We start from the raw sequence: 72,089 nt of genomic DNA on the forward strand, positions 1-72,089 counted from the left end.
CTTTATGTCTTGCCAGCCTCCTAAGCGCTGGGGTTTTTTCTGAATCTGTGGATATCCCTGTACAAGCACAGCTAAAGTCACTACAACACAAAACTTAAATAAAGTTTCCATGTCTACTTTTTGTTGCAGATTTCCTTTCTTGCTTGCTTGAGATTTCTTTGCAGCAGCCTCTGTCGGAGCCTACCCAAGAATGGAAAAATCTTGCAGACTCTGAAGTATATAAGCTGCTGGAATCATTCATCTTGCCAAGACTTTTTTTTTTTAATTACGTGTCAGGAATGCAGCCAAGTTAAGAAGAATATCCAGGAATAGAGACAGAAGTTACACAATAGTGGAGCATACCCCTCACACACACACACACACACATACACACACACGGTAAGCATAGAAAAATACTTTTTTTTTAAATGTGGTTAGGCAAAAATAGGAATAACATAATTTAACAAACCATGACGTGCAATGTCAATATGTTCTTTTACTATATCAACCTGCACAGGTTACCAAGCTTTCTTTTCAAGATAACAAGTAGAATTTTTTTTATTTCAGTATATTCACATTAAAATAAATTGTTCTATTGTTCAAGAATACTGTGGCCATTAATTTCCTTGCATCTGTCTGTGTCTTACTTGCAATCTAACATAAAATTATATACACAGTCTCAAAGAACTTCAGGACAAGCAGTTGATCAGATAATGCTGATGATTTCAGTTCAACTCATCTTTTTAACTGAATCTCCAAAATAATTACACTCAATGACAAATAAAAAGTACAAGCTGGAGGGATGCCTATTTCATAAATGTAGTTATACTAAATGCTGTGATGACAACAGTCCCCCTTAAGCCTTCTATATTACTCAAGACCTTTACCACAGGGCTAAAAGGGACAGTCGCCCAAGGCACAGGTGTCCTTAGAAGCCCAAACATTGTCTGTGGTAAGTTTATGTGGTTACATGGGCATGTATTGTCCCTAACTAAATGCATATGGGACCTGAGAGGTTTCCCCAGGGAGGGTCAGGGATACCAGGACATTTCTGATCTCGAGGCCAACAATTTGAATATATGTGTGGCTGCAAGAGACATTGGTGCCTATTGAGGCGTATTCGATCTGAGGCACAGATCTTCCATCCATTGCATGTCTGCCAGACACGCAGAGAAAGACCGCATCACAGACCTCAAAAGCAGGGGACACGATGGTGTGGGAATTAGTACACACATTCAAGAATATGAATCAGAGCATGCTGGGGTAGGGTATGAAGATGAAAGATAAATAATGCTGGGTGGGTATAGAAATGGAGAATCATAATTTTGGTGCAATTCAGGATCATAATAATAATAATGATATGCGTTTGATAGACTCACATTCTAGTTAGTTCTGGCTATTAAACTATATGACCATTTAATTCTCACAAACTCAACATTATTGCCAAATATCCAAATCCTCTGTTTAAATGTAAAATAGAGTATGACCTACACTTTGAGGTAAAGTAACAGGGATTACACAAAGAACAGCATAACACTTCCCTAAAGCACGGCCTCTGACACAATTATTGCATAACCAGGGGCCTTTTCCTGCGTGTGTTTTTCAGGGATGTCAACATCAGTAACAAATTAGTAAGGGTCTGGCACCATATCAGACTGATGTTTGGGTCAAAACAAAGTTTCCATTACTAAACATTACAGGATTCTGAGAGCAGGACGTGCTGCTTAAGTCATTGCTTGGAAAGGTTATTTACACTAGATTGGATGTACTTCGTCTGCTTTTAAATTCAAGAAAATTTAATTTAACTGGATTTCCACTAGTTTGGTTATTTAAACCATTAATTACTAACATACACAAATTTATAGGTGCAGCTTTTTCATGTAAACTGTTTGCATTCTCCTGTGGAGAAATGTCAAACATGAGATCAGCTACCAGGGCTGGGTTGGGGATGACAAGGAGGCCCTGACTGGCAACCACCTAATGTTATAAGAGCAGCTGGATATGACAGTCCACATGTCCACATGCAGCATGTGGCCGGGGCATATCCAGCTGGTGGCTACACACTACTGTGCCCAGTCTGCAAATCAGGTACGTATGGAGAGATGACGGACAGCAGCCCACCAGGCATTTGTCCAATCTGCCAAATGGCCAGTACAGGCCTATCAGCAACCAGTTCATAGTCAGTTAAAAAGCTTTCTTAAAATCATTAGAAAACAGCAATCACACTCCTATCATGCCCAGGCATACCCAGATTCCAGCACAGCTAACATCACACTCATCCTGGAACCTGGGCATGATAGAAGTATAATTTTCGGGCCCCAAAATTAAGGTGCGTCTAATACATGGGAGCGTCTTATACATGGGGAAATACGGTAAATTATATCACAAAATATACAGGGTTCTCTTTGAATAGACTTGAGAGTGACTTGATGACCTGGGATTTAATAATGTATTTTCAAGAATGGACTTGGCCTATCTTTGTGGATTTCAGTAAGTTAATTCAGGGCAGGCTGGATAGCTAATTGACTTGGAAATGACTGCATTTTGCTGCAATTTCACTAACTAATAAAACTTTATGATTGCTTTTGATATTTGGAACTGGGAAAAAACATAGTCATGGAAAAAACATCAGTACATATTTTTGGATGTTTTGCTTGATTTGTTAAGTTCATACTTTGGACAGGGAGCCAACTGTAAATCCAGACTTTCAAAAAAATATTCTTTTTGGTTCTACATTTTAGTCCAAGAACCTGAAGTCTGAAAAAGCACCTTAGACATATTTAGGAATTTTCTGCGTTGTCGAGTCTCTATTGTATTAAGCTGATGTATACTTTAAATTCTAAAACTATAACTCGTTGATAGCAATTGTCCTGCTAGGCATGTCATGGAAATGCATCCCCTTAAGGCTAGGTTTCCACTTGGGTTTTTGTCCGGCGTTTTTTTCTTGATGAAAAACGCCAGGAAAACTGCCAAGAAAACTGCCACTGCATTTACCTGCGTTTTGGCGTTTTTTCTGGAGTTTTTTCTGGCGTTTTAGCCTTTCTGTGGAAATTGCTTTTTTTGACCTTAGGCAGTTTTTCCAGCCTTTACAAGTTAGAAGTTTCACCCAGCTAAAAGGGATTAGGATAAATGGCAAGTATCTGCCCTCTCCTGATGTCATTTACTTGGTAGACCCTTTTGTCTCTTTTCTGTGGTTTGTAAGGCATGCTTTATTTCGAATGTCTGCTCCTCTGGGAAGATTGGCCCCAAATAATGGTGCAAATTGTTTGCTGTTGCTTTTGGCACGCAGGATCCAGTCGCGTATGTTTGTTTGTAATGGCATGTTTGTTCCAAATGGTGTAAAATTCAATATGAACCAGTCCAGGACTTTGTTTTGTGTGAAACTGTTTGTTTTCAGCCTATTTATCGTAGGACACACAGATACTGGGTCCATCCTCTGCATTGTAACTGTGGAAAAAACGCCATAAAAAACGCCAAGGCAATAAACCCACATGGCTTTTTCATGGCGTTTTTTCTCTCCCATAGACTTCTATTGGAGAAAAAAAGCCAAGATTTCTTGCAAAAAACGCCAGTGTCAACATGCTGCAGTTTTGAAAAACTGCCACAGAGCCCAAAAAAGCAGAAAAACGCCAAAGAGGACTGAAAAAACGCCAAGTGGAAATGGCATTTTGCGATTTCCTATTGAATTACAGCTAACATCTGGCTGCAGCCGTTTTTCACAAAAAAACGCCAGGTGGCGCTATTGGCGTTTTTATAGGCGTTTTTAGCAAAAAAAAAACAAATGGAAACCTTGCCTAACAACAATTGACGTGCCTGACATATCATAGGGTTAAATGGGTGTTGCTGTAATGCATACATATCGAGGCTCTCAGAAACATAAAAAATTCCTGCAGGGGCCCGATGTGATCACTCCACAGAGACCTTAGGTCAATGATATTGAGGCATTCACTGTGGCCGCTCTGGAGAACAAGTGCCAAAGCAAAAGACATATTGCTGCTTGCAAGATGGCTGCGCCCACTAACAAATAAATTAGTTCCCAAGAGAGTCCAGACCCTCCTGGAAACTCTGCAGGTTGAACACAGGTACGGTCCAGCGTAATAATGACAATATGACTAGTAAAATATATAAAAAATAAAAATAAATAAAGTAGTTTAAAAATTAAAAAAATATGTGCTAACATGTAAAAAAAGAATTCTTCAGTGATGTCACCATCAGGGGAACTATCCAGTTCCAACAAAATGTAAAAAATAAAACACAAAAGTTAAAGTTTCTTTTTATAAGCACGTCATCTTTCCAAAAAAATCCTGTCATGGAACAAGTTCAACAACTAGCATGGGGTGCCCAGGTTTAAAAAATATATGGTTTGATGGGGTAAGTCCCAAATAGGACATAGGAGCAGACTGGCCAGATGTCAAAATTCCCCTCAAAAAATGTGCACATCCCAAATGTGGCATTTTAATCCAAACAACCGGACTGATGTATGTATGGGTGGTGTCACTGTACTTGAAAGATGTTGCTGAACATATATTGGGGTGTTGTTAGACAGTGACACATACTGTAAATTCATACACAAAGTACATGGTTTGGAGGAAAAAAAACATAAAAATTTATAGCACAAACCTTGAGAAAATCTGATAAAAGAATTAGTGGATGGAAAGAGACATCTTTTCAGGACCCGGGTGAGCAGGTCGGGTAGGAGTCCATGTGCAGGGGATACGGGGGATTCTGTCTGTACCCCTTTATGCATAGTGACAGAGAGATAGGTACAGACAGAGTAGCAGAACTGGAAAGGCAGAGAGCTGAGGCAGAGAGACGGGAGCTGAAGCAGGGCAGACGGCAGGTACAGGCTCGGGTGCAGGTACAGGTTCGGGTGCAGGTACACTGGCAGGTAAGCCCACTGGCAGGTTCAGGTACAGGTTCAGGCTCAGGTACAGGTAAGCCCACTGGCAGGTTCAGGGTCAGGTACAGGTACAGGTAAGCCCACTGGCAGGGCGGACGGGAACGGAGGCCTACTGGCAGGGCGGACGGGAGCGGGTACAGGCTTATGCACAGGTACTGGATCATGCACGAGTACCGGCTCAGGAACGGGAACAGGCTCGGGCACGGGAACAGGCTCAGGCACGGGATCAGGCTCAGGCACGGGAACAGGCTTAGGCAGGCACAGGTACAGGCTCAGGCAGGCACGGGTACAGGCTCAGGAACAAGCTCAGGAACAGGAAGCAGCTCAGAGGAAAGCAGTCCTTCAACGTCAATGCCAAGGCCCTGACTGAAGGGCAGGTCTTATAAAGGCAGGGCTTCACTCAGGCGCAGCTGTACCTGATAATGAGCTTCAGAACACTCCAGAGGGAGGAGGGTGGCCACTAGTGGTATCAGATGGAACAACCACATGTATGATTAAGCCATGGTTCAAGCAGCAGAGAGTGGACCCTGACACATCTACTTTTCAAAAATATATGATTTGATGGGGTAAACTGAACTGGCCAAGTTCAAAGATTCCCTAAATAGAACATAGGGACCAAATGACAAAATTTCAATGCAAAAACTCAATTGCTCATGTCCATAATGTAGCCTTTTAACCCTCAAACAATATGACAAACCTATGCATGAATGGTATCAATGTACTAAGGAGATGTTGCTAAACACACATTGGGGTGTTGTTTGTGAGTGACACATACCAGGAGCTGTAAATTAACACCTACAGTTCATTGTTTTATGGAAAAAAAAACACAGACAGAAAATGACCACCACAAATTTTGACAAAGGCTGGGGGTAGAAGTAGTAGATGGAAATATATGGTTTGATGGGTTTAAAAATATATGGTTTGATGGGTCAAATTGAATTGTCTGGCTTCAAATATGTCCCAAGTAGGACATGAGGGCAGGATCGTGTCAGGGCTCACGTAAGAAGGTGGGGTAGGAGCCCAGTTGCAAGGGAATACCAGAGGCTCTGTTTGTACCTCATGATGCATATTGACAGGTATGAAGGTACAGACAGGCAAAAATAAACACACCTAAGGCTGGATATTATTATGCCTGCTTGGCATCCCAGGTGATTAGGACCCAGGAGCCCTAAATATAAATTATCCTTGATGACTTCACAAAAGCACTGGGTCTTCCTCTCATTTAGAAATGCTGTGACAATCACACAATGCCTAGCTCAGCTATGTTATTGGAGTGAATGTATCCAGGTGCTTTCTATGCTAGATTTTGGAAAGATATTCTCCAGAAGCTGAAAAGGCAATTCTGTATTAAATAAAACAGAGGCATATTATGTATTCACTGATATGAAACGCATTACAATATGTACAACATTTAATAAATTGGTCCCAATGTGTCACTTTTAGCTCAACTCCAGATTTATAATGAATGCTTCTTGGCATGAAGGTTCAGATGAAATGCAATTAATAGCAGTGAGAATTTTAGTGGAGACTAGTAAGACTGCAATCCATCAACTGAGACAGATCTTATGAGTATGCCTTTTTAATATTCCTGCACCATGTTATGGTACGTAAAGGTTTAACTGCACAAGGGTTAGAAGATTACTGGAGTGCTATATCCAAAGTCTAGGAGGTACAAATAATGAACACATATTTTAACGATATTGTCTTAATTATATTTACCATCTTTCAATTAAAATATATATATAATATAGGCAAGTGCTCAATTAATGTCATGTTGCAAAAAGACATGATGGAGTATTCAAAATGCTGGAATTTTAGCACTTTCATAAACCAATTCTAATACCACACTTTGTCAAAATTTATGGAAGTTATTTATTTTGTGAGTTTTTTCACACAAATTGTACTTATAGGTATACATTTGCAGCTCCTGGTGTATGTCACTTCAACACAACATCTCAGTCAGCAACAGTGTCCTGTACAATGATACCACCCATGCATGGTTTTGTAGGGTTATTTGGAGGCTAAAAGGCCACATTTATAGCATGCACAATTATTTTTTTCAACTTGATACTTTGACATCTGGTATTTCTGCCCCCATGTCCTATTTGGGACATCTTTGGAGGAATTCTATTAAGCCCCATCAGACCATATATTTTTGAGAACTAGATACCCCAGGGTGTTTCAAATAGTGTTTTTGTAACTCTTTCCAGGCCAGGATATTTTTGGACTTTTTTTCACGTTTTGTTACAACTGGACGCTTCCCCTGAAGGTCATGGTACTCATGGTTTTTATAAGCAAGTAATAAAATGTATCACTGTATAATTATTTTTACATGTTACCACATTTAATTTTTTTAACTATAATGTTTTACTAATCACATTGTGACTAGAAAGCTGGGGTCAATTGACATGCATGGTTAAATGCAGTACCTCCTCTCAGGTACCCAGAGGGTCTGGAGAACTCATTTATTTTTTAGTGGGCACTTCTATCTTGCAAGAGGCAAAATCTATCACTATGGCACATGCAGCTTACAGAAGGGGCCACATGGGGCCCCTGCACCAGTTTTTGGTTTTGCTAAATTCCTCAATAGGCATTTGAGCTCTTTGACCTTTGATCGCTTTCTAAGCTTATTTAATGCCATGATGTAAGTACTATAATATGCATGTGTTTTCTGAAGGAAAAAAAAGTCGATTTAACATTTAGGACAGGGGCTTCCAACACGGGCCGCCGGACTTCGAGGTGCCGGCAGACCACATTCAAAGCGGCCGCCCGGCTGCGAAGTTCAAAACAGCCGTCATGCTGTTGGGCATCACATTAACCAATATAAAACGGGTGGGGGCATCAATACACAAGGGAGGAAACACAAAAGGGGTAGTTAATGACAAAGCAGTGCAGAAAATAATTTTTTTATGCTTCAGTGTGGCAGAGCCTGCCCTGGTGTGTCGGAGTGGCAGAGCCTGTGTGTGTTTGGGTGTCGGTGTGGCAGAGCCTGTCCTGGTGTGTGTGTGTGTCTGGGTGTAGGTGTGACAGAGCCTGTTCTGGTGTGTGTGTTTGGGTGTCGGTGTAGCAGAGCCTGTCCTGGTGTGTGTGTTTGGGTGTCGGTGTGGCAGAGCCTTTCCTGGTGTGTGTTTGGGCATCTGTGTGGCAGAGCCTGTCCTGGTGTGTGTGTTTGGGGGTCGGTGTGGCAGAACCTGTCCTGGTGTGTATTTGGTCATCTGTTTCCTGGCACTTTACTTTCTGTAGGGATAAATTGAACTATTTAACTTTTACTTTTTACCAGAGATAAAAAGCCTTCCTTAATTTGTAGTCACTTAAGAGGACAACACTTTCTAGGTCCAGAAATCAGTGAGAGGAAAAGTAAAGGTTATTTACTCTGTTTCAATCTGCATATTTTATTAAAAAGGATGAGTGGCACTAAATTGTGGCTTCAGGAGTCCCATGTATGATGCTTTTTTTACTGATTACTGATTTTACTGATTGTACTGATTACTCCCAGTCCCATCACATAAGATTCTTATATTATCTGCCGAGCGCTGGTGTCATCTTTATGCAGTATACATCGATGTCGATGAGTTAAGATTCTGTCTATTTTATTTTTTTCCATAAAATGGCCACCAAAATCCTCAGCACCAGGACCGTGATGCTCTTAATGCGGCCCTGCCTCCAGTGTGCGTTAGCCAGTTTAAATCCAGTTTGTACCCACAGTGTGCTCCAGGCTTGTGCAGTTTTATTTGGCTAAACTTGTTTTAAATGGTTTGTGGACTGACTTTGTTTTGCTGTTTAAGTAATTTAGTATTGATAGAATGACATTTAAAAGTTGATCAAAAAAACTGTTCCATTTCTTTTTTATTATCACCAAATTAACCCTGTGTTAATATGCATTATAAAGCTAAAAGGCCCACTGCATAAAAAACTTGGACACCCCTGATTTAGGAGAAATTGCAACTCCGTTCGCAACTAGTCTTTGCACATGTTTTGTAACAAGGTACATATTCCTCTCTGACACCATTCAGTGTTCCTTTCCATATCTTTACTAATTGACAACATGAATTTCTTAACATTCCAGAAAAGGTTGCTTTGACATTATGTTTAAACAGCACATATCCACAGTTCTTTGACGCAGTCAGCAAAAAACAATCACTACAGTAATGCCAGAATAGATAGTTGAGATAACTCCAGTTTAAATTACTTAGAACATAAAAGAATGAAGAAAGTTGAGTGTGATTGGGAATCTGATTTACATGCTGAGATGGCAGCTCCTTAACCAATAACACATCAGGTAGTAGTATCAAATTCTTAAAAGACTGACCCAACCACATAGTTACATACATTAAATCCTTTGTACTTTGCTCTGGTTATGAGCAGGCTGCACTGAGGGTGGCAGTGGTGATGAGGTGGGGCTCCCACAGGGTATGATCTGCAGCCTAAAGAAGCTGATAGCATTAGGTTGTAGATTTCGCCCACAGAGCTTTAACTCTGGATGTGGAGGAGTCAGCCCCTTACCAAGTGCTTCAAGCATAAGTGAACAAGCAAGTTCAGGTCAGCTGATTCTAAAGGTTCTATTTGGTACATACATAAGAAAAACATACATAATGCAAAATATGAATTCATAAACCTACTTGCAGATCTGACAAAGTCCAAATTAGGTTAAATACCCTTTTGATTCTTGCATGGACCTCTCTTCTGATGATGGTTTTAAGAGAGCTTGGGATGTTTCAGGAAAGCTTTTTCATTCTTGCAAGGGCCTTTCTTCAGACATTTTGGTTTGCAGACTTTTGGAACTCTCATCTCAATTATTCACTGCAGCTAACTAGAGTGAAGACAGTACAGGGAACTTTTATTTTTAATTCAAAGGAAGTGGTATACTTTTATACTTTTTGGTCTGTTTTTGGAACTTTCACCTTTCGTATTCACTCACTTTAACATTACTTACGTTCACTTGACTGCTGCAAAGTTTGTTTTGAGTTGCAACTTAACAACAACTCACCTTAAGACTTAGTGGGACCCAATGCCTCTTGTTGACATGTAGGCTTTTAAGTGTAAAAATGGAAAGTCAGAACTACAAATGTAGACCGGACCTAGCTGGCATAAATAAGGTTATGGGAAGGGGTAAGAGGCATGAGGCGATTAGGGATTAAGGAATGGATGGAGGGAGGAAGTGAGGAAGTAAGCATTTTAGACTGAATGTGTGTGTTAGTATGACTGTGTAACTGTGTGTGTTAGAGAAAGTGTGTTTTAGCATGAGTTTGTGTGTGTATGCATGAATATGTGTTAGCATGAGTGAATACTGTATATGTACAAGTGCGTTAGCATGAGTGTGTACGTGCGTGTGTTAGCATGAGGGTGTACGTGTGGTGAGTTTAAGTGTGTGTGTAAATATGTGTGCCAGGGTGTATGTTAGTTACTGGGGAAAAGCCATGGAGCTGATGGAGCTACTTGGCTTTACTGGCTTTACTGTTTCCCTAGGCTTGTAGGTATCAGTCAAATGGCAGAAACAGGTGTTTTTCGACATGCCTCTCAGGATTTGACCATGGGTATTACTGTTTTTGCACCAATCTTATCAGTTATTCTCCATACTGTATTCTGATATTGGAGCGTGCAATTTCACATGTGTTTCATTGTTAAAATCCCTACATGAATACAGATGATAATTCACACTAGCTTTACCTTCTGCATTCATGAAGACCATTATAAGAACCACATGGTTGTCACTATTAGCTATTATCTACAATATAATGTTTGTGATGGACTGTTAAAATGTTCATATTTGAAGATATCAGCATCAGCTCATTTATATTTTTGGGAAATATGTATATGTGGGACCCTGTGGCTTAATGTGTTGCTTATTTTGGGGTTTCATTTGTCTCACCTTATAGTTTGACAAGTAGATGGTTAGCTCTGTGTCACAGGGATTTTCTGTCCTGTGGCTTAAACTCTATGTCACTGCTTGTAATTCTGTAGAAGTGTAACTGAGAAGCAGAATATCTCTGTCATTGTTAGTCACAGTCTGGTACACTATTGACTTCAGTTACTTGTGTAAAGGTTTGAGCTTATATTCCGTATTGATTATGGGGGAAGGGTATTATCTTAAACGGGCATTTCAGCCATCATATGCACTTTAATGCATATAATAGCTGCATGTTCCCTTCAACTTTTTGTGGCGTCCCTCTTGCAAATGTACACTAGAGACATCCAAATCGCATTTTGCAGACAGTATGTTCAATGCGCACTATACATTGCTAACTATTCAAAACACATAATGGATCGAAGTAAAGATGCCATAAAAGCTATCTAATGGATATACATAGAATCACAAATACAACTCTGGGGCATAAGGGGTTGTTTCCTTTTGCAAGCCTTGGGCAGGTAAAAGGATTCAGCCAAAAGATTCCATAAGAGCAGTTTTCACATGAGTTCTGGTTAGTTGTTCAATTTTCAGTAGGCAACTCAACTCTGTTGTCAAAATAATGCATTGTGAATAGACCCCAGGGTCTTTACCAAGCCTCAGTATTGAACATCAATATCCTGGAGTCTCCACTTGGCAAAATAATACATTTGTATAGGACTTACACCCACTTAAACCCATTTGGTCCAAGTTGTCTCTGCCATCCCCTAAGCTTTAGCTACCTTATTCTGTATCACAAAATCTGCATTTACCGAATGAAAGTCTTTTCAGGTATTTGAGGTCTGTCTGGTGATTTATTTCGTTTGTTTTGTTTCTATGCTATCCTTTGTCTGCTGTCCACAATGATCTTTTTACCTTTACAAAACTCAGTTTACTCAACGCTCTCAGTTTACCTTGGTCCGCAACATTGGTTAATGCTTCATTTTACAGTCATAGTGCCAGCTATCACATTTACTTTGTATAGTTCCAGCTATCGGGTCTACTTCAATAAATATGATAGCTGCACTGGTCCCTTTTGCACATGCATTTACCCCTAAGCTAAATATACTTGTGCCCCAGTTATATATACTATAGGAGATGCAATTAGCTGTCCCTGGAAATGATCTACTCACCTGCAGTCAGCTCCAGCACACTGGCACCAGTGAACCCTGGGCTCTGTTCAGACCCAAGTTTGCATGTATAAACTTCTCAAATTGATTTCATTTGACTTTCCTCTCATTGAGTGGCTTTTAACACAAGAACCGACATTAAATAACTATTTGAACTACATTACATGACATTTATTTGTAAAGCGCCGGCCGATTCCGCAGCGCTGTTACATTCATTAGAGTAATTTATAAACACATACAATAACACATTCAAAAACAAACTGGTGCAAAGGAGAAGCTGCGCATATAAACCAGAGAAGGCCTGGGTTGTACGTCTTACAGACTTCCAGAAACAAAAGATCACTAAGGCTTTGTTAAAAGGAGCTTCAATACATTAATGAGCATCAATAAATTAATGTTAGTTGTAGTTTTTATCACCTTGAGAGTGTGTCCACCATTTTGTTCTACTAGAAATATAATACTTTTCTACTGCCCTCTATGGGACTTTAATACTTTTGTAAGGCGTACAACCCAGGCTTTGTAAGTGGTTTATAAGTGCAGCTTCTTTAGAACAGAAAAGAACAGTGGAATGTTGCATATTTTTTGTGTTGTATATTTATAACAAATAGTTAAATCTGTCATATTTTTTTATCTAGTAAAGTATGGATTATACAGTGCCAAGGTGGTCCTTTTGCAGAAGAAATACTCAATATTTGGTCCATTCTTTGTTTTCACAATGAAAAGATATATTTCTTAGGATCTCAGATGTTTTAACTAACATTACTGTACATTATTAGCCATGTTCCTTTAAAAATTCTAAGACCTAAATCTGGTGTTTTAATAAAATTAAAAAAAAAACACTTCACTGAAAAAACTAGAAACATAATGTTAATTATATTTTTCTACTGCTGTTCAATGAACAATAGGTTTCAAAGTGTATGAATAATTCAACCGAGAAGCACTTACAAGTCAGGGTTTAATAAGAGCTTAGAGAGTAACATTAGAAGCTGCACGCAGATGACTTAACCGGCTCTCAGCAGCGCAGGTGTACCTGAGCTAATGGGGAAAGCAATCATTTACAGAAGCTCAATGGGACAGAATATCATTGGGAATGGTACTTCTTACAGACTGTTTTCTATGTTTTAGCAACCGTGGATACTAAGGATAATGGTACTATGGTGATAGGTTTTATTTCTAAATATCCATAGTACTTCAAGTTTAGTACGCAGCACTCGATTAGGCAAACGTAAACAGCAATTTGTCTCTTCACCAAAATAATTTAAATTTCAAATTTCATCGTATAGTATCTCTATTCAAGAGGGGCATTAATGAAATAATGCTAATTTACACTGAGCTTGCTTTCATGCGAAATGTTGTAATGCAAATAGTCCTCAGTCCTACAGCTAACAAAAACATCCTATTACAAAAATAGAATTATGATTAAAGGAATGCAGTTTTAGGATTTTATATTTAATACATACAATAAGTTAATGTCTTTCCTTGTTCTAACGTATGAAAAATGGCATTACATCTTGGTTAATATTTACAGAGCCTGTAGGTATATTAATCACTATTTATTTGAAGTGTTCACATTAGAGGCTGGACATGAAAGGAAATTATTAATTGCGGTTATCATCCAAATTTTTTTTAAAAAAAAGGCGTCTTCTTTGTCTGCTTTCTGCATACCTGATGTCTTCTACATGCAAATATAATTCATTGTATCCACTTGAATGAAAACGATCTCTAATATCACATGAAATATTAATTGCATGTAGTTAACCGAGTCACGTCAGGTGACTAGTTTGGGAAAAGAGAATTCTAAACTGAGAGTCGCATTGCAGTTACTGCACGTAGACGGAAATTAATGATACACGTTTATGTTTTATTTAAGTTTATCTTAAAATTTGCAATAACACTTTAAATCAACATTTAAAATGTGAACGAATAGTAGTAATGCAATTATTACCAGTATTAAAAAGAAGTGTTAATTGCATAATAATAGCACATAAGAGTGGGACTATGAATATTTCACATTCCACCTTTCCTGCCTATTTTTGGAGATTAGCAAATTTATTCTCCCAATATTCACAATATATCTTTATTTATTTATTTATTTATTGCAGGGATGTTATTTTGGAGGAAGGGGGCATGTTTGCTGTTTATCCAATACCATTTAGAGCTTTTCAGAAGAGAATAGATGCACCTTTGTATTTTTATTTTTTGAATTGGGTTAAAATTAGAATAACATATTGATATTTGATGTGTACGTCTGCATTTATTAGAGTTGGAAATGGTCATTTAGTGTACTTTTGGAAAGGGAGTTGCATTTTTATTGTTTATTATATATTGATAAAATGATCTACTTTAAACAGTACGTAGATTTTTTTTAATGTTTTTGATGAAAGTTGCTTGTATGGCAATTTTAGATTTTAAAATGTTTTTTTGAAAAAAAAGTTATTATACTTGTCAGGGTTTAATAGAAAGAAAAGTAAAAATGTAATTAAATAGAAAGAAAAGTAAAAATGTAATTTGTACATTGTCTCATAATAAACTTCCTGGGTTTTAAAGCTGTATAGGACATTTGCTTAAATGTATAATTTATGAGCTAGTTAAAGGGGCTGTTATCCATATGAAGGTAAAACAAACCTAGGTCTGCTTCCAATATCTTGTTTCAAAATATTAGATATCCATCTGCTGTTGTTGGGTGGCTCTAGTGATTAACACAGAGTCAGAGTGGACCTGAAACTAATTCCCACTAACTAGCCTAAGTTACAGTGTTATTTATCTCAACTGTAGTCTACCAAAAACTCTTAAATACTTTACGAATTATCCTAAAATGTTAGGTTTGCAGGTAAATTAGTTACCCTTGCTAAAACAATCCCCACATAGATGGCTCCCCCACATTAAGACCCCCTCAACGAGTTGTCTCCCTTACGTATCTTGATTTATTTTGTTTTTCTATTAAAGTTGAAGTGTATCCACAACTTCTCCCAAATACCACATTTTACAGTTCATTATCCTAAATAAATCTATATATAACAATATTTACTGATTAAAATAAACAATACAGTTGTATGTGTAAATTGTAAAGCTTAATGTGGTATGTTATCAGTTATCATATAGAAAGACTCTAAATATTTGTAATTTCTCTTTTTTGGGGCATTGTTCTACATATTGAAGTATTCATTTAGTTGTTTTTGTGTTGTTTTTGCTGGACACTAAACTTGAACTAAATGTCTTAAATCACCCTCACATTTCTAACAATACTTTATTTAAAACATTTTCTTGTTATGTTAAATAAAATTCTGCGACAAAATATGTGTTATCTACTCATAAATGGATTGAGATGTGAATTGTGAAGCGCTATCCATAGTCCTGCTCTAAGGTTTTTTTTTAATAAATACCGTATTTGCTCGATTATAAGACGACCCTGATTATAAGACGACCCCACAAATCCGAATATTAATTTAGGGAAAAAACAAAAAGCCTGAATATAAGACTACCCTATAGGAAAAAAGTTTTACCAGTAAATGTTAATTCATGTAAACTAATTTTCATATTTAATAAAAGCTATGATTGAGAAAAATATATTTTTTATTTCCTTTTATTTGCCAACCTGCCCCCCCCAGTTATGCACATCTGCCCCCAGGCTTGCCACTCTGCCCCCAGAAATGCCTTATACCCTCCTATATGCCACTGTGCCCCATGATATGCCTTTTAACCTCCTATATGTCCCTCTGCCCCATGATATGCCTTATACACCTATATGCCACTCTGACATATAGGGGGTTAAAAGGCATATCATGGGGCTGAGTGGCATATAGGGGGTTAAAATGCATTTCTGGAGATATATATATATATATATATACTGCTAACAGCAATCACACTCCTATCAAGCCAAGGCAGCCAGTACATGCTGGAACCTGGGGATGATAGAAGTGTGATTACAGCCTCCCTATGCCATGCTACCACCACCACCCCTCTTACACATCCATGCTATCACACACACACTCATTTACAAACATTTAAATACTCATTCATTCCATTAATCACACATACACACACACGCTCAAACCCTCCACCCCCCCACCCCCTTACCTGAACTTCAGATCTCCCACTCGCAGACTTCTGCAGGGGCCTGGCTGTGCGAGCAACTTCTCTGGCCCCGCCCCCAGAGGAAGGAGGGGGGAGGTAGATTATGTGAGGACTTTGCTAGCTTCCTGTTCTCCTGCTGCTAATAGCAGAGACGCCGCTCGCGGTCAAAGCCCGGTAAGCAGCATGGCCCCAGCAGAATGAGGTCTGATTAGAAGATGACCTCGATTATAAGACGAGGGGTATTTTTCAGAGCATTTGCTCTGGAAAAAACCTCGTCTTATAATCGAGCAAATACGGTAGTTGGGTATATCGGAAAGCACCATTTATCACAAACCATCCTTTAACTGTACTTTGACCATTTATTTCCCACTTTCAAGAACTTTTGATTTGTGTAATGGTATGGTTTTATTATGCTCCTTGTACCTGTAATACTACCATGAATACAGATATTGGTTAGATGACTAGATAACATAATGTCTCGGTAATAAGAGAATACATGCAAATCTTATTTCACAGCACTGATGCATACATACAGTATGTTGCCCTAATAGGTAATACGTGCCAACCTAACCATATAAGTGACCCAGCTGGTCATCAATGAAATCGAGCTGGTGTTGGCAGTGCATGTGCTTCGTGTTTTTTATGCTATCAGGAAATAAGTGATGCATCTAAAACATACAATCCCTTTTGGCCATGCCTGACCTTCACTTAAACTGCAGTGGAGTCCTGTGGGCAGCGCTGCCACAGGCACAAAAAACAGCTGTGTTCAGGTGAGTGGGAGTTCAGGACACTCTTAAACGAAAGAGTGTCCTGAACACATAGACAGGTAGGAGCCCATGACATTATAGACCAGCCAATGGTGCCACTTTTGGACCAAAATATTTTGTTTTCTTTTTCCTTCCCTGATGTTCTTCTTCTCTATGAGCTCAGAGTGTTTGGTTGGTGTGAGTGTATAACAGAGGTCTACAGCGTTAAAATTTAAAATCAGACATCATCAAATATATATTTAGATTTAAATTGTGTAAATAAAATGTGTTATTATTCTTCCAAATTAATATGTTACACGAATAGTTGGCATCATGTACCTGGTTAATTAACCTGGCACTTTAAGGCAGGCAGACTCCTGATGACGTTATGTTTTAATGCTCATGTAGTAGATTGCTGTGCCTGATCTGCCACTGATTAGGCAGATTGGGTGAATATGGGGCACTGTCGGCCAGAGGCCCATGGGGCACTTGCCTAGCGTGCCAGATAGACACCCTGGGCTTGATTAACTGTCACATATATCTTGGAGTCCCACTATCAGTTTCATGCAGGTCTACATTAAAATTAAAAAAACACCCCTGAACTGCTGACTAAAAAGTTCACATTAAATTACATTTGTCATGTATTGCAGCTCTGCATGTCTTCTGTCCTACTTCTCCCTTTTGCTACAAAATAATCTATATAAAATTTAATGGCAAAAAAGTTGCAATTTAGTTCAGACAGTGAAAGGTTGGCAGCAAAAGCTAGATAATCTGTTTTGGTTTTTTTGGGGGGGGGGGTTCTGGTACTTCCACATATATAGCCGCTGTCTAAAGTAACAAGGATCTTAGGCAGCATTTACACAATTACTAGACTCGTCATAAATGTTGGGCAGGACTGGATAATGACCACTGGTTGTCTTCTCAGTCAAATGTTTTGACCTCCTTTAATATTTCTCTATTTCACAAGGATTACTGGTTAGAAAGTTGCCTGGATTAACAACACAGCAGAACAGCAGGTATCTTCCACAACATCCTTATAATGTTAGTATTGTGTTTGGTTCTCTGTGCATTCTATATGATCTCGGAAAGATAAAAGACCTCAGGTGGTTGCGAAGCCTCAGGCAACTCTCTCTTCACCGACAGAGAAAGAACTATTTCCACATGACAATTACCAAGAGACACACAACAATGCAAGTCTGTACGTATCGCAGTCCCTCCCCTCGTAATTGTTTATGAGCCAGTGAAGAGTGAGAAACAACTAGGGACAGCAAAAAGGTTGACATCACTGAAATTGTAAGCTGTTTTACGGTGCTCCACCTTTAAAGGTCCGAGACATAATACTGTGTACAAGATCAGCAGAGAACAGTTCTACTGGAAGCCAGTTCTTCAGCCTGTCTGCAACTTAGAAGAGGAGGCCTCTCAGCTGAAAGAAATGGTAAGCAATTCTTAAACCGCAGATTGTCTCTACTTTTATTTCCTCAAATGTTGCTTATGGTTATCAAACATTCAATTTTTAATAGTATTCAAGTTACTTCAGCAAGTAGTAGCTTCTTTTAATAAAGTATTTTCAACACATATGGCTTAAATAGAAAGTATATTACCTTATATGGTATTTCAAAAACTTGACTATTAGGAACTGCAAAGTGTTTAAATATTTTAATATTACATGGAATTTCTTAAATTAAAATGCCCAAAATAATTTAATCCCGATATTTATAAAAAAAATATATATCAAAATGAACCATGCTTTCTTGGGCTTGATTTATTTTTGACCGAAAAATAACAAAATATTTTGTAAAAATATTAACAAAATCATATTAACAAAAAGAAATTATAAAAAAAAAATTCAAGCTACAATCCTTTCTCTTTCCTTGGTTTCCACTAAATGCACTAAAATTAAATGCATATTTTAAAAGATGGTACTGCCAATTTCTTAAAGTAAATTTTTTCGATGAACGGCATGTTTTGCATTAAAGTTATTTATTTAAATTCAAGGAAGACAAATGCATGGGGTGACTCTGGGGAACAATTAAAGGAGTAAAAACTACTTATATAAAAATGCAAGAATACAGATAACAGACAAATAATAACATAAAAAGGTATTTTATAAGATAATCACGTGGAATTCTGTGTGCTGTCTTAAATTTACTCTATTTCAATACATGTATTAAAACTTATGTTTTAACAATTGGAAGCAGATAAGGAAGGAGCGTTTCACAGGGCATGAAAAAAATACTCCATCATATTTTGTTTTTTTACTAAAGATTTTACTAAAAATAATAAAATAATTACATTCCTGTCAGCTTTATGGTGTATTTTTCCCTTAAGTGTTAATAACAACAGGCCACATAAGCATGCCTGGATACTTTCTAAATGATTTGATGCTGAGATACTCTCAGTATTAATGCTTTAATACTCATTCTGTACAATAGATTCTATTGTAAGACTCACAGAGCAGGCCCATCTTTAGTGCCAGGCTTGTCAAAAAGCTGCCTTGACCAAAGGGGATCTGACAGTTACCCCAGAAAATACCCTCAATGCCTCAGTGTAGTAATTAACAGGAGTGCAGTCGAACCCTCCTCAGAGCATGGGGGATCTAAGCCTACATTGGCATTTGAAATGTGCACTATTGGGGCTAAGACCGGCACTGACCACACAATATGTTTTATACTTTTATATATACTATATTTATACTATATATATTCTATATATCCAGGTGACAATCGCACACTGCAGGACCCGGTCTGCCAAAGGCCAGTGGGCCGCCAGGCATAAATGTGTTTTGGGTTCAGTGGTGCAAACTATCATAACACAGCTTTAGAATCATTATTCTCGTCCTTATTTTATTGATTCTATACTATAAACATAACAATGTGGAGAGCAGGTGAAAAGGCACACATCTGCGATGTGAGCATACAGCAAAATAAATAATTTATGTGCAGTTTCAGCAAAGCAGGTGCTCCACAGAAACAAAACAAAAGAATATCCTACATTATTCAGAAGAGGAAAATGTGAATTATCTAGAATCTCTACGTAAATACAAACTTCATGAGCAAAAACACACAAGGTGATGACTATATTTACACAGTGTACTCCAATTATCGGTTACCTTATCTGAAAGCACACACATACATTGCTTATAATAGGTACCAGGCAGACATCATTTTGTTATTACAATGGAAATTTTTGTGTACCAGTTGTTTCCATGACATGGTGAGACATCTACTCTGCCGCAACACTCATGTTGCGTGATAATATATCATTCACTAATGTTTACTGTAATAATTATGTAATTATGTAATATATAATTGTCAGGCATTTATTTTTTAAATATGTGTATGGTCTTTGTCTTCTGTGTTCTAGATTACCCAACTTTTGTTTAGTAAAATAAATTGTGTTATAGCAATCCCACCAAACATGTGTGAATATGCTTATTATCAGATTATTTATTATTTAATTTATTTTTATTTAATTTTAATATTTGTACTCCTAAATGATAGGATTTAGGTACATGAGTGATGGCTTTCTTATTTCCTATACCCTTATCTATTTACTGTATATTTTTTATGTCATTGTCCCTCTATGTCTTGAACCATCTATGTTCATTTAAGATGATTAAAATAGAAACATCAATAGAGCATTTCAGGTTTTAACAACCTATCTATACCTGCTTTTGTGTCACATGACAATGTTTTTTTTTTTCAAAAATATAAGTGGGAGAACAGATTTACTTGTTTATTTGTAGAAGATTCTATGGTATATTTTTTTAACATTCTATGGTACTAGGAATAATGCTTCTAAAAATGCATTTAACACATAAAATTGTGGAATTTATCAACACTCATATTGTTTCCAACTGTTTCTTCCCTTCTTCTCAAGTCATTGGGCTTGCTTCAATGTTCTAAAGTAGTCAATGATTCAACATTCAGGGAGCATAAGTTTTTGCACAGTTTTTTGCACAGTTTCTAGAATTTTTGTATTTTGGGCACAACTGCAACAACTCTTAATAAAACACAACTAGATACCCTAGTTTGGTCATGAACTACCGTATTTGCTCGATTATAAGACGAGGTTTTTTCCAGAGCAAATGCTCTGAAAAATACCCCTCGTCTTATAATCGGGGTCGTCTTCTCAGACCCCCCAAAAAATGTCTGCTGGGGCCATGCTGCTTACCGGTCGCGAGCAGCGTCTCTTCTGTTAGAAGCAGGAGGACAGGAAGCTTGCAGCGTCCTCACAGAGCTCTATCTCCCCCTCCCTCCTCTGGGGGCGGGGCCAGAGAAGTTGCTCTACAGCCGGTCCCCTGCAGAAGTCTTCGAGTGAGAGAGCTGCAGTTCAGGTAAGGGGGTGGGGGAGGGTTTTTGGGTAAGTATGTGTGATTAATGTGTGTTTAATGTGTGAAGTATGTGTGATTAATGGAATGAATGAGTATTTAAATGTGTTTGTGTGTGATAGCATGGATGTGTAAGGGGGGTGGGGGTTGTAGCATGGCATAGGGAGGCTGTAATCCCACTACTATCATCCCCAGGTTCCAGCATGTACTGGCTGCCTTGGCTTGATAGGAGTGTGATTGCTGTTAGCAGTTTGATATATATATCTGGACCTCCAGAAATGCATTTTAACCCCCTATATGCCACTCAGCCCCATGATATGCCTATATACCTCCAGAAATGCATTTTAACCCCCTATATGCCACTCAGCCCCATGATATGCCTTTTAACCCCCTATATGCCAGAGTGGCATATAGGGGTATAAGGCATATCATGGGGCAGAGTGGCAAATAGGGGGGTACAAAGCATTTCTGGGGGCAGAGTGGCATAACTGGGGGGGGGCAGGTTGGCAAATAAAAGGAAATTTAAAAAATATATTTTTCTCAATCATAGCTTTTATTAAACATGAAAAAATAATTTACATGAATTAATATTTACTGGTAAAACTTTTTTCCTATAGGGTCGTCTTATATTCAGGCTTTTTGTTTTTTTCCTAAATTAATATTTTGATTTTGGGGGGTCGTCTTATAATCGGGGTCGTCTTATAATCGAGCAAATACGGTAATCAAGCAATAGCTATTGCGGAGCAGGCTTTTCTGTTACCGCACTAAATGCAGCTTTGGAAATATCATGCTTCGCACTGTTGAATGCACAATATAAACACATAAATAATTCTATAATCAAGTAAAATGTTGTCTCTTTCACAATTTTTGCCAGGGACAATTGTCACGAGGCACAAAGCCAAGTATTACTAGGTTCTTATCGTATAAACTTAAAATGTGCTTTAAAATGTTTCGTGTTGTTGTTTATATTAATTAATTAGGTAGCGTAAGTCAAGTTCCTTAACTGCATAATGGGAACTCTCTGGGTTTGACCTAGAGTCTCCGGGTAAAGCCCTGCTTCCTCGGGTTTATGAGTCAGTTTCTTCTTTCTCTGTGTAGGGGACCGGTGTGTTGCTAGGCCCTCTCCCCAATCACATTTCGCTTACTCCAGTCTAGTTCCCTCCCGCTAAAGGCTTTCTGGGGCTAGCCCTACCCCTACAAATGGCTAGCCCCACCACAAAGACACTCGTAGATAAGCAGGAGAGCTCCCGATAGCCTACCGAGGGAACTTCCCATTCCCCATGGGGGAAGCTAAACCAGTAAAGTGAACATACACAACCATTCAAAAGTTTGGGGTCATTTAGAAAGGTCCTTGTTTTAGAAAGAAAGTGATCAAAAATACAGTATAGACATTATTGATGTTGTTACTGATTATCGTAGCTAGAAAGGCTGATTTTTAATGGAAGATATGTACATAGGCCCTTTATCAGAATCCATCACTCCTGTATTCCTATGGCAAAGGAGCAAATCCAAGCTGAAGTTTAAAAGGCTAATTGATCATTAGAAAACCCTTTTGCAATTATGTTAGCATAGCTAGAACTAAGTGACCCCAAAAGTTAGAAAAGTATTGTATGTGTATATATATATATATATATATAGTTTATATTTTGGAAATATGGCAGTATATATATAAAATTGATAAACTTAAACTCAAGTATGTAAATTGTTAGTTAAAATATTTTGCTAATTTTAAAATGATGATTTTGTTGTATATTGGCACATTTTATTGTGGTCATAAAACAAGCAAAAATAATAAGCAATATATAATAAGCAAAAATAAGCAGTATTGTTACATATTATTTTAACTGCCCATGTAGGAAACTTTTCCTGATATGGAAAGTGGGTTTAATGACACAATGCCCAATAAGTAAGTAGAAATCAATGTTCAATGGTGTTCACTGTTTAAGGAAAAACAAACCTTTGGCTGAAAGCCTGGGAATCATTCATTCTCTTCAATAAGCTCTTACCAAGTGAATTGGTTTTAATTTACTCGCTAACCTTTGAGGATTAGTTTGTGGTTTTCCCACGTACGTCTGTGCATAAAAAAAACAGTCTTTATGTTCTGTTTTTGTACCATACATCAGATATGTTTAATTTCAGCTAATAAACTAAAGGTTGCTGCAGGACAAATATTTTCTGAGTCTGATGGACAACTTAGGAACTTGATGGACTATTTTTTCCTGAAGTGGTAGTCCTGTGTCATTGACCAAAGAAATAACGCTCACTCAACTTCAAAACCTTATAAAACAGAAATACAGCACACTATTTTTTTTGTTAGATATGAAAAATAAATAACATGGAGTCTAGCCGGGGTCAGGTTCACAGAAATCAGCATAGTTGTAAAATCAATAGCCAGGGTCAGTACACAAGAAATCAGAGAGAACCGTTTAGTAGCCAAGGTCGGGATTATGGAAGGCAGCGGAGTCAAAGGAATAGCCGGGTTCGGTACACAAGAATACAGGAGGATAGGCAATTCAAACTAAACAGCAGTACTCGGCACAATAACTGAGCACTGACCACAGCTCAGTGCTGGGTTTTAAACTTGCCGCTCGGAGGACGCCCCGGCCCCGTGCGTGACATCATCCGAGTGCATTCCCCGCCATCTCCATTCGGGGACGCATAAAGTTTGTTGAGGGCGCACCTAGAAGCAGTCACACTGGAGGAGGAAGTTGGAGGCGTGACGCTGGATCCAGTACCCGCGGATAGCGGGTACTCAAGTAAGTGACTTCATTGGGGTCCGGTAGGCGGACCCTGAAATAACATGTTGAAAGAAAGTATAATAGATTGTTAACACGCGCTGGGGAGGTCGCGGAATCACTAAAAATCTAGCCATGCATCTTGGCTACCTTTATCCAGGCATATGGTATTTCACTAAACATAGATGTAAGGGGTTTTGAACAGTGTTCTTGTAGAACACCAATACCCTTAAACCAACCCTTCTTCGTGGTAAAGGAAGACAGATGATAGATAATATAGTTTAAAATATATATATATATATATGGTGCTTTATATGTACTTTTCAGAGATTCTTAATGCACATTGACTAATACTGACCAACACTTTCACTCTCACTAGCCACTATTTCCGATATCCTTGTCACTGTTGAGAATTCCTCAATCTACCTCACAAAGTTCCCTGCATTGTCTGCACACTTGGCTCCACTCTCACTTCCCCCCTAATGTCCACTTGCTCATCAATCCAGACACTTTGACTTGCAAAATATCTCTCAAATGTATTGTTTCCTCGCATTAGAGACTAGAAGAATACTAATCCATTCCCTTTTAAAAACCTGTGTGGATTATTGCAACATATTACTTCTTGGCTTCCTCCTTTCCACACCTTTCACCACTCCGATCCATTCATACCACAGCCAGACTAATTGTCTTATTGCATCTGCCCCCCCACTGTTTCAGTCCCCCCATTGGTTCCATATATCTTCCAGACTAAAGTTTAAATTCCCTTAACAACACATCACCCATCTCTGCTCTTACGTTCCAACACTCTCTTAACTTCAATTCTTCCCTTTTTTCACAACGCATGCCTCTTTTTTTACTGTTATCATCTTTTCTCACATGCATATCCAGGATTTTACCTGGACTATAGCTATATTCTGGAATCCCCTACACCATCACTACAATAACTCATCCCTACTACACACGTAGTTCCTTTCCTTCCCTCTCATTCATCCTCAGCCAACTAATGGATTGTACGTTTGCAAAAGCAGGGCCTTCTTCTCCTTCTCTACCAGTATGTCTTTACATATGTTAATTGTATTGTCAGTTGTAATAGTTCTGCAGAACCTGCTAGTCAACTATAAATAATTTTAATGTGATCCTGTGGTATACTCCCTGATTTTAGGCACCTGGAAAAGTGTGAAATCAGACAGAAACCAGCACCATTTTGCATGAAGTTAAATGTACTGAAGGCCATAGAATATACATTTAACATCCCCTTACAAAAAATTACTGCAGTTTTTCTGAAGTAATACTGCAGTTTTTTGGACATGAAAAAACTGCAATACTGCACTTTTTCTGCAGTATTACTGCACATTTACTGCAATTTTACTGCATTTGTACTTCACTGTACTGCAGTTTTACTGCACATTTACTGCACTTTTTTTTATATTGCAAACCTACAGTTGTACTTCAATGTACTGCAGCTTTATTGCATTTGTACTTCCATACAAAAATAACTGCAGTAAAACTGCAGTACAGTGAAGTACAAATGCAGTAAAACTGCAGTATTACTTCAGAAAAACTACAGTAATTTTTTCGTAAAGGTCAACATAGGGCTGGAGTCCTCCTTAAAGGTTGTAACAGACTGGCAAACGGCAACAGCTGCAGAATGTTGAAAAACAGCAATAATTTCAGCAAATTAACCTACATTATTTGGGCATAGCTTCCATCTTCTATGTTGAAGGTAAAACAGAAAGAAAAAAAATCTAAATTATTTTGACAGTGTTGGACTTGGAGACCTTGTCTGAAATGGTTACTGTAGATGGTCCCCAACACTGATTATGTGGCAGATGACGCTAATCCACATTATGGATACGAGAAAACATTAAAAAATATTGAATCCATTTTCTCATCGGTTTTAGAAATTTGGTAGTAGTTTAAGATGATATTTTGAATGGGAAATGAGTATGTCTTTGCTCGGATCATGAACAGGTGGCTCAACGTTCTTTATTATAGAGTTTTCTGGGTTTTTCCAGATTGGCAAACAAATTAACAACGGTCATATATAACTCCCTCAAAACATAGAAGCAGCAATACTAGCACACCTAAAAAACAGAACAATATTCAAGATAATCTCGGTATATGCTTAAGTATAATAACAAATTGACCTATTTTTACATTTTCAAGAATGAAATATATCTTGCATTGATGTAAGTACTACATTAGAGCATGTTTGCATATCATCTTAAATTCAAATATTACATAAAGGATCAGAGGTTTATTCACTAAACTGGGTTTCTTCTGCAAGAAAAGCTATGTTGACCATGTTGTTTTATGGTAATACAATGTGTCAGTAAGACAGCATAGCATGATGTTGAGTTGGAAGACATCAAATCTCCATTTTTTTAATGAAATTTTTGTCTCTTACACAGTCGTCTGGCGTTACAATCGGCGATGGTGTTATAGAGACATTTGACAAAATGAAGCTCATGAAGTCTGAGAAGAAAGCTGTATTCTTCGGTTTCAGTTGTGATGAAAAGTACATTGTCGTCGAAGAGGGAAAGGAAATTCTTTCAGGAGACTGCAATGGGGACTTTTTCCCACGTTTAAAATCAATGTTCTCCGACACCAAGTGCTGCTATGCATTGCTTGACATTGAATATGTTACGGGGGAGTCAAAAAAAAGAGACCTGATATTTGTCTTGTGGTAAGTTAATGGCGTCATGCGCGTTACAAGCTACATGAAATTATATTAATAAATATTCAAGGTCTGGGCCATTCAAACCATTGAGTAAAGGGGAAGTTAATATTGTTAAATCTAATATGTGCAATTTACCACTTTCTGGGCAAATCAATTTAATATCACTGTTAATAATGGAAGAGCTATACTTATAATTTAGAAGTGATTAAAGTTTTATTAAATTGGGAAAAACATTTTTGACTCTGAGATGGTAATTGGAGTTTTATTTGAATCAAGAGTATAACTGTGGGTATGTTAAATCCTTTTAGCCCCATGTATGTGACTGATATATGCCAACACATCCACAGTCATGCAGTAATATACAGTTACACTCAAGCTAAAACCATATGCTTACACACACTCACTCTACTACCTTACACATACACCATAAACAGGCCCGGACTGGCCATCGGGCACACCGGGCATTTGCCCGGTGGGCCGGGCCACGGCAGGGCCGCACTGACTTAGGGGCTGATGGAGCTGTAGCTCCAGGCCCCTACCCTACCTACGGCCGCATTAACGCAGGGCATAAGGGGCACCTGCCCCTTAAGCCCGCCGCAACTGCGACCGGGTCCGCCACTCTAAGGGGCCGGGAAGTCCCCACCAAGGCCGGCCTTACGGGTCTGCGGCCGCACAGAGTTTAAATTAAAACATCGGGTTTTTTTTTTTAACTTTATTTAACATCCTCCATGTTAAATAAAGTTTTTTTAAGTTGAAAAAAAAAACCCCGATGTTTTAATTTAAACCCTGTACGGCCGCAGACCCCTAAGGCCGGCCCTAGTGGGGGCTTCCCGGCCCCTTAGGGCAGGGCCGACCTTTGGGGTGTGCGACCACCCCCCAGGGGGCGGCGGCGGCGGGGGGCGGTCCGCACTGGGTGTAATGTCCGCCGCTGGAGGAGCAGGCTCGCAAGGGAGCGGTATCGGAGGTCTTTGACAGACTTCCGGCTTCCTTGAGTGATTTTAAGCCGGGTTCAACCCGGCTTAAAATCACTCAAGGGAGCCGGAGGTCTGTTAAAGACCTCCGATACCGCTCCCTTGTGATCCACGCGGCAACAGCTGCTGTGCGCCGGGGTTTGTTGTCAGATCCCGGCGCACAGCACTGAAGCCGCGCCCACCGCTGTCCGTGCCCTCTGACCCGGAAGAAGACAGAGAAGACAGAAGAACTGAAGAAGAGGAAAAGAAGCTGAAAGAAGAAAGGAAAGGTAGGAAAGCATTAAGTGAGAGTGGATTGGTGTATATGTGTGTGGATTGGTGTATATGTGTGTGGATTGGTGTATATGTGTGTGGATTGGTGTATATGTGTGTGGATTGGTGTATATGTGTGTGGATTGGTGTATATGTGTGTGGATTGGTGTATGTGTGTGGATTGGTATACGTGTGGATTAGTATATGTGTGGATTGGTGTATGTGTGTGGATTGGTGTATGTGTGTGGATTGGTGTATGTGTGTGGATTGGTATATGTGTGTGGATTGGTATATGTGTGTGTGGATTGGTGTATGTGTGTGGATTGGTGTATGTGTGTGGATTGGTATATATGTGTGGATTGGTATATATGTGAGGATTGGTGTATATGTGTGGATTGCCATACGTGTGGATTGGTATGTGTGTGGATTGGTATATGTGTGTGGATTGGTATATGTGTGTGGATTGGTATATATGTGTGGACTGGTGTATGTGTGTGGATTGGTATATATGTGTGGACTGGTGTATGTGTGTGGATTGGTATATATGTGTGGATTGATATACGTGTGGATTAGTGTATGTGTGTGGATTGGTGTATGTGTGTGGATTGGTATGTGTGAGGATTGGTGTATATGTGTGGATTGGTATATGTGTGTGGATTGGTGTATATATGTGTGGATTGGTATGTGTGTGGATTGGTATGTGTGTGGATTGGTATGTGTGAGGATTGGTGTATATGTGTGGATTGGTATGTGTGTGGATTGGTATATATGTGTGGATTGGTGTATATGTGTGGATTAGTGTATGTGTGGTTTGGTGTATATGTGTGGATGAGTATGTGTGTGGATTGGTATATGTGTGTGGATTGGTATACGTGTGGATTGGTAAATGCGTGAGAGTGATGGGTGTTATGCTGTACCATTTCCAATGTCTTTTTTCATGATCTAATTATGCTCTAAAAGTACATCATAACTCCCATCACTCTATACTGTTCCATACAGTGGCAGAGCTGGGAGACAGAGGCCTTGCACCCCCACCACAGGACTCCTGAAAGGTAAGTGAACTTCAAAGAGGGAGAGGGTAGATAGTTAGGAGGGGGTAGTTGCGGCGGGCTTAAGGGGCTCTGTGTTAATGCGGCCATATAGTACCAGTCAGTCCGGTCCTGAGTGGGCCTATTTTAAGGTGGGGGCCTGGAGCTGCAGCTCCATTAGCCCCTAAGTCAATCCTGCCCTGCCACAGGCGCGGTCGCAGTTGCTGCTTGCTTCGGCAACAAGGTAAGTAGGGTGAGGGAGGTGGGTGCAGTGTGAAGGGGCAGAGGGGGGTTAGATAGTGAGAAAGGGGGAGGGGATAGATAAAGGCGCTACATATTGAGAAGTGGGGAAGGGGGTTACATAGTGAAAAGGGGCAGATAAGATGAAGAGAGGGGGTAGTGTGAATGCGTATGAGAATGAATGAATAAATGTGTGGATGAATTGTGTGAATGCGTATGACAATGAATTCATGTGAGGATGAATTGCTTGAATGATTTGTGAGACTGCATTAATGAATGTGTTAATGATTTGTGTGAATGATTAAATGCAAAGGTGGCACATGAAGGGTGGGCTTTAACAATAAATAAATAAATAAATAAATATGGGCTGCTCAGGCTTAAATGCCCGGGCCTATTTTTTGTCCCAGTCCGGGCCTGACCATAAACTCATCCTAACACAAGTCATCCTAACCATACACATACATAGATACACACATACACCACAAACTTATTTTCCCCTCATCAGTACAGTTTGCCAGCTAGATTTATAGCTGGCAAAGTGGACTAAGACAACCAGCAACATATCTATGGGTTGTTCTGAGCATAATTACAGTTTGTAAGATATCTGAGCTGCTGGGATGTGATAGCGTATCCAAGTGTTTCTACTAATAAGAGTAGTGCATGGTATGGAGGCCATCCTTAGCCCTCAGCCTAGATGCGCTCCTTAATAGTAAGAGCACCTGCAATGTAAATCTCCCCGACTGTCAGCATACGAGGAAGCCGGATCCCCCAAATGGGTACTTAGTCCCCGGTTTTAAAGCAGGGTCCTCAGCCGCCTGGACCTGCTGCCCTAAGCTCAGTGCACAATACACTATTGATGTTTTGTATCACCTTGAAATATTGTACTTCTGCACCTTCCATGACATATACTATGGTGATATCAGACATCGGTGGGAGTGTTTCTTTATTATATTTCATACAATTTTCGGTAATTAATATTTCCAATAAAAACAACTCAATTGCCACATTATATTTTTTTGTTTTCAGGGCACCTGAAGATGCACCCATCAAAGAAAAGATGCTTTTTGCTAGCTCCAAACCATATTTAAAACAAGCTTTTTCAGGTATGTGATGAAACTGTCAAAGTATTATAACTCTGTTTAGACAAGTTTGAATATAAAATATCCTGGCATACGCCATGTTGGAAATTGATGCATCACTGGCACCATATCAAGTGTCACTAATTATAACCTCAATATCCTGGCTTGGGAACTCCCTATTAATTAGAACTTGTAGTATTACACAATAACTGACATAGAACACTGTTTACAGTTTATTAACAAGAGATATTGTTAATTGTTCTTTATTAACAATCAGAAATTCTCATCCACTAATCAAAATGTGTTACCCTTACCCTTCAATTTCACATATATATATATAAAGCATTTTCTTTTCAGTTTCTGAAATTGTGGAAAGGTACGCAAACTACACTTTAATTAAACTGGTTTGCTGGTTATTGGACTAGTGGAAACTCCCCAGTCCTCCAATTGGTGAAGAGAACGTCGCCAAAGCGCCGCTGTTTTGACAGAAGCTCATCTTAAGGAAAAACGTTGGTGCTTCCTATGACGTCCTCTCCCTTGATCCTCTAATTGGAGGAGAGAACATCAGCGAAAGTGTCACGAGTTCAGCATAGGGGAAAATGGCGGCGCTTCCATTGATGGCTTCTCCCCAATTATTTAATTTGCCAAAATTTGGTAAATTTGCAATTCGTATGAATCTGAATGCCCAAGTCTATTAGTTACCCACCATCATGCAGTGAAGGCCATAAATATGCACCCACCTGGCTACTGGGGCACAAGTTGCGCTTTGTTCCTTATGGGTTCTGTCACTGGAAAAAATCATTTTGTTGTAGTACTAAAACGTTTTTGTTTTTTTGTTGTAGGAGTAAACAAGCAATGGGAAATCCACAGCCAAGATGATCTCACTGTTGATCAACTGGCCCAGAAACTTTCAAGTGGCAAAATTAAATCTTTGGAAGGACACCTCTTATAGATCAGTAGTGCCAGCTGTATGGAGAACCTGGATATTGCGCAACACAGTCTGCCAATGCAGAGTGTCTACAGTGATAGTTTGGCTCAATAACGTCATTCGCAAATATTTTTATATTTTACAGAAACTAGCGGATCTCAGCTCGCATAGAGTGCTCAACACGTTGCAGAAAATAATAAACAGGCTGTTGCAATGGATCTGTCCTTTAGATCATGTAAAGCGTATTTTAACATTGGCTTAATTAACCACTACATAACTGCATTAATGTCACACAATTTAATGTCCAAGATTCGAATTAAATAAAAATCAAGTGATCAGGTGTTTTGTATTCTTTCTGTGTTTGGAAACTTGATAAATGCTGTTTAAAATGGATTGTGAACAAGAAAAAAAAAATAACCTTTTTTAAAAAGACAAATCTAGAAGTACCTTGTCTTCTAATATGAGATACTACAACAAATATTTTGCAGTAACACAGAGTATTGTTTGCATGGATGTGCAAATGTGTTAAATCGATCCTTTTAAAAACAAAGGAAAGCTGCTCAGTTTGGATTGACAGATTATCCCATAGTATCGTGTCCTTCCTAAAATCGTTAAGAGCCACTTCTTTGGGGAAGCCTATCAACTAAGAGGTTAACTCCCCACTACTTGGCCTTTCCTAGTCAAACTTCTCCTGTCTGTTATTTCTCATTGTACCCCCCTGCTCATTGCAAGACACACTGACCATGTGTCTTGCAATGTGTTTTATTTAACCCATTTTGGTCCAGAGGAATTTTCATACCCTAGTAACCACTTTGTTTTTTATTTTTATAACATGATTCCATAAATGCCCTCGGACAAGTAGGACCTTTTTGTAAAATCATAAAAATAATAATAATAATAATAATAAAAAAAAAATCCTATAATAAAATAGAAAAAACAATTTCCCAATTTCAAAACAATTTCCCAATTTCTTCTAAACAATGTCCGAATTTATGTTCAGTAACATCCCTTTTACAGGAATACCATATGTACATGTTTTTTTCTGTTCTCAACATCCCTTACATATTACTAGGTAGTGTATTATTTTGCATATTACTGGCTTAAGGGTTTTGGATGTAGTCCATATTTTATGGACGTCAGTGAGCACCCTATATAGTTTATTTTTTTTTTCATTTTTAAACTATATATTTCTTTTTTTTTCTTTTTTTTTTTATTTGTTTTGCTTTTTATAATTTCTTGGAAGACAGAGAAGCTTGGACCCATAGCCTTGTATTGCTGATTCCAATGTGTGCGATCAGCAAGCAGTGGGAGTCATCAGAAGTCCCGGCCGGTTATGGCCAGCGATGCTGGCTTCTGTTGACAGGGATGAGTCAAGGCTCTCATTAGACATTAGACAATATAATGAGCTATATAAATAAACAAATAACAATAATAGTGTTAGCTTAAGAGATGGACAGAGGCAGATTTGGCCACATCAACATTTTATTGGCATTTAGATAACCATCCATTCACATGACTTTATATCAAGCTTGAATTCACTGGATGGTTTCGCCCCAGACTCTGAATTAATTGCACTGATCCTGTATGAAGTTTAAAGTCTTTCCCTTTTTCAAAACATCCATGTCTTCTGCTGTCCGGAATATATAGGTTTGTGGATTTGGCATACTGATGCAGTCAGTGATTTTTGAATGGAATGTAAGGTTTTTCAGATTAGCAAAAATGTATATTAATTTACTTCTTATTCTTGTACTTAAGAAGTGTTTTGGCTCACTATAACATTATTACTAATTTTAATCTCAAGAAAGGAATGTTTAAGGCATAATGGCAGAACAAGTTTCCTAGTATCAAACCGATGTCCCCTTGTTTGAATCATTTTCTTCCTCCTAGAAACAAAAAATTTAAATCATTGATTAGTGACAATATTTTCATTTGATTTAATGTTCTTAAGGAGCCCGATTACCTTTTAGTAAACTAAAAATGCTCTAATACAAAATGTTAAGTATCACCAACACACCATTTTGGGCATTTTTTATATTAACACATTAAGGTTCTTTTCCATAAATCACAAGTTACTTGGTTGTTCAAATTCTGGATAACTCAACCGAGTTTGGCAACCCTTATTTCCAAGTTTCAGGTCCCTACGTAATTTAACAGTTAGTAGTAGCCGTCCCAGGTCTCCATGGAGCTTGCAATTTTTTTCCAAGGGTCCAAGCTTCCAGAGGATGACGTCGAGTTTATTTCATCTTTATTTCTATAAACTTATATAACCAGAATATAACCATGTGGACAGTGTCATAGTACATGGTCATCTCCAACAAACAGGTGTACACCAGTCCCAAGTACCCTTTTGAATTAAAACAACCTATTTTCCTCTTGGCACCATAAAGTCCCAATTCTTATGGCCAACAGGGTCATATTTAGTGCAATCAAAGAAGCCTTTGTGTTGATTTTACACCGTTTCTAATTTTAACGCCACTACTTTCCTTCTATGCGATTAAATGACTTGTAATGTAAAATATTTAGCCATCATTGGTCTAGTGTTGATCACTATATACTAAATGATTTAGAAGTAACATGACAACTTGTAACTTGTAGTAAAGAGACTAGCTACCTAAACAGTTGTCTACTACAAAGGAGAATCAATGCCCTACTGTTTCTTGTTAAGATATAAGTACTGATGGGTAGTAGATGTAGTAGCTTTGGCAGAGGCGACTTCATATTTACTAAGCTCAAAATTGACACTGATAGGTGTATTCACTAAACTTAGATTCTCCAAGGAGGTTTAAGCTGGCCTATGCATAGTTGAGGTGACTTCCAAGAAACCATCATGCAAGGCCATCTTCACCTCTCTTGCAAGAGAAGATCATTAGGGCTGGTCCATCCTAATGCACAATAAAATAGATGATGTTCTATAAGAAATACAGAAAGATATATGCGCAGTTCGGAAGAGTGGTTAGTGTTCTAGAATATTCTCGAAAGAATACAAGTGAGGAAAGGAGAGAAAAAGTTATTAGTACCGTTGTTTGAAGTTTGTCTTTCAGGTGCTTATTATGTTCTTTTTCCTTAGCTAGTTGTTCCTGGGAGGCCTTCAAAAGGTGTAGCAGTTTGGTAGCTGCTTGGCCTAAGTCCCGTGTTAGTTTTTTTTCCTTGTCAAGTCTTTCCTACGATATTTTCAGTGAAGCAACAAGGTTAGTGAGAAAGATTTTCAGTCAACACTGAAAAAGAATCGTTACGACTTTTTCAGGATTCGGTTAGTCTGGATTCTAAATCCAGATGTAGAAAGTTTTAAGGATGTTAAAGAAGATTACACCATTGGTTGATTTATTGCGTATGTGGCGTCGGTGACTTGAATTGATGCAACCATAAAGAAAATATGGCTAGCGAAAAAACAGCACTACTCTTCCTACATATATGACACTTTGACATAGGTTGACCAAAAGTTCAAATGGGTGTATTAAGTTTTACACCATTATAGAACTATGTAAACACCTTTAATTGCTGGGCTTCTTCTGCGCCGGAGGCAGTTTCCCCTGCAGATTTCAACTTCTCCAGCTCTTGTTGCAAACTGAGGACTGATTTCTGCATTTTCAGTTATAAAAAAGGAAGAAAATATAAAATGTGAGTGCATCTGACGACAGGACGTCCACATTCCATATCGCCTTGGTTTTAAGAGACAAAAATCTGCTGTTTATTGCTTGGTATCATCCACCAACTCTATTCCTTACCCCACTTCCCATTATCAGAGGTGAAATGCTTCTGGGTAACTTGTGCTCCTTAAATATATATACAGTATATATACACATATGTAAAAGTTACCTTTTTACAAAAGCCCATTTGTTTAAAAATATAGAATATATAAATATAGCATACACATTATACATAAATATATAATAAATACATTGTATTACTATATAGATATATATATATATTACATTTTCTTTTTTTTGTAATGATGTTGTTTAATTAATGTTGTAAATCTACTTTTAGTGAAAAGACCCCTCTATGATTGTATGCAATCAACCATTCACAGTAAACAAAAAAAAAATGACAGGTGCTAAAGTTTATATGCTTAATATGCAAAAGAGCTTTGGCCTAAGCGAAGCAGCACTTATATGGACATGTAAAATAGATCATGGCATTTTAGCTATATTACCTGTTCCAGCTCATAGGAAATGTTCTGCTCCGCAATCTGCTCTTCAAGTGTTAACTGCGGAACTTCCACCTGAGATTACATTAAAAGACAAACTATATTAGGTTATATTTTAATTCACACCGACATATATAATAAATGTAGGTATAAAAGAAGCGCAATAACATTAGCATACATAGACACTGAAGGTACATTGACAAGAAGGTAGGTAAGTAGGTAGATAGATAGACGCCTACGTAAAAAAAACATGAGTGAGTGAGCCAAATGGTTTAAATCAAGGATCGGTAAGTGGGGGCACCACCAGAGAATAAGCTAGGTGATCACGGTATACTAGCCTGAAAGTCGGTGGAACTCTGATAACGACTGCAGAGTCAGTAAACATAATCTGATCTTGTTACATGTGCATCACTAACCTTCTGTTTAGTTTGATGTTCTGCTATCACAATAGCTTCTCTTTCTTGCACGTGATTCTGCATTTCACGGAGCTGCTGCCGGAGCTAAGTAAATAAATAAATAAATACATTTGCATACTGACACAACAAAGCCAAATATTTGCTAAATGCATATTGACGTCCAGTCAATACTGCATGCAAATCTTTGCAGACATTTTTCATGTAACTCTTCCCCCAGCTGCCTGTATTGTATGCAGGGAGTTAGAGCTGTATGCCGGAGTGCACTGTGCATGGACTTCAGTGCATCTTACTGAATGCCAATTGGGGCATGTGTCTTGTATTTACTAGAGTTAGAAAATCAGCTAAAAATATACAATTTGGGGGATTAGACTTTCCCTTCAATTTACAGATTTCCAATGACCACATGACCACACTTATCAAGGAGAGCAGAATAATTCACTGCTCATGTAACCCATCAAATGCCCTACTAAATAACATATTACCCAACCGTACATCTTGATTGTTATTGACGTATGCATGAACACTCCGCACCTAAGCATTGTGTTTCTTAAGCTGAAGGGAGGACATGTTATTTCCAATCATGGAATATATTTTTAGGGTAATCATTGAAATCATGATCTAGTACTATTAAATGGACACTTATACTAAGAAAAGTACATAAGTAGATAGATAGATAAAGCAAATTCGGTCAACTCACCAGAGACAATTCGTTGCTTTGCTTCCTCGCTTCCGCTTTCGTAGATTCCAATTGCGTCTGTGATTCAGATAAAAGCTGCTGCAACTAATGCAAACAAAACATACAATGGAAGGTGTAAAGTTGACATATCCTCATAATGGCTTAAATTTAAAAACAAAAAGTTTGTTAAAAGTCCAGCATTGTACATTTTGGTCACCAGACCAGGTCATATTCATGCAGCAGCTTGCCATCAGCTGAAAGCAATAAATGATCTGCTACTAAGAGGTTCGAGCTTTATTCCTATCTAATCTAGACGGTCACTTCCCGTGATGCATGACATTTTATGATCGTAGCATTAACTGCAGCATTTTTTTGTACTTCCTCAAAAGAAACTACTGTGTATTCTAGCAGAACTAGAGAATGAGGTCTAGGCATACATTTTATTAAAAATAGGATACTATCCTATAACAGATAAGATAGCTGGTATCGAGAATAACATATTTTGCATTAATATATGTACTGCATTGCAGCGTATTCCCATAACTGCACAAAGGTTGCACAGTGGTGATTATTATATTCGCGAATAAGCCGAGTTTGTAGGTGTGTCGATGCAATTTGAAAGTTAAGTCCTCCTGCAAGAAGGGTAGAATTGGCCCTGCACAAACACAATTAAATCAGTGACATGGGTCCTTCTTGTAGGAGAACATTCACAGTTAAATGTTTGGATCTCGTCATACCTCGCCAACGAAATGCTTTTCCCCATTATATCACACATGTGTTCCCCCGTTTCAGATACATACACTTTCTACTTCCTTCGAGTAGTTCTGACATTCTGAGCTTGCTGAATTCATCTGGGTTTCCAGCTGAGCCTCCATGAGGGAGATGCATTCTTTCAACTGAAAACAAAAAGACACTCAAGGTTACTATACCTGTATGTTCATTGGATATAGAACAAAAACCATATATATGGAGAACATATCAGCACTGCATTCTATCATAGAGAGAGACATAAAGACACTGTTCATGGCCTGACGGTGAAGGAGCATGGTTTATTCTGCACACAACAGCAGGCAGATGTACAGCAGATGCCAAATCTACCAACACATTAAAATCAGACAGCGGTATTCATAAAAGTCATAACAGAGAGGTTAAGTTACCTGATCAGTACTTTGGAGATCTAACTTCAGTTTTTCCACAACCACTTCTAGAGATTTCACCTGGATATGTGACTATAAAACACAGAAAGCATAAACGCAATTAAAACACACAACTTTGTGATGAGCGTGTACAGATTTTGAGATTTCTACAGGATCATTTCTATAGAATTTGTACTTAAGATCAATACCTTCCGGAGTTCTTCCTCGGATTCTGTTAGCTTTGCTTTCCACACCTGTTCTTCCTGCTCGACACTCTTTTGAAGATCTTTGAGCATTCCTTCCTACACAAATGAAAAGGATGAACATTGATTATAACACATGCATGAAATGTATACGAAATTTAAATTCAACCCACAGACATCTACAAACTAAGTGTTGTGGACTTACTTTTTTTTAAAAAAAATTTAAATTTTTTTTAGGAGTATACTATTCTTAAATGTAGCGCTGCAACTTACCGTCTCAGCAAGGATGGTTCTGTACTGCTCACATTCTGCTTGTAATGTAGTGTGTGCTTCTTCTGCTTCTTTCAGTTTCAATGATAATTCCTACATGCAAACACAAATGCTATTTCAAACAATTGCCCTTGATGCGGCTTCATCAGTGAAACTACGGTACCTTATGTGCTTCCGAGTCATGAAACATTTTAGCTATTTGTTATTATTAACATTAGTAGGTCAAAAAATTTAAGTGGTAAAGTGCTTACAGAAGATGATGATGATTTTTCAGACTGCTGGCTTAGGATGCCTGAGGTTTTTTCCCTGAATTCCTGTAACCACTCATTGTATGCCTGTAATAGGTGAAGAAATTGGAAAAAATGTAATTTTATAACATTTATGTACAGTGTTATATATGGTTTTCTCTGAATTCTAAATTAGCACATGTTGCTTCTTTTTCCCACAATGTTAAAATAAATATTGCGTATTCATTGCATGAGCCATTTCAAACATTAACTGAGTTTCATTACAAAGGACCTCCCTTGCCTATATATCTCATTCAACCCATTTATTAATCCACTTATATACTTTACCTGCTGTGATTCTACTGTGACCTGAGGGAATAAGGACAGCAATGTTTCTTTTGTCTGTGTCTGAATTTCCCTGAGATGTTGCGCTGTGTCTTCCTGTAATGAAAACAGAAACATTTTCTCATTATAAAATAAAATGTAATTTGCATTTCGGCCACAAGGGGGCGATACAAGATAGAATGGAGACCAACCAAAGAATTAAGGTCCCTTAAGATTGACATGGAGGTTACAGATGGGAGATAAAATATTTGACTTGTTATTCTCATTACAAACATTACTTTAGAACACCAATATTCAGGCGAGACAAGAGAGGGATGGGTCTAGACATTATTATGTGTATTGTAAGCTCTTTTGAGCAGGGCCCTCCTCCCTTGTTGCTTCTTTAAGTCAAATTGATATGTTGTATACTACTTGTTATGTCCTCTCTACCCATTGTACAGCGCTGCAGAATATGATAGCGCTCTATAAAACAATACATATATTATTATTATTACATATATCACATAAGTACAGCACCACTAAGCACCAGTATAGATTTATTTTACCTTTACTTTCTTCTCAGCATTCAGTTTTTCTTCCCAGGTTTTCTCAGCCTGACCTAAAGCCTCCATGGCTTGCCAATTCTTCTCTCGTAAATCCTATAAAACAATATTTTCTAATAAACCTGATGTGTTGGTGGATGACTAACTTTACATACGCCATATTTTTGTCTATTTTCAGTCAACACACAAGTATGTATAATGTATGGTTGGTACTTTCTAACAAACGTAACAAAATAGCTAATATACATATGAAAGAGGTCAGAGATATATCATGTACAGGACTTATCTGGAACAGGATCAATGAAAAATGTTATTTATGTGTCTAAAGGGAAACAGAGTAACATTTCTCAGAAAATGTAGCAACAGCAGCATTCATGCCAAGAGATTACAAAATCATGGAAGGGAAAAATGAGCACGAAAAAGAGCAGGAGCTGAGCTTCAGGATAAAAAAACCACAATGCATCTTTACCATTGGGTTATGAGTGTGTGTGGGGGGATGAATCCTTATATGTCTGTACATTACAACAACAAGGTACTATGTACGTAATCAATTACACTGTACATTGGGACAGCGGATGCATGGCCCTAGTCGTTCTGCGCACACAGCGGGATTATACTCTATAGCATTAGCGTCATTGATTTAGAAATGTAAATGTTTGTTCCATACATTTTTACCTCTACAAAACTCTACTCCTGGGTTGTATTTTAGTGCACAGTCCTTTGCATGCTTAAGTTTCTTATATTGGATAAGCACTGTTTTAATGCAATGTAATGACACTGCACTATATATATTTTATATATATATATATATATATATATATATATATATATATATATAATGAATGCTTGTCTACAAAACCCTTAAATACGTTACCAATGAAACTTACATTGTTTTTATTTTTCTGCTGCTCAACTGCATCTTTTAATTCTGTGATTTCTTTCTCCAGTGAGGAAATCTGAGCATCACTTCTATGAAGCCTACAAACAAAAATGCAGGTTAAAAAATAAAACGCCCATTATCAGAAACATAGCAACAGGTCAGTTTAACAACACATATGCAACAATATACACATATTTACACATGTTTTTTTTCTCCTTACCTGTCCTGTAGTTGTTCAATTTCAGCCGATTTAGTTTCCTGTTAACAAACGACATTTGTATGCGTATGAGCCTACAGTTTCAAAGCATGGTCCATTTTGTTTAATACACACTATATGTTTTCCAAAATGACAATGTACATTAATATGACTAAAAGCATTCCCTAAGACACAAGTTGAATTAATTAACATTTTTTGATTGATTTCTTTTTTTCTGTAATGCCCAACTTCTCCCACATTGACAATATTGGCACCCAAGCCTGATATTTAAGCAACTTGCCCTTACCTGTTGCTGCTTCTCTGCTTCTGTATCTTTGCTCTGACCAGCCTCCAGCAAAGCTTCAATGGATTTTATCCTCTCGTTAAGCTGGACGTTTTCACCTGTAACTTCCTGAAGCTTTTTGTTTAGCTTGTCAAGCTCCTCTGACTTCTGCTTATCTTCGGCTTCATAAGACGTCAATTTGGTCTGAAGATCTACCAGGAAAACACATCAGACACATATATAATATATGAATCTCTGAGATAATGTTGAAAAACCACAAATATTTTGAACATCAACTCATTATTATTTGACTTTGTGAAATGGGTATCTTTGTCTAATATGTTGGTGGTTTACGTAGCCCTGCTATTCACCTGCAAAGTTCTTCTGCTGTTCCTTGGCCTTTTCTGAATCGGAGAGTAGGTTTTTGTAGCTGCTCTGAGACTTCCGCAGCTCCTCGTTCACTTCATCCAATCTCTTCTGGAGCGTAGCTTCACTCTCCTGTTGTAAAGTCTGAAACAAAAAAGTTGCTAAACTTTATCTTCAAAGCCAAGTCAGAGCAGGTCAGTGTCTAGTAATCCACTTTGACAACCCCTATGTAATCCGCATTTGCCCGCAGTAAGGTCTTGTCCTACCAGTCCAATACAGGCCTATTCAGAAAGCAAGAGGTCCAGAGTCAAACTTTTAAGACATTGCTGTACATTTTACCCTATATACCCGTTCCAATCCATATTTTTCTTTATATTAAACCAGAAATATGCAAATCTTAACATTGAAAGGTTTTTCACAAGGCCTAGATCTTTTAGAGAATAAACGTCACTGAATATGTCCGCCATTGCAAAACTTTAGGGTTGCTTGTGTGTTTCTGATGGATACGACCATATCCCCCCAGAACTCAGCGGGATCTTTCATTTTGTTAAAAAATATAATAAACTAAACAATAAAACAGCAGCTAAAGAAACTTGTTTAGATAGAAAGGAATAGGAATTTGCGTTAATTTTGTTTACTTCCTAAACGCCAGTATTAAAACAAAGTATCAATGCCAAATGGATGAAACCAAGCAAATGGATTCCTGTCCAGCCTGACACAACCCAGTTAAACATTTAATGACAAAGCTGCGAAAGCAGATTCATCTTCAAAGAACGTGAGGCTGCGAGGAATACTGGAATATGGCAGACTTTGCAACAAAGACTCTGTTATTTCTCTGCCATTCTCTAATGTGGAAACTTCTGGTCATCCCAAAAGAGGCATAAGAAACTAAACAGAAGTTTGTTTGGAGCAGGACTTTATTCCTATCCTGAGGCCAGGCATATGCAAAACACGGACATATCTAGCAGCTGCGTGTACGGTTTTCCTCTCATTCGAGAGGTGATCGTCCTCAAATTCCAGGAAAAAGCAATGAATTCTTGGCCACTGCCAACTGAGACGGGGTCAGTTCAGAGTGACACAAGTTTACTCAACCTCCCTCTTGGCTTTTACCCCAGAGCCTTAAAAAGGTACACATACCAATTATACTTTGAGCAAATGTTGAAGTATTGCATGTGAAAAGATGTATTTCACTATAGAACCGTGTTTCGAAGCCACTGTATATGTACACGGTGGGATATACAGCATAGGTTAATATGATGAATGATATTTTGCTAAATACAGTTGCCATTAAAAGTATTTTTTGGGTTAGGGTATGATCCTTTTCTAACTGCAAGTTCTATTCAGAGCTGCAGAACTTGGATAAAATGGTATGGAACGATGCAGTGATGTTTACTTTGTTTCCATGCAGCTAGAGTATGCATTGCATTAAAAGGCTTTTCCCTGTCTTACCTGTAACTGTGACACCTGCTTCTCATAAGCAGCTACTTTACTATCCTGGTTCTTTCTACGTTGTTCTTCCTGCTGGAAGGAGTCATTCTTTTCAGCAAGTTCCTTCGTCAGTTTGCTGCACTCCTGGCGGAGTTTGGCCAGCTCCGCATTTTGCCTAGAAGAGAAGATACCATTATTTTCTACTGTAGTGATGTTACAACGACTGTCAGCTTGTGGTCACTAACGATGCTCAAGTCACTTTTACATATAACAAATAACGAATGAGGATATATATATATATATATAATCAGAATAATAATAATGCTGACCTCAAACTCTAAGTCTATGAAGTTGTGGGACCTTCTCTTTAACAAGACACATAACAAAACAAGATATACATTATCCATACAATTCCTTCTCTGAACAGAAGAAACCGCCATCCATGCCCAGCTATGATACACTGATTACTGTTATTTCTTGATTTATATACCGTCTTCATATTTTGTACTGCTCTACAATGAGAAGTCATGGATTTGCCGCCTGCCCCACTCTGCTCCATGGTATGGCCGGCCCTGGATTAACCCCCCCCCCCAGCTATCTAGCCAATATAAAGTAGGAGTGCCTGCCTATCATTGCTTGGTTTTCAGGTAAAAATTGGAAATTATCTTAATTGAATGGTATAATACTTTAGAGGTTTTTTTTTATCACTTACTTGCTCTCAGTTTGGCTTGTGGCTTGATTAAGTGCGTCCCTTAGGATAGAGTTCTCCTGCTGCAGACGAGCAAGTTGGGCTTTGGGGCCATTCTCAATCTCTTCTTGTAGAGTTCGAATCTGAGGGTTTCCAAATAGATACACACACGTTGATATAAATAACAGTCTAGTGCTGTATGATGGTAATACAATTAGGTTTATTAGGATAAAAATGGATAAAGCTGGGTAATACTGAAAGTAATACGGCTAAAGGACAAATCGATTGGCATAACCATTGTTTACAGAATCACTCAAGGAAATACAATGTTGGGATTTTCCAAGGTCAGAGGGACAAAGAACATACAGCAGGATCTTTTGTACCCACATTGGCAATGAATGTGTTCAAACAAAAACGCTATTGGTATTTATTAGTCAGCTTTAATTGTAATCCAATGTAAACCAAGACCGTAACGCTGTATTGTTCACCTGACACAAACGAAACAATTCAACAAAGTCACCTTATCATTTATTGTATTCATCACAAAAATTCCACTCAAATTTAAAACAGAAGTTAAAAGGGGATCTCTCACTTTCACAGAATCTTCTGCAAAAGAAGATTAATTAATTCAAATTCCTAAAGCCGGCGCTTTTTGCTTGTCCATCAGTGTAATTGTTTTTGGAGATACCTAAACATTAATCTTGAGGAGGCTGAGATCCGTGTCGCAGTGGCAGAGCCCCGATTGTCTAATTAATCTCCCATCCTGAAGTTCTCTTCCTTCTCCTCATTTACCCTTACAAAGACTGCTAGACACAGTAGGTATGTTATAAATACATATATTGTATTGTTTTAATTTATAAATGCATTTCTTTGTGTATAAAACTGTAACAGATCTGCTTCAAAAGCCTTATTTTGCATTCTTGTGATTATAATCTTGGTCAAATAGAGACAGATAAAGGGAAGGGAGATATCTGTAGAGCTGCCGTTACCTTTCCTTGCAGCTGCTGGACCTCTTTTATGTGATCCTGGTAACTGGCCTGCATACGAGCCTGCACAGCTGTAATCTCCTTGTCTTTGGACAATAGTTGCTCTTTTGATTTTGCTTCCACGCTAACCACTTTGGCCTTCTCGGCTGCAAGTTCCTACAATAAAACCAGTATGAATAACACGATGTACATTTTACACAGTGGGAAAAGATGACGAACCCCAACACGGATCTTTCCCCCAAAAACAATGTTTCATTTACCCTGGAGCTCTCCACATCCCACATCCAGCACTTTCAGGAACCCATGATACCCCAAAAAAATACGCAGCTGGTCCATTCTTGTGGATCAGTTGCTTATTTACGTAAACATCTCTGTATTCTGTTAGCTAGCATACCATCAGGTCGCTAACACACAGAGGCTAGCTAAGAGATTTCAAGTAACTGGTCTGCCTCCAAAAAATTTAAACTGATGCAAAGCCAACAATAAAATGAGATACAGATAATGTCCTCCTATGTACATCAGATCTTTTCCCTTTTCATGATGAGCATAGCCTATAAAGTATACATGCCATAGATGTGGCCTTTCAAGCAGACGAATATTATATGTAATCCCTAGTTTTTCACAAAATGTATTTCTAAATTAACACATTAGGAAATGTATCATGATTGACAAAAGTAACTTGATTTTATCCGCCTGTGGCGGATTTCAATTTCAAGAGGTGTGTCCCAATACTTTTGTCCATATAGTTTATGTTTTACACCCACTCTAAAAGTTTAGAAATCAGCTCTTTGGATTGCATATATAATGGAAATTGTGGAAATGTAATACATTTTTCATCCAGAAGATGTCAGTGAAATAAATACTTAATGACTGACCTATCCATACGACCACTGGTAGCCCGAAGTGGGCCCTGCACAAAAAAGATTTAGTAGGGCCCCTATCTTTAACTTATAAAACTAGAAATATGAAATAACATTAGTACCGAGTATGAATTCATCTCCAGTTTTATTATGTAATTTGTGTGTCATCAGTTGCTTCACAGAATTATTGATTTTCAATGAACTCAAATAAAAACTCAACATGATTTCAACTTGAATCTTGAAAATTAAGATGTTACCAGCAGAGACAAGTTCAAATGTTGCAATCCAACTTTTGTAACATGGACAACACTACACGTTACAAAAAACAGTTATATTTTAGGTCTGGGGAAATAATAACCGATAAACTCCATTCCCAGCACAAATACCCCAATAAGGGAAGAAAAAAGTGCAAATTAAAAATATATAGCCTAAATGGCTCAAAGGGGCTCATCTGCTTATGAAGTAGGAGCCCTATTACATCCAAACAATTTATGTAGCCATAAACAAAAAATATGGAAAGTAAAGAGATATCTGATCATTCCAAAAAAAGAAAAGATGAACCTTATTTTATACATAACATATAGGGAGGATATGAGAGAGAAGACATATATTGCTATACATTTAATAGCCTTTTCTTACGAGGGAATTGTCGGTCATGCTTGGTAGAGCTGGTAGTAGTTTGATTGGGTATTCACAAAGATTACCCTATGCCAAGGGTGAGCAGTAATTGCATTAATGTGGAAAGGAGCTGATGCAAGGGTAGGATGAATTACCGTATTTGCTCGATTATAAGACGACCCTGATTATAAGACGACCCCCCAAAATCTGAATATTAACTTAGGAAAAAAAGAAAAAGCCTGAATATAAGACGACCCCAAAGGAAAAAAGTTTTACCAGTAAATGTTAATTCATGTAAACTATTTTTTTTAATAAAAGCTATGATTGAGAAAAAGATTTTTTTTGTTTTTATTTCTTGTATTTTCCAACCTGTCCCCCAGTTACGCACATCTGCCCCCAGGCTTGCCACTCCAATATGGCACTGTGGCCCATGATATGCCTTTTAACCCTCTATATGCCACTGTGCCCCATGGTATGCCTTTTGACCCCCTATGTGCCACTCTGCCTCCAGAAATGCCTTATACCCCTATATCCCATTCTGGCATTTAGGGGGTTAAAATGCATATTATGGGGCAGAGTGGCATATAGGGAGGTATAAGGCATTTCAGGAGGCAGAGTGACATTATGGGAGTTAAAAGGCATTGTATAGAGCACTCTGCCTCAAGAAATGCCTTATACCCCTATATGCCACTCTGCCATTTAGGGGGTTAAAAGGCATATTATGGGGCAGAGTGGCATATAGGGAGGTATAAGGCATTTCAGGAGGCAGAGTGCGCTATTAAATCCCCCCTTAACGCCACTCCAGAAATGCCCTATGCCCCCATTTAACACACACACACACCCTATACCCCCATTTAACTAACTAACACACACACACACACACACACACACACACACACACACACACACACACACACACACACACACACACACACACACACACACACACTCTCTCCCCCCCCTTCCCCCGCTCTCCCCCCTCTCTTACCGGTGCTTCCAGCCGGGGCAGCGGGTTGACGTCGCCTTCTGCTGCAGCCGGAAGGAGGTGTGGCTAGCAGCGGGGGTTTGTATGCGTCCGTCGCGTATACTTTCCCCGGCTGTCAGAGATCAAAGTTCCCCGCACCGGTGCGGCACCGGTGCGGGGAACTCTAATCTCTGACAGTCGGGGAAGGTCTATGCGACGGACGCAGACAACCCCCGCTGCTAGCCACACCTCCTTCCGGCTGCAGCGGACGTTGTCTACGCGGATCGCGTAGACGTCAACCCGCTGCCCCGGCAACGCAGTAGGAAGCAAGGAAGCACCGGTAAGTGTGTGTATGATGGGGGGGGGGGTGAGACAGGAGGATCCAGGTCCCCTGCAGCGCTGCGGGGGATCTGGATCTTAGTCTCCTAATCAGACCTCTATTTGAGGTCTGATTAGAAGACGACCCCGATTAGAAGACGAGGGGTATTTTTCAGAGCATTTGCTCTGAAAAAAACCTCGTCTTATAATCGAGCAAATACGGTACATTTTTAATGACAGGCAGATATGTGTATGTATGTATGTATGTATGTATGTATGTATGTATACTCTTTATTCCAACAGATTAGACAAATTCATCAACGTTTCGGGTCACATCCAGACCCTTTGTCAATATCTTTACGAAAAAAGACCTAAGGGTGCACTCGTTCTTGCGTGTGTGTATATGTATATATATACATACACATATACATTGTAAACACACACATTCATAATTTACTAATAATATAAATCTTTCAGAATCCATGCTAATATGCAGCTCTTCAAAAACTTTTAGAACATATCTCCCAAGCTGAGTTAATAGGCCAGTTATTCTACTTTTGCGGCTCCAGCCCTGTGAGAACGGCAGGTGTATGGGGCCGTATGCCAAGTTTACCTTATTCAGCTCTCGCAGTTTATTTTTAGCAGCCGCAGCGTCCTCTTGTTCAGCTGATAATTGCTTTTCTTTCTCTTCCAATTGCTTTTTTAGAGCAGTAACTGGATCTCCTTTTTGGGTAGCCTGTAAGTGCCATCGGAGCAGGGTTTAATGTCCTGATTATTTGCAAGACCTCAATTTCCTTAAAGAGAAACTGTCACCTATAATAACGTCACATTAATGTCTGGAACAGAACATCTGCCATGAGTGCATTAGATGTGTGGCTTTTCATAAACTGTTCTGCTATCCTAACTGGGTTAAAATATTGAAATAAACGAAGCGCACTCTTAAAGATACAGCCAACATAATTCCACTCGAGTCCCCTAGTCACCGGTGCCATGACATCATACATTACCAAGCCTCTCCAGTCTGTTGATGTAGGCACTCTAGCTTGCCTAACAGGTTAGAATACCAAGCATAAGCAAGGTAAATGATTCACTATATGTTGTCATAAGGAGCTTCATCAGTCAAAGTTTAAAACAGCCATCACATAATGAATCTGACGGATATGGGATCTCTCATTGTATTAGGGAGGAGTAAACTGCTCGTACATAGCTTCACTAATGGCCCAAAGGTGTCTTGTTTTTGATCATGAAACCAAATGGGCATGAAGCTGTTTACTCATTTCTGATACTAAGTGTTCTCATTTAAGACTTGACGCTGTTGTCTATAGAATAAATAATTAATGTTAGATTAGCATTGCTATACTGGAGAATTCTGCATTCAGTCACCATTATCTAGAATAAAGACACAAGATGTATTACCTGCCACACCAACAACACCTACATCTTTCACCCTAACAATTATTAGTGGGTCTGTCTGTGTTCTACAAATAATTAGACTCTGCAGACACAAACACAGACAAAGCGGGCATTACCGTGTGCCAGGTTCCTTGCTTAATACCATTCTTCTCAGTTAGAATTTCAATGAGCCTCTGGGCTTCACCTTCACTGAAAACCATGCTGCTTATAGTAGAAACCAGGGTCTTGTAGGGGAGGTAAATGGCGCTATCCAGCTCGTTAACAACTGCAAAAGCAAAATGAAAGTCATACATTAATACACAGGTATCTGCTATGTAGAAGCATTGTCTATAATTTTATTATATAATTCACCACACTCATACTCTTCATCCCCTACTCACTCTAGTGTCTGCATTAGAACGCTACCATCAGGAAGGGGCAAATCATGCCAAGTGGATCAGTAATAAAGACCCATATTTGGTTTTTAATTTTCTGAATTCCAAACCTGAAATGACTATTAGCATTAATTTGAAAGGCGTTTTAAAATTTGAAGTCAAACTCAAAATACTATTACAGGTTCATAGATCCTCACAAACCTACAACTATGTCCCTTGACACGGGACAGAATATACAGGAACATACAGGAGTCCAGACGATCTTGCCAATTGTTTTTCTATCTTCAGAAAAGTGTTTTGCTTGCAGCTGCTCATTTGTGAGTTTGTTATAAGAAGCAGTTTTGGTGCACAGTTTTAGAAGTGGTCTTATCGCCATCACTTTGGTTGTTTTGGTGATGGCGCCATTTTTGAGCACTGCACTAAAATTGCTCGTTCTCTATAATTACTTTGCACTTGCTCGGTCCCTTGTGTTTAACGCTACAAACATTGTAACATAATTCACTCTCCTTCGGGCAAAGCAATTAAAAAAGATAAAACTTCTCTAATTCCTTTGTGTGCGGCAGAAATCATAGCAGTTCTGAGCAACTTACTATGTGTCCTAAGGCTATAGAGGTTAAAGTATGTTGAAAGGCAAAACAATTAATGTTTTATAAGCAATGAAAGTTGTATGTGGGCTAGTTTAAAATTGTAGCTTTCCACTTACAATGGTGGTTAAAGGCAAACGGATAAGAAACGTTCATTTCAGGCACATTAAGCGACTGGAGTTAAGCTCATCCAGACACTTCCTTAGTTAAGGGTTGACAGTTACTTATCTTGACATAAGCTTGGACTTGTGGTAAGGCCAAACCACTTACAAAACTGTTTCCAATATGAAGTGACTTGTCAGTTGTTGTTTTTTTAACTTATGTATCTTTAAAGAACCCATTTTTCAACAATTTACCATCCTCCTACGATTTTTGGGCAGTCTCCATGAGTAATTAGAGAGATTTCAGCAGGTTGACAGTTAGGTATTTATATTTCTGCACAATTCAAGTAATCAGGGGGCAGATTAAGAGACTGACCTCGGGAGGGGCACCCAAACCAACACACATTCGGACACTTGCACTAACACTCACATCCAGACATGTACGCTAACACGCCCAGACACTCCGCACTTATACATACCCAAATACCCACACCAACACAGCCAGACACTCAACACTAAGACACACCCAGACACTCAAACTAACACAGACAGACACACACGCTAACATACCTAGATAAAGACACACATTCACACACTAACATGTTCACACATTAAAATACCACCACATATACTGACATACCCAGACCCACACGCTTTCACCAACATACCCAGACCCACACGCTTTCACCAACAGACCCAGACCCACACGCTTTCACCAACAGACCCAGACCCACACGCTTTCACCAACAGACCTAGACCCACACGCTTTCACCAACAGACCCACACGCTTTCACCAACAGACCCAAACCCACACGCTTTCCACAATATACTCAGACCCACACGCTTTCACCAAGAGACCCAGACCCACACGCTTTCACCAAGAGACCCAGACCCACACGCTTTCACCAACAGACCTAGACCCACACGCTTTCACCAACAGACCTAGACCCACACGCTTTCACCAACAGACCTAGACCCACACGCTTTCACCAACATACCCAGACCCACACGCTTTCACCAAGAGACCCAGACCCACACGCTTTCACCAAGAGACCCAGACCCACACGCTTTCACCAACAGACCTAGACCCACACGCTTTCACCAACAGACCTAGACCCACACGCTTTCACCAACAGACCCACACGCTTTCACCAACAGACCCAAACCCACACGCTTTCCACAATATACTCAGACCCACACGCTTTCACCAACATACCCAGACCCACACGCTTTCATCAACATACCCAGACCCACACGCTTTCACCAACATACCTAGACCCACACGCTTTCACCAACATACCCAGACCCACACGCTTTCACCAACAGACCCAAAGACACATGTCCAGACACTAAAATACCCACACACACTAACATGCCCAGACCCACACACTAACATACCCAAAGACACATGTTCACACACTACCATAGCCAGACACACACACACACACACACACACTGAAAAACTGAAATAAAAAACTTACATAGGCTTCTCTAAACAGTGTTATACTTGATGGAAAAACGACTTCCCTTCAGCCCCAGTAACAAAACATAATACCAGAACAAGTATATTCACTGGTTAGGTCTAAATGTTTTGACTAGAAGGGGTTTGGTTTTTTTTTTTAGCTGACCAGACGAGTAAAAATCCCTCGTCGCATGGGGTGAAGCAGAGGCTGTGAAATGCTGCAATGTGAAAATTTGCTAGGTAATTATTGCGTTGGAAATATAACACTTCAGGTCTCCCATGTCTAGATTTCCGATATTGAAGGTTTCATATGTTGTTTTTTTTACCAACTCAAACATGTTCTCTTCTTAACACTGGAGATTTTAGATGCTGCTCTTAATATAGAAACCAGGAAATATGAAAGAAAAATGTCATTTCAACTGGAACAATTCAAAGTTCTATTTTTTCCTACAATTCATTGTCTAGCATATTTCTGATGTGAAATGGGGAGTGGTGTAATCTATGTACGTAATCACAATTGGTTTATTTGACAGCTGCCTACGGCACCCTTTGTCATAAAAACAGTAAAGAGGGTTGCCTTCTATTATACCAGTAATAGCCAAATTAGTGTTGGGTGTGCACTTAAATGGGCCATCTCCCTGGCAAAGGCAAGGTATTTCCTTAAATTGTTTGTTTAACTTTAATAACACCCTAGCACCCATACTTTCCACTTGAAATGCCAAATAAGAGACTCTGGACTGGTTATAGGTATAACTAGAGGGTATTCCTCTAAACCTTTTATGTGACCTATTTCTATTTATTTGTGTAACCAAGTCACTTAGAAGGAGAAGAATATAGTACTTTTACACAATTCAGTTTGTAGACCATTTCAGATACTTCTGTTGACATCTCATACCTACCAAAGGTTTGGAGCTTCTAGAAGATTGCCGTTTGAAGGCCAAATATGTTACAGCATCATCCGTACTTAACCCATTGTAATTAAACTAACATTTAAGAAGATTCTAGATTTTATGTTGCACTCTACCAAGGTCAACTGAATAACCAGACAAAATGTAGCAGTTTCCCACGGCCGATTCCTACATAATCCACCTGCAGTTTGTGGGCATTGCCTGCTGCTATACAAGATTTTAGATTTTAACTTAGAAGCTTACAGTTTCTTAACCATTGTTAATGTATGTATGCAAATGTCTAGCTGTGTTAACATAATTGCAAAAGGGTTTTCTAATTATCAATTAGCCTTTTAAACTTAAGCCAACTTAAACTTGGATTAGCTCCTGTGCCATTGGAACACAGGAATGATGGTTGCTGATAAAGAGCCTCTGTACACCTATGAAGATATTCCATTAAAAATCAGCTGTTTCCAGCTGCAATAGTCACTTACAACATTAACAATCTCTACACTGTATTTCTGATCCATTTTATGTTATTTTGAAGTACAAAATGTGCTTTTCTTTCAAACACAAGAACATTTCTAAGTAAACCCAAACTTTTGAATGCTAGTTTATATATATATATATATATATATATATATTGGAGTGTCCACTTCATAAAGCTAGAAGTATTGCATAGTCACTCCTTTTATGCCATGACGGTATCTGTTCTTTCCTTAGAAAGCAAAGGATATCATTTCCTGAACATAAGGAATTTTAATGTGTTCCAGATATTGTCTCTGCACAAGAAAAGCCTCTAGCAACCCTTCTTCTGCTGAATGATTTTTAAAATGTTCCATGTCATAAAGGCCATAATTACACTGAAGAAATAGACTTATTATTGCCACAAATATATATATATATATATATATATATATACAAACATCAGAGAAAAAGAGAGGATAGAAGAAAGATGCACAATGACAGTCAAAAGAAAGAAGGAAAGACAGAAAGAAGAAAATGACAACAACAGACAAAGTGGACAACGGTGCAGTGAGGGATAACTATGGACAGAAAAAGAAAGATGGACTGACACCCTAGATAGTAAGGGAAGTAGGGATTCCGCAGCTAAGGTAAGCAGATAAAAGCATGACTTTTTTACCTGGAAGGTTAGATGCTTAAAACTGGAGTGATTAGTTGAAAGTGATAACTTTAATTAGACTATCACAGAATAAAAATAAATAATAAAAATAAAAAGCTTTTGGTCCCAAATATAAAGTATCACCTTCAACTAAATGTTCAGTCCACTTTTGGATCAATTTAGATCTACCCACTTTGCTAACCTTTATTCCTAGACAGTGGATCTTGAAGATCTCTTCTCTTCCCTTTAATGTCATTCTAAAATAGGGACTAAACACGAATATGAATGAAAGAAAAATAAAAACTGCATACCTGTCTCAGATTTTTTCTTAGATACATTCTTCTTCTTTGGAGCTGCGTCATTCTTGGACTCTTCATGGCTTACAACAGCTTCGGCCTTCTTAGGAGGGATAGAATTGGTGACAGGTGGGCTTGGCTTTGATCCCACAGGAGGAACAGCAACCACAGGGACTTCTTTGGCAGACACTTCCAAAACTGGAGCAGGTTTAGAAGCAGCCGTCTTGGAAACTGTAGCCTTAGAAATCGGAGCCTGTGCTACAACCACTGCTGGATTCTGGGATGGTTCAACTTTCTGCACCTTCTTTTCTTGTTTCTTCTTTTTGTCTTTAGGAGAAGAAGCTGCTTTTTCTGGAGACGGTATTGGAGCTGATGCTTGAGCCAGTGCTGGAGCGGAAGCAGGAGCTGGAACCACAACAGGTGCTATAGGCGCATCACGTACTGGCTTCTCCTCCACTACTACCTCAGGCTGCACTTCCGCTTTTTTCTGCTCAACGATATCCTGAGATGTTTCATGCTCGGGTAATTTACCATTTGGTTTATCATCCTTCTTTTTGGACTTTCCTTTCTTCTCATTGATTTTATCTTTCTTTTTCTTATCGGTTTTGGGTTGAAGACCTTTCTCCTGCTCTTTGCGTTGCTTGGCCAATGCTTCTTCATAAGATGTCTCCTTCATGGAAAAAGTGGACACAAGGACAATACCAATGGCAGATATAACCATGAAGCTGCCAAACACAACTACTCCTATCGTCTGAGGGTCGTACAAATCCATTTTGTTTTTAATGCTTTGATGTCTAAAAATAAAAAATAAAATATAAATAATTGTCTTAAGTACACATCTACCACATACTTTGATATGTATATAGAATTATAACCTAGGTCCTAGATTAATCACAAATAGATGTTAATGAAAGAAGACTTTACAAATGAGCTATGTACTCATTTTTTATAACATAACTCATCTCAGAGAACTAAACTAACTAAAACAGCATAGAGCTATTCCAATTCTGCAGGCTTGTATTTCTTTCAGATTTTCTCTGATTCATCAAGTCATTTCACGCTTATCCAAATGGAAGGAATGTTTTCCACTGCAAGCTGCTCTATGAGCCAGTAATGATCTTTGTGATTTTGGTAATACATTGTGGCAGGTCTGCTGGCTAACTGTGTTCCACAAGTGTTTTTTTTTTTTTTTTGTATGATCCATGCCTATGGCCATGGCATAAATCAAGGTATATCTGAGCACTTCTGTCTAAAGAAGAATAGGACAATATTAGACCTAGGGACCTCTTTGCTGGAAAAGAAGAGAGGCTCTCCTGTGCGCTCCTGCTCAATAGGCTGGTTATAAAGGAGATCTCTGTCACCATCAGTAGAATGCATGGCAACTGTGGAGGTAGAGAGGCAGGCGTCACTCATAAATATACCACTGGCCTGATGCGGACCATTTAGATAAAACACTGCTTTACAAAAAAAGTCAGTAAAATGAATAAAGCTACGTAAAATCCCTCACACAGCAACCTTACAAAAATATGAGGCATCGACGTATCAACATGCAGTCTAGTCTCTCTGCCAAATAATACCCCCTTTTGTATTGTTTGGTAACACAAAGTTCCCAGGTAATCAAAAAAGAAAACATGTTTAGTGGTCAGCTGGGGAGATAACAGCTCCAGTCATTTCCAAGAAGAAAAAAAACATGTCAAATAATTGGAAATTTTTCTAAAAAAATTGTCCGTGCTTATACAGAAATATGAAACATACTTTTGGGAATAGAACCATGTATAGAAAAGGGTCAGCATATTTATAAACCTCATCATCAGCACCCAATATTTTATCTAGAAAATATAAGGTTTTTCCTTTAGTCCAAAGCAGCAAGACGATGGCAGTTCGACAGTAACCAGGGTCCACAATTAAAGGATAATTGGTAATACGTGCAACCAGGATCAGCTAGGCTACCATCAGACCATTACCTCAGCTGAAAGGTCCTGATATCTATGCAAGATACATGATCTGTATTTTTGAACAGTGGACATCCTTATAATGATAACATAATGATGCATGACAGGTCATTCTATGTCTGCCTTCTGTGTCTGACTTCTTCCCTTCATGCAATAACGCAGATGCAGCAGAGCTGAGTGAATTCCTGATAATTGTGGCGTCCTTAGAGATGTAGTCAGCTCCATATTCAATTAGTTACCTAGCATTTTAAGTGTCCTGATAGCTACTGTGCTACAAGAAGAAAATTATAATCTCCAGGGAATAACTGGGTTAGTCGGCAGGAGAAATTCATACCCAGAGCCAACAAGTGAAGATCTTACTTTTGAAAGTGTAAAGCTAACAATTAGTAATGACAGCTAATTATCCATGTATGGAGAATGTCTGAAAAAAGTACTTACGCTTTAAAAGCATGAAAGCGACATGTTACCAGACCAAAAAAAACATTATATAATCATAATAATTTACTCTTGCTAACTGAACTGAGTTAGCAAGAACAACTGGCTCTGCAGAATAGCAGAATTTTTATGTGATAGCGACAACCAAGTAGTAGCTGACATTATTGCTTCCACCATACCTGCAAGGTGTCCAGATTTGGTCACTTGCCTGTCCCAATCGGCCACCAATACAGTTACTCTGCTTACGAAGCATCCATGTTGCAGTAAAGCTTGTATTAAGCTATGTGTGCATTTTGTGCACAGAAAGTGGCACTGCATCATCACCAAGCAAAACAGCTCTGCCTACTTGCAACATCACCTCCTAGATAATCAGGACTGGATGTATCATTTGGTATATCTGTCTTTCAACTACTCATGTAGATAAGCTACTTGCTACCTTTCATATAACCTACATATCACTCCTCATGTTGGTGTCCCTGTCACGCTATGTATACATTTTATACAGGACTTGTCCCACCACCCTGCCCTATGCTCCTCACGTTGCCCCATCCCATATCCCATACTAACAATGGGTTCCAGGCTCTAAAGCTTCTGATGGGCCTACCAGGCCAACTGAGCTCTAAAATCCACAAGGGTTCCGTGCCAATTAACAGTCCATAAGGGCCAATGAGGGGGCCCATGATAGAGGGTACCAGCTGTGCCCCCTGAAGGTGGCCCTGAGGTGACGCTACCTGAAATTCCCACTAAAGAAAGTCTGCAATACACCCACACAAATTATCTACTGTGAAGATTTCTCCATTAATGTATCCATTAACGTAAATATTTACCTTATTGTTTAAGTTGTCAATCAAGTGTTTATTACAGCTTTAGCTCTCTGGTCTTATCACTGCTCAATAAAAGATTTTAAGGGTGAAGGTTAACAAACTTTCACTTCAAGAGACATTATTTGTAAACCAAAGGAGCTGGGAGATTTAAACTATGCCATTCTCCCTGCCATACCAGGTATACATACCTGCTATAGAGTTGGATCCTCTCTGCCAGTGTCTGATGTGCCCCTCACATTAATACAGAGCTCACAGGCAGCACAGGTTATGACAGTAGTGGGGGCCGGCCAGGAACAATCAAGAACGTCTACCACAGGATGGGGACTCAGGGCACCCAAACACTCAATGTGCCCCTTGGTTAATCCGACTCTAGGTATACTGCAACTTTAAAGCTTAGGTTTGCAGACACAGTCCCTGTAAAGGGACACTCCGTGACGGTCCACTTTAAATTATTTTCTCCCCTAATGAATGGAGGGATTCAGCAGAACCCTGACAAAGCCTTTTACCTTGTTCCTAGCTTTTCACTACAATCCAATCCCCCTCACCAAAGTAGTCCCTCTCTTTAAATTTTGGGCTCATCTTAAAAAAATCAGGGCTCTTATCCTTCTTTAGTGTAGAAATATAACTATTGACAATTTTAAGTATTTTATGCATTTTAACCCCCCCACTGTAATATCTCTGCAGAATCTACGGGCTCCTCATAAATAAATGTAATCTAAAGAACACCTGAATACCTTTTATGAGTATATCACATTTATTAAGACATGAGCAGTAAGCTATGGGAGCATTTTTAGTTCCCAATAAAAGAGGCCAGGTGATTTCAATTATTATATTAGTGGTGTCAAAAATTGATCAAAAATGCTGCCCAGGAATACATGCCCTAGAGGCAAAACTGAAAAATACCCATTTCGGAGTTGTAAAGCTAATTGCATATAATAAAACATTTTAATAGTATATTTTATGGGTGTGCCATGCTTAATATCTACCAGATCTTTATATTATAGGTTGGAGGGTTTATTTTATTTGCCTGACTTTGAGGGCAGTAATTAGATTTAAGTTCTTATACTTCATTGGTAATAAAAAAAAGAATAACCACCCACATACTTGGTTCTATCATGTTATTCTGAATTGGGATTTTTTTTGTGTTATCCCTACTTTCACTAGCCTTCAGATCTCCGGGGAAAGTGTCTCTTCATATGAAAGAAGGGAAGAAGGACACATTTCTCATCAACACATCATATTTCCCTTAAAATTCGGCCATCCATATCTTTGCTTTCAGCAAAATTAAATTTACAATCTACATAAGCTTGATTTTTTTTTTATTGAAACGTTGTTTTATCGTCTCATTGATTCTTGAAAGTGGGTTATAGCCGGCATAATTGCCTCTTCGTTTGAAATCTCTTCTAGTTTCAATCATTCTGTGATGTGTTCGGTGGCTTATTTGAAACTTGGAACTTGGATCTTCATCTGAAGGACATTCAAGGCGTTGAACACTTGGGGTAAGAAGTCTTTGTTATTTATTAACCCTTTAATGACAACACAAGCTGCTCCTTGTGGACAAAGTCACATTTTAGTGTCAGACCCAGCTGTTTCCCATTTAATTGAAATGACTGTTTATTTTGCCACTGAAAACAATAATTTTTTTGTAGACCATAAACAATAACATAATAATTTAAAATATGTAAATAAACCCATAGCAACTCAAAAACAGATCTTGTAATTTCTAGGCATTTTCTAGGCGCACCACCAATTATCTAGATAGTAAAATATGCAAGGGAGGATTTTGAATTGGTTACCAACAAGTTTAAATAGTTTCTGGTGGAAAACTATTTGGGCATAATTACTATTATAATTATCATTAATTGTATTTGTAAGACCTTCTAGAGAGGTCAGTAACATTTTTCATAGGGCTGCAAGGCTTGGGCAGCTTGTGTGCAAAGCTCCATAATGTCTGCAGTTTTTCAAATTAGGAATGAGAGATCAAAGCTGATGGAGCACAGCTCCAAAGTCTGGAATAGAGAGTAGGTTACACGTAAGGGAAGACCAAACATACCGTCCCATATGCTAATAAGGCCCATCCCCTAAGGAGAAATGGAGATTACCAGTGATTTTTTCCAGACCGCTAGATGGGTTAAGTAGACGTGTCCCTCACACAGGCAGATCTGATGAGAAATGTGGACACGTAAGCTTCTTCTAGAGGCAGCTCACAGATTGGGGGGGCTCCCTGACTGCGGGGATTCCATCCATAGCTCTGCCTGTCTCATCATTCCCATTAACAAAAGAACCAACAAAAACGTCTAGACTGTTTCCCCACAATAAGTTCTCATTAAGCAGGGTATTCTAGATGCTCCAACCAACTCATGCGTTCTGGATCTGCTTCACGATCGCAAGCTAATGCACATCTTAATGTGCTTTGGCTTCACAAGGATCATCGAAACGGTACATCTAATGCCCGTCTAGTTCCATACTCATCGTTATTATATCACCATTAAATCTTGATTTTAAACAACGTCTACAAGAATAGCCTTTCTGCATGAAGTTTCCACTGACACGTAGATTCTAGACACATTCCAACCGCTTCCCGTATGATTTCCCATGCAAAGTCCACGCAAGTCACAAAGTTTTCCGGTCACTTTTAAGTTTAAATTCTGCCAAACGATCGCTCCTTTCTTTATATGCCGGACCCGATCTGACATCCTCATAGACAAGCACCCATCCCAAGCTTCTTAAAGGTTCTTGTTACAAAGATACCGTACCGATCACACAGACACTTATAATAAAGCTCATTCCCCAATGAAAATCAGGAACTTCTTTTTTCCCTTTTTCCCACTAAACTGATGATCATAGTCATGACACCGCACACAAAAAAATCCACGATTATCATACAAGACATTCCGTCTGCTAAACTAGAATGAGCCGTGGAGACAGTGAGATCCAGCTGTGATAGAAGAGACACTGACATAAAGAGACAGCGCATGCAAGAGACTGTCTATTCTAACCCATTATCGCAGTGACTGTCAACACAATAATGTATCAATGTATTCCTTACCTGCAGAGGGAAGCTCACGGTAAATGCTGCCCGGTCGGTGCTGTGGAGAGGCTCACACGGTGGGAGCTGCGGTAGAGCCGGAATCCTGCTGGCACAGACTCGCTCTCTGAGCCGGTTCAGCCTCTCTGCTGACTCTCTGGAGTCGTGGCACTTTTCTTTCCACTCGTTCTTTTTTTTTTTTTACTTTTTTTTTTCAAGCAAACTTTATTCAGTGGACGTTAGCAAACAAGTCACTGAAGTTCTGTACTTCCAGTGCTGTTATCTTCTGAGAATGGGATGTAACAATATGTTGTTTGAGGAAGGAAAAAAAGACTTATTTTGTTTAAATTATGGAAAAATGCAATATGCCTCACAATTCCAAAACGGATGTTATTGTGTTTATAGCATTTTAAACAGATCACGTCGCTCATGACATTGGCCTCTCGCCCCCTCCCAACATACACGCTGGCACATATTTGTACTAACATACACACTTAGAAAAACACACATACATCTGCTTACACATACTAACACTAACATACACTTAATCATACTCACAAACACACACTCATGCTAACTGGCAGCTTTCTCTCTGGCTGCTCACACACTATGCATCTACCGCATGGGTTATGTAACCTTTCGTTATGTGATCCCGCTTCATTCTTGCCTCCTCATGCTGGTACAAAACTGACCTGTACCCCATGCCAGCTCGTCCCTCGTTATGATACATACCACCCAACACTGCAAAATGCCAAACAGGTACACTTTGGTTTTAGGAGATGAGGGTAGAGGCAAGGCTAGGAGAGCAAAGTGTACCATGACTTTTTATATCAATATGTGATACATTGATTTTCGTATACGAGGTGGCAAAATGTCCTTTTACAGACATCTGTCCTGCTGTCTGTCATAAGCAGACCAAATATGGCCAATCAAGGGCTCAAGAAAATCTCATATAAAAAAATAAAACCATAATGTGCAGCTGCATTTATCCACGGAGCAGCCACACAACTGATTTTATGTTATCCAAACCTACCTGGCCCTATGTCAAAAAGTAATTGGTCTCTAAATCAACCAATTAACCAAATGTAATTGATGAGAACAGATGAGAAACAAAGTCATTGACGTCTATCAGTTTGGAAAGGGTTACAAATCCATTTCTAAGGCTCCGGAACTCCAGCAAACCACAGCAAGAGCCATTATCTACAAATGGAGAAAACTTGCAACAGTGGTGAACCTTCCCAGCAGTGGAATTCCAAAATTCCTCCAACAGTGCATCAACGACTCCAGGAGGTCACAAAATAACCCAGACTAACATGCAAAGAAATGCAGGCCTCACTTGCCTCAGTGTTCATGAATCCACAACAAGAAAGAGTACAAAAATAGCATCCATGAGTTGTAAGGCGAAACCACTGCTGACCAAAAAACACAAAGGCTTGTCTCACATTTGACAAAAGCAACTTGATGATCCCCAAGACTTTTGGGATAATATTCTAAGACTGATGAGTAAAGAATTAAAATTTTTGAAAGACATGGGTCCCATAAAATAGGGTGTAAAGCCAACACAGCATTCCACAATAAGAACTTCATACCAACAGTCAAATATGGTGGTGGTAGTGTTTTGGGACCTGGGCCACGTGCCATAATTGATGGAACCATGAATTCTGCTCCCTTCCAGAAAATACTGAAGGAAAATATCCGAACCTCAGTTCGTGACCTAAAGTTCAAGCGTGGTTTGGTTACAGATAGAAAAAAAGATCAGAGTAGGTGAGCTATAGATACTTAATATATTTAACCACCATAAGTGCTAATAATAAAAAATATATATATAATATACTTATATGTGTGAATATATATATCTCTCCACGGATACTCATCGAAGTCAAAAGATGATCATGTACATGAAAAAGAAATAAAAAGATTTGGTTATGCAGCAGCACACTGATCTGGAGCACACAAGCAAGTCCACCTTTGAATAGTTCAAAAGAAACAAAATGATGGTTTTGGAGACCTGACTCCAAATCCGATTAAGATGCTGTAGCAAATAGTTCATGCTCAAACCCCCACAAATGTGGTTGAATTAAAACAATTCTGCCAAGAACAGTGGGCTTATCTTCCTCCACAGCGATGTAAAAGACTCATTGCAAATGGTGGATTGCAGTTGTTGCCACAGAGGATGGCACAATCCGTTTACCTACAATAAAAAAGATGATCATTTAAAAGCTGCATTTTGTGTTTACTCTGTGTTTTCTTTGCCTTATATTAAAATCAGTTAGGTCATCTGAGAGATTTAAGTACAAGTAATTGGGAAGGGTACTACAAATACCTTTTCACAGCACTGTATATTGGCTTCTCATAATTGTAACTTTAAGGTCTATACAACACAGTGATAAATGCACACAAAGCAAACATTCTGAGAGCGTAGAATAGAGAGGTATCAATAGGAAAAAGAGGCTGATGGTTATGCCAAAAAAGATTGTCCCTCCTAATGAGAAACAGTTGAGATGTCTGAGACAATGTTCCCATGCCTAAGTTTACTTGATAAAATGTTTTGTTGTGTGAAACAGAGATCTCATGTGTCAAGTTAAAGAGACAGTCTAATGCCCCTGACATCCCTACTATAGAAGAATGCATGTTAAAGTACCTTATTTGCTCAAATTTGCAAATGCTCGGAAAAAATACCCCTCATCTTATACTCAAATAGAGGTCTGACTATAAGACTAAGATTCAGATCCCCGCAGCGCTGCAGGAGACCTGGATCCTCCTCTCTGGCAACCTCTGCTGCTGTTGACACTTCCTCTGGGGCTTCCTTTGCTCCATCATAGAAGCCCCCAAGGAAGTGCCGGGCAGAAGCGGAGGTTGTCTGTGTGCAAGGATCCCTTGTAGCTCTGCATGGCGGTATAAGGCATATCCGAGGGGCAGAGTGGCATATAAGGGGGTTATAAGGCATATCTGGAGGGCAGAGTGGCAAATAGGGGGTATAATACTTATCTGGAAGGCAGAGTCGCATATAGGGAGTATAAGGCATATCTGAGGGGCAGAGTGGAAAGCCTGGGGGCAGATGTGTATAACTGGGGGGGGGGCAAGGTGGCAAATAAAAGGAAATAAAAACAAAAAATGCATTTTTCTTTATTATAGTTTTTATTAAATATGAAAAAATAGTTTATGTGTGAATTATATTTACTAGTAAAACTTTTTCCCTATAGGGTAATCTTATATTCAGGCTTTTTAATTTTTCCTAAATGAATATTCAAATTTTGGAGGGTCGTCTTATAATCGAGCAAAAACGGTACTCGGTGAGTAACTCCACTCTCCAAAATAAGAAAAAACACATACCTGACACAGATTTTGCAAACATGCTGCAAATCTTTCTTCCTCCATGACCTAAAATCTTCAGATCACTGATTGGATAATTAAGCTGTCAATCAGTGGCAGAAAAGTACTTCAAAGAAATCAATGGGAGTATGTTGCTGTCACAGATTGACAGCTTAAGCAGTCACATCTTTCATTTGGAAACATTGTTCATGCTTCCTGACACAGGTAGACAACACCACCAGGAATCTTCTCACGGACACACAGTTTTCAAGTACTTCCAATATATTCTCCTCTAGTGGCTGGGTTGAAGATTGCAGCCATCCTTCAGCAGTTACAATCTGTGACAGATACATTGTACCTCAATTGAAATGCACATGCGATATTAAGTAACTTCTGCCTTTTCAGTGTGCTTAATGCAGAGTTTGACTTTTGGAAAGTGAGATTTGGAGTCAATAGATGTGCTCTTAAATCCTGGTCCCCTATGCCCCACCCAACAACCCACCCCTGACACACACACTCATAATAACACCATACACTAACACAAAATACTAACACACTCTTGCTAGCACTGACACACATACAAATGCTTATACCAAATACTAATAGACATACACACTCATGCTAAAACCATACACATACATTTCTACATACTAACACCATACAGAAACAGAAACACACATGCTAATATCATAGTGCTTACCAACACTAACATGGCACAATAAGTTACACACTTCAAGGGCATAACTACAGGGGATGCAGCAGTCACAACTGCAACTCTCGGAGGCCCGGGGCGACCCCTGAGTCCACTTGTTCCTGTCTCCTCGTACCTGTTCAAAATAATTTAGAAAGGGCCCTTCTGACCTGGACTGCACACTATGCACACAGAAACACTATGTGCACACACAGACTGACACTATGCACAAACATAGATTAACACTATACACTCATAGAGACTGACATCATACACACACACAAACACTACATACACACAGACTAACACCTTGCACACACACGGACTAACATTATACAATCACAAAGATTATACACACAACTCTCTCCCCCTCTTACCTGATTACACTGCAGTGCTGTGTAGTTTCCTCCCTACTACTGCGCTGTCACATAATGCAGGTAATGTGATGCCACTGAGGGCATTGGCTGCTGGGCACCACGAATCGCGCATCCACTTCAATGCACGCTGAGGAAAGAGACATGGATACCGGCTGATCAGTTTCCATTGAAGTTATTTATACTTCTTGTTATACTTTTTGTTGCTAGACCAGTGCATAGTGGTTTACAGTACAATCCTACTCAAAGTTTTTTATTTAATACTTTTCAATAAGCAAGAGGAAATCACATTAAATATTTGGCTGTTGGGCAGGCACATTGCTCAGCAATACACTGAAGAAATTGACTTTGCAAAAGCCTAATATAACGCATTCCTGAAATGTTCACGTTTAATAATATAAATAAAGTACTTGTTTGTATTTAAGAAATTCCCTTCCATATTAGGAAGTGGCACTGAATGATGACCTCATTGACATATTGTGAGAGCGGAGTTTATCAGTCTGCTTCTCTCTTTATTGAACCTTGATATAAAGGGTATTTGTGGAAAGTGCTGTTAGTTAAACGCAAAAACCTTTACAGTGTAGAGTCTCAAAGTATGTGGTTTTAAAACAATTGCATCCAGTGTAAAAATGCTTATCCTTAATTTTGCATCAACCACAACTCATCAAAATATTTATATTTTTAAGCTTTCAATTAAGCACGCATGATACATTCCCCCCAATCCAGCACTCACATTAACTGGCCACTTACATTAATATAACATCAGCCATCACTGAATGAGGACTTTTATTTTTATGGGCTTATATTTTTTTGCCCATATATTTAATATTTACAATCTCATCTTCACTTTGATTTCCCACTGCACTCATGCTATATGCTTAGGGTTTATGTTTAGATGTATTCTTTATTATTATTATTATTATTATCATCATTATCATCACATATATTATATAGAACTTTACACCGTTTGCAAAACTAATTTGGAAAGACAAGGAGAAACCAAAATATAGGGTACAGAGGGCCCTGTTCACAAGCTTACAAACGGGAATCTTGTCGCTTTACATTCCTTGGCATTGTTAAACTGGTAAATAACTCTTATTTCATTTGGCTGATGAAAGCATCATACACATAGCCTGCACTTTTTTAATTTACCCCATAATTTACCACCATACCATCTCAACTGGTGCGATCTTATTTGCTGTCTTATAATGCTATGGGAAATGGATTTAAATACAAAAAGATTGCATGTTAAATTATAGGAGACACATTTATTTATGAAAAAGCTATATTTTATAACCTATTTTTTCTTTTCCAAAAGAAAAACTTGTTCTGCTTCAATAGGAGTCTAGGTGGAGACATCACAATAAAGACACACGATAGTTAAGTCATGCTGTTGTATCTTCGGTCTTGAATAAGACGATGAGGAAGCAATGTTGCACTAAGGTACATTACTAGAGTAACGTTCAAGTTTTTCATGCAATCAGGAAGTAATAATATTAAACACGTAACCAAGTTACAAATAACACAAACCTACCTCCCCATCTTGGCTCACTGGCCTTCAAACAAAGGTTAACCTTTATTTACATATTTGCTGCTTCTTATAAAGGGAACCATGCTGTATATCAAATAACATCAGTTGAGATATTGCAGTTGGGCTACACCTTCTATCCACTCAATGAAGCTCAATCCACTCAATCTGAAGCTGAGGTCTTACTTCCCTTCTCTATGCTTGGAAGACACCTAACAAACTCCTCTGACTTTAGAGACAACCAGGAAATAAATCACTATAACAAACCTACAGCTGGTATTAAAACAAAGAATACCTCCTAACCTGGTTTTGGAGCAATAATTAGTGTTGCGTAGGTTTCATTTCTCCATAGTAAATGTCCTATACATACTAAGGTGTGGAGCACATTAAGTATACTGTATATAGCTAGATTACAGAAACTTGGGAGCATGTTGTCATCTTTGCTTGAATATTATAACCTGCTGAATATTATAACCATGAGCAGAAAATACACCTTCTGGGCCACCCTAAGTTTGGACACCTGAAAGACCAGGGAGTAGGAAAATAAACTGTATGTGAATGAAGAATTGGTGATGAAGCCTATGTACGAAAACATAGCCATGGCATAAGATTTATTAAATAAGTTATTTTATGGGATCTTACTGTTCTTTTATGAACCCTGAATTTCCTATACACCAACTATCCTTATGCTGCATTTATAACATACGGATCTTCTAAACCTACTTTACATAGAATGTTTCAGTTTTTTATTTTATTTCCTTAGTAAGTATTTTAGATGCAAGAAAGGGGTTTGTTTATCCCTGATTTTTGCCAAAAAAGTTGATGTAACTGAGTGAACAATGCATGGTCTATTACTGCTCCAACTGTAATGCATCTAATTGTAATCATTAAAGCAATTAGCTGGAGTTTGTTGATTCATTGCTTGCGTCTACATTTCATTCTGCACAAGGACTGAGGATAGAAAGATTTTGTTTCCAGTATGGGTGATGTATTTAGATAACAAAGGTTTTCAAAGTATGCATATTTCACTGAAGCCTAAAACATGCATGTTACTGCATAAAGGTAGACCATTATCACACAGTGACATTTCCCAAGTAAGCACATACTCCCCAATAATCAGTAGGGAGGGGCAGTGTTGGCCCCCAGAAGTGGGTGAGACCCCAGTCGTGGATGTGGCACGAGGGAGTGGCCACTAGCCCACCTTACCCGACTAGCCAGGTAGCAACACTTGCACTGAGAGGCTATTTGGGAGCTGCAAAGGATGTCTGCAACAGCACAATTTTTTTCACCTTCCTGGATCGGTTGGTTGTGATCAGAGAACTTCCCCAACCGGCTCATGCTCCTCACTGCCTGCAGTAGCGGGACAATGGGGCACTAATCCAGAACAACGGGACAGTGCCAGGAAATCGTGACAGTCCCGTAGAAACCAGGAATGTTGGGAGATATGATGCACATTTAGCTGTTGCTGTTGAATAGCCCTGTAGCAGAAATAGTAGAGGTTTTTAAGCATGCATTAGATATCCACCAGCCTTTCCTGAACAAGATCAACGATCATATCCCAACAAACTCTGTGCTTCTATAGGGTGATTTACTAAATGTAGATAATACATGAAACAGAATGTTAGCACATATTATTATTATTATTATTTATTGTTTTACATAGAGCCGTCAAATTCCGTAGCGCTGATATCTAGGGTTTATAAGAATAGGATAGTTACATGATAGTATCGCTGTATTGTCATGGAAAGAAATTGCGCTAAACATTTTTATTTTAGAATCAGGAAAATCTCCTCATGTGCACACCTGTCTCAAATTAACAAAATGTGTATTGATGATCACATCTTGAAACCGTACATGACTCTGAATTTTTACACCATGAATGTTGGTCTCCTAAAAAGGTCACTAACTTCTTTAGACCAGTAATACACTGACAACCAGATATACCGTATTGGCAGGCAGCGGGGTTAGGATACAGATCCCCCGCAGCGGTGCAGGGGACCTGTATCCTACTACACGCTCAGACAGCCTCCCCTGCCAGCACTTCCCACGGGGGGGGTGCCGGCATGGGAGGTTGTCTAAGCGCATCGTGCGGACCGTCCGCACGATGTGTTTTGCCTATGCCCCCCCCCGGACTTACCGGAGCAGACTCCCGGGTTTCTTGCGGGGCCGGCGGGGGACATCTACGCAATACAACTTCCGGTGCCGGCACATCCAGTGGTAGCATATCTCGGGGATGGAGGACAGTGGTAGCATATCTCGGGGGGGGAGGACAGTGGTAGCATATCTCGGGGAGGGAGGACAGTGGCAGCATATCTCGGGGGGGGGACAGAGTGGCAGCATGTTTTTTTGGTGCTTTTTTAAAGAAAAAAACTTTTTCTTTAAAAAAGCACCAAACTTTTAGGGTGCGGCCTATATACGGGGGCGGCCTATATCCGAGCCAATACGGTACATCCAGCTATCTATTCAAGTTGTCCGTTACCCTAGGCTTGAACCAGGACAGCACCGCTAGCCATCCCCTTCACAGTCTCCATCCTTAATGCTCATGTCACATGCTCTGTCCCGGTTAGTCCCTTCTCGACCTGCAGTTCTGGGCCAAGGCCCAGTCTGCTTAGACTAGAATATGCCAGTGCATTTGTATATACAGTATAGCTGCTACACTTTTCTAATACATCATTTTTAACAAAAAATAGAAATCATAGTTTGTTTTCAATTATGTTTAATTACGTTGAATATAATTTAATTTAGTAAAGGTGTTCTTTGTAGTTTAGGACATTTATTTTTCTATCATAAAAAAAGTATCAAGTCAGTTTAGCTGTACAGATGGTATTTGTTTGTGTTGTAGATTGTACATTAAACCACAAACTTGACCCAAATATTAAGCATGAGAACAAACACCATGATTCGATATTATCTAACCTATGTCAAGCTGACCTAAAAATTGACACAAGGGGATTTAAAAACTACAGCGAAGCTGTAGAATAGAATAGTTGTGTTGAATAACCACAATTAAAGTAGAATCAGGCTCTGAATCCAATGTGGACTCCAATGCAGTTTATTGCATTCAAATTGATGCAACTAAGGATGAGTGCATGATTGGCATTTAGCAAAATAAGTCGGAGTCCATGCAAACCGGAATCCAATAAGCACTTGACATGAAAATAGGTCTTGAGTGGTTCTTTAACTTAGCATTATTCTGGGGCTGGGCCAGTTTAGCCCTTTCTCCTGAAGAAGCTCAAAAGGTTTGGGTAGTGATAATGCGTAGTGAAGCCAGAGATTTTAAATGCTTTATAGGACTACAAGTGAACAAGTTTCTGGGCACTAGGCGTTGGTGACCATATGATGTTAGCATGTGTGCGTGTGTGTTACTGTATAATGTTACAATGTGTATGCGTAAGTTACGATTTATTTAACAACTTCATATTTAGAAATGACAAATTAACTTGATTTAGTAAAAACTGAATGCATCAATGTATCTGTTTATTCATGTTTTCACTAATTGATCGATTCTTTATTAAATGTATTATGATTTGGCAAATTGATAAAATGGTTTTCTACTATTGATTACATAAATAGTAGTAAACTGTAGAAGAAAGGACTGTAGAAAGGACTGATAGCTGCCTTGGATGTTAGAATGGGACATCATTCTTAATTATGATATATAGAATATTTTACAATAAGGAGATGTATGATGGTGGAGCATCAACTTAGAAGAGGGAAGGGACATATGACCAAAACATTACATAAATGAAAATAAAAACATAACTGGGAAAAAACTGGCTCCTACATTTTTGGGCTGGCACCTAGATCCAAACCAAATTTATCGACCCCTGGTCATAACAATATATACCTATATTATTCAATTAATCAACTATTTTAGTGTAAATATTACATAATAACTTTTCACAAAGCAAAGCAAGAATTCAGCGCATACTCAGCGAATACTATTAAAAAACAAAGGTAAATATTAGGGATTCTGTCACACTATATGGTCATAAATTGCTTAGCCTGCCACTTCATCAACATACCCCAAGTTTGGCAAATCCTTTCTAATTTCTTCACCTAACTTTTAGGTAGGAAGGTAGAGCATTATTTATACTTTGGTTCAGGTTCAAGAAGAGAGGTTGATGTTTAGGTTGTTATTGTCACCTGTAAACAGGGGAGCGAAGCTTTGGCACCTGGACTCCAAAGGAGGGAAGCCTCTCATTCACTCCATGACTGATAGCTCCCTTGGATGTAGTTGGGGGGCTAACCATTTCAGACAAGGTGTTACCGGGGAGGCAGCGGTTGGGTCGCTGGAGTCCAGGGGGCGCAAGGCTATTTTGGGCAGCTAATGGCTTCATTGGTTATTGATGGATATTTAAGTAGCTCCACTTCATCTTTCAGGCTCACAAAAACGTTGTCTGCATCCTGTACCTCCTTCTTGCAGATAGATCATTTTGTAAAGCAATGAGCGCACTCTGGGCGGAACTCTGGTGGTTCAACTGTTTTTGTGACTTTTCAAGTTCGGTTACAGCATCCTGAGCCCTTTCATTTGAAATATCTAATTCTGTGTTTAAATTTCCGATAAGCTCTGCAGATTCTTTTAATGTCGCTTCCAAATTGTTATATTTATTGGTGACAGACAGACTGTATGAAGCCAACTCTATAAATGCTTCTGACCCCATTTCTTTTAGCAACATCTGCACCTCCTGTGTCTGAAATTTCAGCAGCATCTCCATGTCCTCCATAGTTTCCACTTCTCTTCTAAATTTGCTCCACATTAGCTTATTTCAGAAATGGCAAGGTGTTCTGTTTTGTAGAGCATCAGTTTTTACCTACACATTGATCTAGTCAATGAGTAAATTAAATATTATATTGTAGATGAAATGAATCAGTAAAGAGATGCTGCTGTAGCCTCAGACACAAGAGGTGGAGATGATGATGAGAGAAATGGGGTCAGGGCCAGAACCTTTGGAACAATTGGCAACATACAGTGTGTCTCGAACAAAGGAACATAATGATTTGAAGGAGGCACAAAAAGAGCTGATTGAGAATTTATGCCCTTGTATTGTTAAAAGCTTGTTTTTGTAATATGTGATCAGAAAATACATTTTAAAATGGATTTTTAACAAACACATAAGTATGAAAAAAGAGGGCTGGAGATAAAAAAGAACAGAAGGCTAGTGGATTGGTCTGATGAATGTAGCCTGTTTAATCATCACAATAAGCACCCCAAAAATAACCCTTGCTAATGTTATCCTCTGTAAAAGGGCTGGCAGCATTCAGCCTGGGGGCTGAAAGGATTCAGTCATTTTTGGTAATTTTTCATAGACCCCTTTTTTACTGTAGCTTCAGGCAATGGCCCCAGATCATTAGATCAGAGCAGTCTATGGGGGAAAGGTGCCCCCCACTCCAGCCACTTGGGAAAAAAAGAAAGAAGGAAATTGTAGTCGCAGGAGCTGTTCCCTAAACAAACGATTGTTGTTTTCTTTCAGTCTCACGTGCAAGGTTACTGTATTACGATACAATAAGTGTGTATTTGCTTTGTAAATATATGTTGCTATCTTTCAGTTTATGCAGTTATGTTGTGTATTAATGGTTCAGGTAGATCTAAACATAGTAGTATAAATTCATAAACTGTTATATAAAAATAAAAGGATAATAACAATAGTCACATTACCCATTACATGCTGCACATGCCGCACATTGGTTTATAAAACATCTAACAACAATATGATTAAAAAGTGTATAAAACTCAATTTTGTGGTGGATTCAACGCTTTGTCAAACATGTAGCTGCACCTTAAACTTTGTGATTCCATGGAAAGATCAAAGATCCGAATATATGAAAATGTGAAAAATTAAGAAAACAGTATTGGGATTTTCTCTAAGCATTTGTTTAGAAATGAATAACCTTGTGTGCATTTACCTTAAGTGATTATTCTTGCTCTGAATGTTCTGCAGATTAGATTTATAGATATAAATGGAAAGCTGAAGGTCTTGCTACCCCTGATGAGTTAAGCATACAGAGAAGGTGTCAGACACATGCTTTGTGCCTAATTGAGAATAATAGTGTGTCTATAGGGTTTCACAATGTTTATGTTTAATGGGAGTGACCGTATAAACCATTTTTCAAGAAAACGTACCCATACCCATACCTGAGAACTTCCCCGATCAGGCTACCACGAACTGTCTTTCTTCCGGAGAGAGGCCTAGTGAGAGGAGGTGCTAGCCACATACACGGCTAGTCTGGCTCCTGGAACCTGGAGAAAGACCACAGTGTCCCAGAGATCCACAGAAGCAGCACTTCACCCCGAGTCTCTGGGTCCTCAAGTATGCACATGGCACAAGGCAGCTCTTCATATAGGCAGGTCAGAACGTATCTGAAAGGCAAAAGACAGCAAAGACATGCTTTACTATAAATAAATGGCAATTATTTCATCAAGATTACACTCTCTTTCCAGAATGTCTGTATGAATCCCCCTTTTTCGTTCTGTATAAATTCAGCGCTGGACCCTGGTCCCCTGCATTGGCCATGTTTTCCAGTACACCTAAAATTCTGGTATAATGCTGACCAGATGTAAAGCGCTTCCCTGCAGCATGTGGGATTTATAAACTGATGGACATCTGGTCGGTAATATGTGAGAATGTATGTGTCATGGAAAACATGGCCAATGTGGTCACCCCACCACGAACAATTCCTGGACATTCATGCAGCATTTGCTTGGGCTTCTCACACTCTTTCTCACACTGTCTACACATATTCTAGAATTGTATTATCCTCATACATGCTGTTTTTGTGGTTTGCGGCTGTTTACCTGATGAGAAACCACAATGTACAGATCTATAAAGGCTTCAAGATGGAATAATTAGAACGGGGCTTTTCAAAGTCTAGCATTCCAGACCATTAATTAGTGATGAGTACTAAAACCATTGCAGGATTGACGAACTTGGAAAACCATCCTGTTAAAGCTCATATTGGGTTTTATTCACTTAATTGTCAGTTGCGTGTGGCATGGAATATAATGCCAGATCTTGGACAGATATCACAATAATTATGTTTTTATTACATCATTGCGTCAGTTTTCAGTGTTCCAACCAGTAAAATGTAACATTTTGGAAAAGTTATATATACTACAATATCTATAATACATTTTTGAGTGTCTTAAATGGTACCTCCCATCAGGTATTGCGATCCTACTAGAATGGGTATGACTAACAT

At 38.8% G+C, this 72,089-nt stretch overlaps 3 protein-coding genes across 4 annotated transcripts in view; 1 reads left to right on the plus strand and 2 right to left on the minus strand.

The window, feature by feature from the left end:
- The window catches only part of LOC128484689 (cystatin-C-like), a 3,176-nt gene extending 2,977 nt beyond the window's left edge, over positions 1-199 (minus strand). The window contains exon 1 of the mRNA XM_053461168.1: positions 1-199. This exon is cut by the window's left edge and continues 117 nt beyond it. Coding sequence (XP_053317143.1) covers positions 1-111 — 111 coding nt within the window. The 5' untranslated portion in view covers positions 112-199.
- Positions 200-18,019: 17,820 nt separating this feature from the next.
- Positions 18,020-31,298, plus strand: DSTN (destrin, actin depolymerizing factor). The gene is made up of 4 exons (XM_053461167.1): positions 18,020-18,148; positions 26,190-26,464; positions 29,976-30,052; positions 30,871-31,298. Exons 1-4 carry the CDS (start codon positions 18,146-18,148, stop codon positions 30,978-30,980), a joined length of 465 nt encoding a protein of 154 aa, XP_053317142.1. The 5' UTR covers positions 18,020-18,145; the 3' UTR covers positions 30,981-31,298.
- Positions 31,299-32,420: 1,122 nt separating this feature from the next.
- On the minus strand, positions 32,421-59,171 carry RRBP1 (ribosome binding protein 1). 2 transcript variants are annotated; one of them, XM_053461165.1, is made up of 24 exons: positions 59,006-59,171; positions 52,761-53,539; positions 48,035-48,183; positions 47,119-47,241; positions 43,749-43,901; positions 42,784-42,902; positions 42,093-42,246; positions 40,649-40,787; positions 40,302-40,489; positions 40,019-40,056; positions 39,806-39,896; positions 38,922-39,014; positions 38,380-38,472; positions 38,056-38,139; positions 37,808-37,897; positions 37,541-37,633; positions 37,353-37,424; positions 36,996-37,091; positions 36,217-36,300; positions 35,520-35,603; positions 35,110-35,178; positions 34,446-34,535; positions 33,974-34,117; positions 32,421-32,839 (listed from the first exon to the last, which is right to left on the minus strand). In XM_053461165.1, the coding sequence occupies exons 2-24, from the start codon at positions 53,515-53,517 to the stop codon at positions 32,801-32,803; spliced, it is 3,042 nt and encodes a 1,013-aa protein (XP_053317140.1). In that variant the 5' UTR covers positions 53,518-53,539; positions 59,006-59,171; the 3' UTR covers positions 32,421-32,800. The 2 variants fall into 2 exon arrangements, with proteins under 2 accessions (XP_053317140.1, XP_053317141.1); XM_053461166.1 differs by lacking the exon at positions 33,974-34,117.
- Positions 59,172-72,089: the final 12,918 nt, after the last annotated feature.

This window comes from Spea bombifrons, chromosome 3 (assembly GCF_027358695.1).
Source record: "Spea bombifrons isolate aSpeBom1 chromosome 3, aSpeBom1.2.pri, whole genome shotgun sequence".
NCBI lineage: Eukaryota > Metazoa > Chordata > Amphibia > Anura > Pelobatidae > Spea > Spea bombifrons.

Excerpts from the sequence above, each read along its gene's own strand:
- DSTN (XM_053461167.1), top strand. Across the intron at positions 26,465-29,975 it reads GACCTGATATTTGTCTTGTG|GGCACCTGAAGATGCACCCA; the intron begins GTAAGTTAATGG and ends TTTTGTTTTCAG. Across the intron at positions 30,053-30,870 it reads TTTAAAACAAGCTTTTTCAG|GAGTAAACAAGCAATGGGAA; the intron begins GTATGTGATGAA and ends TTTTTGTTGTAG.
- RRBP1 (XM_053461165.1), bottom strand. The coding sequence starts at position 53,517 with ATGGATTTGTACGACCCTCAGACGATAGGAGTAGTTGTGTTTGGCAGC. Across the intron at positions 43,902-47,118 it reads AACTGCGAGAGCTGAATAAG|GAACTTGCAGCCGAGAAGGC; the intron begins GTAAACTTGGCA and ends GTTTTATTGTAG. Across the intron at positions 32,840-33,973 it reads AAGACAAACTTCAAACAACG|GAGGAAGAAAATGATTCAAA; the intron begins GTACTAATAACT and ends TTTTGTTTCTAG.